This window comes from Tenrec ecaudatus, chromosome 1 (genome assembly GCF_050624435.1).
Source record: "Tenrec ecaudatus isolate mTenEca1 chromosome 1, mTenEca1.hap1, whole genome shotgun sequence".
Classification (NCBI taxonomy): Eukaryota; Metazoa; Chordata; class Mammalia; order Afrosoricida; family Tenrecidae; genus Tenrec; species Tenrec ecaudatus.
In genome coordinates, this window is record NC_134530.1 from 183733932 (window position 1) to 183806020 (window position 72089).

General features: G+C 40.8%; 1 protein-coding gene across 1 annotated transcript; it reads left to right on the plus strand.

Moving 5' to 3' along the window:
• Positions 1 to 20287: 20287 nt before the first annotated feature.
• Positions 20288 to 44717, plus strand: LOC142439005 (putative dimethylaniline monooxygenase [N-oxide-forming] 6). Its single transcript, XM_075541071.1, has 8 exons — positions 20288 to 20419; positions 26754 to 26942; positions 30333 to 30495; positions 31969 to 32111; positions 34433 to 34632; positions 37111 to 37466; positions 40662 to 40734; positions 44372 to 44717. Exons 1-8 carry the CDS (start codon positions 20288 to 20290, stop codon positions 44715 to 44717), a joined length of 1602 nt encoding a protein of 533 aa, XP_075397186.1.
• The last annotated feature ends 27372 nt before the right edge of the window (positions 44718 to 72089 follow it).

Genomic DNA, 72089 nt, shown 5'->3' on the forward strand with positions numbered 1-72089 from the left:
TAGACAACAGTGGGAATAGTTACACCTGTATTGATCCTCCTCAGCACCATCTTCTTCTATAAACAGAGATTATTTGTTTTAAAAAAAATCAATTACATGCTCCTAGATTTTTTGGGTTGTGTAAACCTTCTTTTTAACAGGCACTTTCATGGAAAGAGATATATAATTTTTGAGCCCTCTACCAATAAGGCACTGTAAAAAAATCAGTAAATACTGAAACAGTACCTTATATCTTCTGTAACTTCTTAATAACCTATCAACAAACAAACAAGTAAAACCATTGTGATGGAGTTCATTTCAACTAATAACAGCCCTTATAGCACAGAGTAGAATTGGCCGATAGTATTTCCAGGACTGTAAATCTTTACAGAAGCAGGCTGTTACATCTTTCTCCTGTGAAGTACTTGATGAGTTTGAAACATTGGCCTCTTTTAATAACAGGCGAGCATTTAACCAGTGGGATACCGTAGCTCCCTTCTCAATAGGCAGCAGTTGAATTTGTTCTCCGGTGAATCCCAAGGACCTAGAACTGGATCTGTCACATGGTATGGACAGGATAAATTTGGGAGGGAGGCGGGTGTAAAAGGATATTTGTGTTGGTGAATTAATTTAACTGAATGGAATATCAGCCTTAAAAATTCCAACGAGGGCAACATAGGAATATGTGACCCCAGGGATGCCTTGGTGGAGGAGGTATGCTATTTAAGGAAGTGAATATAATGTCTTTGTGGAAGAATTCACCTAAGTTCAAAACTTCTTAACATCTAACATACTGTCTTTTTTCACCCCACCTCAACACACACACACACACACACTCACACTCACACACACCATATCAATATCTCACGAATTTAAGTGGATTCAAAACTTGAAGCCAATTTCACCTAACACTAAATGTTTAAAAAAAGTGTTTTGCAACCAGCACTAATAAATAAATTTTTTAATGTAATTGGCATAGACTTGCCTGATAAGATAAACACACCACAGTATATTCAAAACAAGGGAAGAATGGCTCTGAGCATTTTTGTGGAAGGAGATGAAGTTTGTTCCAAATTTGAGTAACAGAGAGCTAAGATGCTCTTGGAAGATTAATTGAAGTACTGTTCTGTGTTATGAAATTCAAAACACTGAGGAAAAAGTGGTCAAATAAAGTCAACATTTGTTTGTTGACCTCTATGTTTGTTTTCTAGGGCTACCATAACAAAGAGCAAAACATTGGTGGCTTGTAAGGATAGAAATTTGTTTTCTCACAGTTCTGGGGTCGGGTCCAGGAGTTCAAATTCAGGATGTCAACAGGGCCATGTTCTCTTCAACGACCCTAGGGAAATATACCTACTGACTTCTGGCAGCCCTAGGAGTTCCTTGGCTCACAAGTATTGGTTGAATTCCTGATCCCAAGGTCACCAGTGTCTCTTCTCCTCTTATAAGATCCCATTCAGATTGGATCTGGCCTCACCTTCCTCCAGTACGACTTCTTGTCAACCTAACTAATAACACCCTCAAGAACCCTATTTCCAAAAAAGGTCATATTAATAGGTCTTGAACAGAAATTTGGGGGGCACAAATTCCTACACTCTACTAATGTTGAGAAAGATAAAATAAGCACCCAACAAATATAGATTCTGGCTACAGATAAAATTAACTTTCATCCTAGCAGACATAGAGTGTTTGGGGGAAATAGTGAGACTGGATAAGGGAATGCCATTGGAAAACTATGTGCAGGAGGGGCATGACAAGATAGAATAATGCTTAAGGAATATTTGTTTTCTGAAGCTATTTGAGATTTCAGCTCTAAAAGAATGGACACTGAGAAAGAGGGGAAAAGTAGAGTTAAGGTTATAAGCCAAAGAGCTCTATAAAAAGAATAGATTTGAACCTAAGTTCACTTGACAGAAACAGAATAGTGCTAGGAAGATAAGGTAACCACAGAGGATAGGAAAGAGGATTCTACCACTCTGACCCATTATCCTTTCAAAATCAACAGCCTGTCTCCACCTGGCCCAGGGCTTCTCTTGACTGACTTCAGAGGCTACTGAAAAGTGACATTCCATAATAGCCTGTTATTAAAGAAAATGTCCAGCAAAGAGGTGGCTAAATCTTTTCCCCTTCCTCTTAACTGCTCTCCAGGGATAAATGAGAGCCAAGCAAGGGAATATTCCTATAACAAGAGTCAGATTAGAAGGAGGTGGGCTTGAATAAAACCCAGTTTTCTAGAAATGCCAGTAAATCAAGACCTCTAGCTAGAGTTGAGGCACACCACAATTCCAGAATGATGTAATGATGAGAATTAAAAGATATAAAGTGATATGGAAAATCTTCCCAAAACACTGCATATTCTGCAATATCAGCCTGGCTGATTTGTACCAGAGCTACTTACACTTCACAAGATTCATACCGAATTCCCTTATGCTCAATAGACTCCTAGTTGGTTGCTATGGGGAACTAGATAGATATGAGACAGGCAGTCCAAACCATCCCTACACTATTCAGCATTCAAAAGTACAAAACGACAATGGAATTTAAAGAAGAAGGGAAAAATACTGGAGCACCACAATCTACAGACATCCAAAGGCCATGTACTTGTTTCTGTGCCATCTCCTCACACCTAATCACCACTCCAATGAGGCATTTACTATCCTCTTAAATCTCCTCCAGTGGCATATTTAAAAAATCAAATTCTGCATTTTATATGCACACTCTCATCCCCAAACAGCTGATCATCTGAAAATTAAAAAAATACTTATTGAACATCTCCTATGTGCTTGGCGTTGTCCAAGGCACTCTTGAGAGATTAGCAGATGGATAAGGATAATGCTTGAATTAAAGTTGTTCAACATCTAACTATTTATACTCTATGCAGCTCAGGAAGAGTTTAGAAACTCAATTGGAGAAGTAATAGTCAGAAAAGGAAGAATGAACTGGAGGCTTGCCTGCTTGAAAATCTTATTTCTCATAGCTGATTAAGGCAAATTGAATACAGGTCAGTAAACAACCCCAAGTGAGGACAGCTATTCAGAGCTAGATCATTAAAACAACAGTTAAGGAAGGGTATGCCATTATCACTTAAGAAAATATTTTTCCAGGAAGACAAAAGAATGTTTGGAAACTGATTGTGGTAGCAATTTTACTGTGCTGCTTGATGTGACTGATATGATACTTGTATTAACTCCAAAGTTATAAATATATATAACCAATAAAAATTTACTAATATATGTAAATATAATCAGTTAAAATATTAATAAAATGGAGATGGGTTAATTAGGGTGTGAGGTAGTATCGATGAAGAACACAGCTTTCCCCCGGATCCTGGATGCTTCCTCCCCCCAACTACCATGATCCGAATTCTACCTTGCAGGGCTGGATAGGACAGAGGCTGTACACTGGTGCATATGAGGGTTGGAGGTACAGGGAATCCAGGGTGGATGATACCTTCAGGACCAAGGGTGTGAGGGACGATGCTGGGAGAGTGGAGGGTGAGTGGGTTGGAAAGGGGGAACTGATTACAAGGATCCACATGTGACCTCTTCCCTGGGAGAGGGACAGCAGAGAAGGGGGGAAGGGAGACTCCGGATAGGGCAAGATATGACAAAACAAGGATGTATAAATTACCAAGGGCATATGAGGGAGGGGGGAATGGGGAGGGAGGAGGGGAAAAAAAAGAGGACCTGATGCAAGGGGCTTAAGTGGAGAGCAAATGCCTTGAGAATGATTGGGGCAGGGAATGTATGGATGTGCTTTATACAATTGATGTATGTATATGTATGGATTGTGGTAAGAGTTGTATGAGTCCCTAATAAAATGTAAAAGAAGAAAAGAGAAAAAAATATATATTAATAAAATGAGAAAAAGGAAAGATACAACATTATAAACAACAAATACTTCAGTTAGGTATTGTAGTTGTATAAAACAATATCTTAGAAACAAGAGATCTAAAATCAATGTAGAGGAGGGGATATAATGCCTAGTGGGAGTTGATCAAGTACAGTGTAGCTGAGAGGGCTTACTGAGAACCAAATGAAGGTCAAACATGATAGTGGGACACAAAGAAAGTAAAAGGAAATATAGGAAAGAATCAGGAGGCAAAAGACATTTATAGAGGTATAAATATAGGCATGTATATATAAATATATTAATATATAATGATAGGGATGTAGTCTAGGTACTTATATTTATATGTTAAGTATAAAAGTAGCAGATGGACATTGAGCCTCTACTCAAGTCCTCTCTCATCTCAAGAACACTTTGTTCTAATAACCTAGAATTCTGTGATACCCATCTTCCCAACACAATTGCTGAAGTCAAAATGGGAGCATAAGCAAATGTGGAGAAGAAAGCTGATGGTGCCCAGTTATTAGATGATACAGTATCTGGAGTCTTAAAGGCTTGAAGTTGAACAAGCAGCCATCTAGCATGGAAGCAAAAAAGTCCACATGGAAGAAGCACACCAGCCTGGGTGATCACAAGGTGTCAATAGTATCAGGCATCAGAAGACCCCAGACAAATAATCATACTGATGAGAACAAGCGGGGGTTGGAATGAAGACCCAAAGCCTATCGGTAGACAATTAGACATCTCCTCACAGAAGGGTCACAAGGAAGGGGCAAGCCAGTCAGGGTCCAGCAGTATAGCATCAACAAAACATTCCTCTAATTCTTTAGTGCTCCCTCCCCACCCCGCCTTTCCTGTTATCATGACCCCAGTTCCACCTCACAAATCCAGCTAGGTCAGAGCATGTATACTGATAAAAATAAGAGCTTTTGGTATTCAGAAACCAGGACAAATTAAACCCTCAGGAACAATAATGGGAGTAGCAATGCCATGAGGGTAGGAGGCAAGTGGAGAGAGAAGGGAGAGAAAGGGCAGACATCCAAATGGCCAATAAACATATGAGAAAATGTTTCCAATCATTAGCCATAAGGCAAATGCCAATTAAAACAACTATGAGATACCACCAAACACCCTCAAAAATAGCCCAATTAAAAATTCAGAAAGCACAAGTGTTGAGGGGGTGGGATTGTGGTGAGATAGGAACTCTCATCCACTGCTGTTGGTTCTATAAGTATGTGCAACCATTCATTGTGGAAATCAATTTGGCAATACTTAAAATAAATGGAAACTGAGCTACCATAGGACCCAGCAATTCCCCTACTGGGCATATACCCAGAAGAAATAAGAAACACACCACGACCAGACACTGGTGTTCCAATGTTCATCACAGCACAGTTCACAATCGCAAAAATGAGAAACAACTGAAATTTCCATCAACCAATGAATGGATCAAAAACTTTGGTATACACATACAATAGAGTACTCTATGTCCCTAAAAAGCAGTGATGAACACATGAAGCACATAGTCTCATGGGAAGACTTGGAAGAAAGTATGCTAAGCAAAGTAAGCCAAGAACAAAAGGACAAGTACAACATGAGCTCCCTGAGGTAAGTTTTAAAAGCAAAATGGGCATAGGAGAAAAGCCACAAAATGCATAAATTCCTGGGGCAAGGTCTAGAGCACTCTGGCAGGGTCAGATCTAACCCAGAGATGCATATGGTAGCCAGCTCAAAAGGAGGGGAAAAGAAAGAGGGGGGAAAAAGACCTGGATGTGGGAAAACAAGGCACTAACGCCCATACAGGGAGGGTATTGTTCATGTCTCCAGAGGAAAGGGAGAGAGGAACCAGACCTCAACCTGGAGTGCCCAGCCTTGAGGGCAACATACAGGCATGAAGCAGCAAACTAGCAGAAAGGCCTGAGGCACTGGCCCCAATCCCAGTTGCACAGACCCCCTCAGCAGAAAAAGGCACTACAGAGGACAGCACTGAAAATAGTCCAAGGAGAGTGGCAGGTCTGCCCAGACCACATGGGAGAAAACTAAGAGGGAGAGAGAGAGAGAGAGAGAGAGAGAGAGAACCACAATCTGGCCCACCAAGCCATCCACCAACTTAAGGATGATATTCCTGCTCAGAGCAGCCAATGCATAGAGAGAAACATAGGGCTGGCTCCACCACAAGACACTACACCTCCTCCCCACCTCACTGACCCACAGCACTACAGGGACAGCACTGGAAACACAGTACAGCAAATGTGCCCAATCTGATGCGTCCCCCCCCCCAAATCAGGGTGAAACACAAAAGGAATACAACAAAGCAACAAGGGGAGCAAAGCAACAAAGTCCCCATGAAATCTCCCCCAAATAGACTTCTGAATTGGTGGGCAGGGTGTGGCACCTTACCAGACCTGATAGGCAGGATAAACCATCTTGAGGAGAAAGCAATGGCACCGAGGGCATCGGGGGGATATGGCAGAGGAGGTAATGGGGGAAAGGGCAGGGGAAGCCAACAAATCCAGGGACAAGAGAACAAGAGGTCAAAAATGGACGGCAAGGAGGCCCTAGAATGCCTGGTGAGATTTGATCAAGCCCAGAGGAAGTTCATCTTGTCAAGGGTCTTCATCTTTCTTGTTGCCCCTCTACTTTACCAAACGTGATGTTCTTCTTCAGGACAATATGTCCAAAGTGCATGAGATAAAATCCTACCATCTTTGCCTCTAAGGAATATTTTGGCTTTTTTTCTTCCAAGACAGACTGGTTTGTCTTTTAGAAGTCCATGGTACTTTCAACATTCTTCTCCAGCACCATAATTTACACACACTTATACTTCTTTGGACTTCCCTATACAATGTCCAACTTTCATATACATATGAGGTGAATGCTTCCTCCCCCCACTATCATGATCCCAATTCTAGCTTACAAATCTGGAAAGAACAGAGGATGTACAATGGTACAGATAGCAACTGGAATCACAGGGAATCCAGAACAGTTGACCCCTTGAGGACCAGTGGTGAGAGTGGCAATGCTTAGAGGGTGGAGGGAATGTGGGGTGGAAAGGGGGAACCGAGTACAAGAATCTACGTATGGTCTCCTCCCTACAGGAAGGACAACAGAGAAGAGGGCAGGGGGAGACGTCAAACAGTGTAACACATAACAAAATAATAATTTATGAATTATGAAGGGTTCATGAGGGATGGGGAAGTGGGGAGGGAGGGGAGAAAATAAGGAGCCAGTATTAAGGGCTCAAGTAGAAGGCAAATATTTTGAGAATGATTATGGCAACAAATGTACATATGTGCTTGACACAATGGATATATGTATGGATTGTGATAAAAATGATACGAGCCCCAATAAAATGATTAAAAATAAAAATATCATGGCTTGCCAATAAAACTTTTGGGGGCAGAAAAGATAATATCATGGCTTGAGTCAGACATACCTTAGCCCTCAAATAAGCTTCCTATCTTTTCAACACTTTTAAAAGGTCTTATTGAGGTTCCCCTCAGACAGGCAGACAGGCCTAGCAGATGGACGAGGGTTACTGATGGGAAAAATCGAGTCAGCAGAGGGGAAAGAGAGTAAACATATCTGGAAAAACACAAATACATGACTGTTGTAGGAAAAGAGGAAGGGCTGACCTCCAGTTGTGGGGAAGAATGACTGAAAATGCTCTTGGGGACTCGAGTGGGGAATGTTCCTGGTGGTATGCACTGAATGGAGCCACATTGACCAGGGCTTGTGGATGCATCCTGGGGCCCCAAGCCAGGTGTAGTGGAATGCTGGAGCATTTAATCTTGGATCTTCAAGGTGAACAGCATCTTTTAGAGGGTACATTAACGAAATCTGATGAGGAAACTACACTGGGTGAAGTGGATTCCAACATTTATAATCTGAGGATTTTAGACAGAAAATTCATGGAGTGTTAGCAAGCAGAATACAGCTGTATCAGATGGTATAAGATATGACAATAACAATAATAATATATAATTAATCAAGGATTTGTGAGGCTGGGAGGGTGGGAGAAAAAGAGGAGCTGATACCAAGGGCTGAAGTAGAAAGGGTTTTTAAAATGATGATGGCAACATATATACAAGTGCACTTGATACAATTGATTTATTAATTGTTAGGAGTTGTAAGAGCCTCCAATAAAATTATTAATACATTTTTAAAAACTGTACCAATATTGTTGAACTGTTGGTAGGCAGACAGTCATGGTCTTGCTACATCAATGCCTTATATGCTGTATTAAGACATATATTATTCCAGCAAACCTGTGACTGACATTACATTGAATATTACTGTGAACTTGTCCTCACAATTATCCTTCATTGTTTGTGTCAATAGAGTCCAGTCACAAAAGGATTAATTCTGTACAAGTGAATAATTCAGGTACTGTGATATGGAATTAGCCTTTATTAGCCCAATATCCCTCTCTCAACAGGGCTTTAAAAATTAGTACCAGTGGGAAATCAAACAGTATTTATATAAAACATTATGCCCAAGGGGATGGTCTATAAGACTTTCTACCATATATTAAAATGAAGGTGTGAAAGGGAGCCAATGGAAGATTAAAAAAAAATAAAAATCCATATCCAAAATGAGCTTTGGACTAAATTCTAGCTCCAACTTAAGAACAATGAGTTCTCAGACTACTGGAACAAGACACAACAAAGAAGTCAACAGTGAAAACGGCGAGGGAATTCTTAGAGGAAAACTTCCCCAGTTTAATAAATGAAAATCAGGCAACCACTCAGGAGGCTGAAAAAACACCAGCCAGAGTAAATCCCAAGAAATCACCCAGACATATAATAGTTAAATTATCCAACTGTGAGGAAAAGAAGATCATAATAGCAGCTAGGGAAAAAAATAGTCATTTACAAAGGTACTCAAAAAGAATATGCTCAGACCTATCAGCAGACAATATGAAGAAGAGGAGGGCATGGAATAACAAATTTGAAAAATTGAAGGAAATTAATGCAGATCCAAGAATAATATACCTGGCCACATTATCTATTAAGATAGGTGGAGAAGTAAGAGTCTTCCAGACAAGGAATCACTCAAAGAATACATAAAAAGAAACCCAGCCCTGCAAAAGATCCTTTCCAACCCAGTATGGGCAGATCAACACTCACCAAGGACAAATAAGTGATCATCACATAGAACAACTCCATTCATAGGGCGACAAAGAGAAAACAGCCCCCAAAATAGCATTGGCTCAATAGTGGAAAGAAGGCAAGAATGAACCAAACACCCCCCCAAAAAAAACCACAAACTGATAAGATAGGTAGGTAGGAAAACACACAACACAAAAAATACTAGATGACATCAGAGTCCACAGTTGGATGTAATAACACTGAATACCAAAGGACTGAACTCAGGCATTAAAAGGCAGAGGCTAACAGACTGGTTCAGAAAACATAACCCATCAATCTACTGCCTACCGGAGACTCACCTCAAGTTTAGAGACAAAAATAGGTTGAGAAATAAAGGCTGCAGAAAACTATACCAAGCAAATGGCAATGCACAAAAAGCAGGGTTATCAATCTTAATCACAGACAAAGTTGATCTCAAGGTACAGGCCATAGCAAGAGACAAGGAGGGGCATGATATAATGTTCAAGGGAACAGTAGACCAAGAAACAGTGAGCATAATAAATATATATGCACCTGAGAGACCCGCGAAATTCATGAATCAAACACCCTAAAAGATGAAAAAAGAAATCACAGGCTCAACAATTATAGTAGGTGACTTTAATTCACCAGTCTTTGAAGAAGAAAAAAAAAGGTCACAGAGAAAGAAATGCAACAAGGAAGCTACAGATCTAAGCAACACAATAGGACAACTTAATCTGATATATATTTTCAGAGTTTTCCACCCAAATACAGAAAAAGTCACATTCTTTCCAAGCCCACATGGCACATATTTGAAGATAGACCACATGCTGGGGCACAAGTCGAACCTGAGTAAAGTCAAGCACATAGAGATTATACAGACATCTCTCTCCAATCATTGTGCCATAAGACTGGAAATCAACAGAAGAATGGTGAAGAAAACAAGTGAACAGTTGGAGGATGAATAATTTTCTATTGCAAAAGGAATGGGTATTGGTCCAGACCAGAGATGAAATGAGGAAGTTTCTAGAAACCAATGAGAATGAAAATAGGATATACCAAAACCTTTGGGATACAGCAAAGGTATTTATCAGAGGAAGGTTGATAGCAACACATGCATACATGAAAAAGGAAGAGAGATTTATGGTTGATAGGCTGGCAATTAGAGCAAAGTCAACAGAACAATCCTACCAATAGCAAAAGGAGAGAATGAATAAAAATCAGAGCTGAGATACAGGAGAGGGAAACCAAGAAAACTATGGAATAAATTAATGCCGCTAAAAGTTGGTTCTTTGAAAGGATTTACAAAGTTGATAGACTGCTGGCAAACCTAACCAAAGAAAGGAAGGAACAAATTACAATAGCAAGTATGAGGAATGAAACAGGGAATATTACAATGAAATCAAAAGGAATTACATAGTACTATAAAGGTCTGTACTCTACGAGTTCAACAACTTGGGAGACATGGACAAATACTTGGAAAAACAATGCCTCCCTAGGCGATGTCAAGAACCTCAACAGACGCATAACAATGGAAGAAATTGGCAAGGTTATCAAAGGATTACCAACAGAAAAATAACCCGGGACACATGGATTCACAGGAGAATTCTAACAAGCATTCAGGGAAGAACTGACACCAATCCTACACCAACTCTTCCAGAGCATAGAAGAGATGGAAAACTCCCAAACTCTTTCTATGAAACTAGTATAACTTTGATACTAAAGCGGGCAAGGATTCGATGAGAACTGAAAACTACTAACCAATATCCCTAATGAATATCGATGCAAAAATCCTTAATATAAATTCTTGTCAATAGAATTCAAAAGTATATAAAAATAATTCACCATGACCAAGTGGGATTCATACCAAGGATGCAGGGATGGTTCAACATATGAAAGACCATTAGTATTACTCATCACATTGACAGGAAAAATTATAAGAATCACATGATAATATCGATAGATGAGGAAAAACATTCGACCCATTCCTGCTTAAGACACTAAAAAGATAGGAACAGAAGGAAAATTCCTCAATATAATACAAGCTGTATATGAAAAACCAACAGCCAATATGGTAATCCATGGAGAAAAGACGAAAACAATTCCACTGAAAAAGGGGATCAGACAGGGATGACCCTTGTCCCCACTTCTATTTAACATCGTACCAGAGGTCCTACCTAAAAACATAAGACAAAGAAAAGACATCAAAGGTATTCGTCTGGGGAAGGAAAAGGCGAAACTATCGTTATTTGCAGATGATATGATTTTATATGTTGAAAATCCCCGAAACTCCACAAGTGGAGTGTTGGAAGTGATAGAGGGATATGGCAGAGTGGCAGGATACAAGATCAACAAACAGAAGTCTATCGGATTACTTATGCACATCTGACAAGACCACAGAAGAGGTAATTTAAAAAGATAGTACCTTTTGCAATAGCCAAGGACAAATTTAAATATCTAGGGATATACCTAGATATAAAAAAAATCAAAATATTTGTACAAGGAAAACTATAGAACACTATTACAAGAAACCAAGAGTGACTTCAACAAATGGAAGAATATCCCATGCTATAATAAAGATGTCAGTTCTGCCCAAAGAACAATATAAGTTGAATGCTATCCCAATATGAATACAATCATCCTTCTTAAAGGAATTGGAAAAACTGATTACCAACTTCAGATGGAGAAGGAAGAAGCCCAGAATTAGCAGAGAATTCCTCAAGAAGAAGGACAAAGTGGAAGGGCTTGCTCTATCTGACTTCAGCACATATTATATGGCCACAGTAGTCAAAACAGTGTGGTACTGGTATAATGACAGATATTCAGAACAATGGAAAAGAGCTGAAGACCCAGAAATAAAAACATCAGCCTACAGGTTACTGATTTTTGATAAGGGCCAAAACATATATCAAATGGAAAGTGATGCCCTCTTCAGTAAGTGGTGCTGGAAAAAATGGATATCTACCTGCAATAAAATGAAGCAAGACACTTACCTCACTCCATGCACAAGAATAAACTCAAGGTGGATCACAGACCTTGAGGTTAAACCCCAAAGTATTAGGGCCATCAATGAGGGAGTTGGGACAAACCTGAGAACCTTGACACAAGGAATACATAGGCTATCAGAAACAGAGAAAGATACTAATACAGAGGAGTCACAAATTGACATGTGAGATATACTGAAGATAAATCACCTGTGTACATTGAAAGAATTCACTAAGAGAGTAATAAGACAGCCCAACGGACTGGGAAATCATCTTAGGCAATTACACATCAGATAAAGGCCTTATTACTAAAATCTATTATACTTTGCAAGCTTACAATAAGAGAAAAACTAACTCCTCACTGAGGAAGTGGGCAAAGGACCTTAACAGAAGTTTCACAGGAGCAAAAATCTGAATGGCCAATAAACACATGAGAAAATGTTCCCAATCATTAGTCATAAAAGAAGTGCAAATTGAAACAACTATGAGATGCCACCTAACACCCTCAAAGATAGCCCAATTCACAAAGTCAGAATGTAATAACTGTTGGAGGAGTTGTGAGGAAATAGGAACTCTCATCCAGTGCTAGTGGACCTGTAGGTATGTACAGCCATTATGGAAATTGATTTGGCTGTATCTAAAACAAATGGAGATTGAGCTACCATACAATCCCCTTACTGGGCATATACCCAGAAGAGGTAAGAGACAAACCAAGGCCAGACATCTGTGCCCCAATGTTCATCGCGGCACAATTCACAATCTCAAGGAATTGGAAACAACCCAAATTTCCATAACAGACGAATGGATCAAAAACCTATGGTACATACATGCAATGGAGTACTACTCCTCGCTAAAATGCAGTGATGAATGCAGGAAACACATTGCCACATGGGAAGAACTGGAGAAAATTATGCTAAGTGAATAAATCAAGCACAATAGGACAAGTACAATATGAGTCCACTGAGGTAAGCATAAATATGTGGGGCATATGGAAAAGCTACTGTATACATCCATCCCTGGGATGTGGTCCTGCAACTATGGCAAAACCAATCCAGTGATACATACCGCAGCCTACTAAATAAGAGGGGGAAAGAAAGAAAAAAAGACATGGGTAGGGGGGAGCAGGGCACTAATTCACCCAAAGGGAGAGTATTGTTTATATCTCCACAAGAGAAGGACAGAGAGTCCAGGCTTCAACCTGATGTGCCAAGACATACAACATACCGGCATGTACCAGGGAACCAATAGAGAGGTCCGTGGGGGCAGGTCCCAATCCTGACTATGTTGACACCACTCCCCCCATCAGAAGAATGCATTTCAGAGGACAGCACTTGGGCTACATGTTGGGGAGAGGGGCACGTTGGAGAAACACAAAGGAATGGAGGGGGAGGAAAGGACATCCTAGGCCAACAAGCCCCAAGGATGATGTTCCTGCTCGGAGCAGACAACACATGGGGAGAACCATAGGGCCGGCCCCACCATGGGACACAGCATCCCTCACTGAACCATGGCACTGCGGGGGACAGCAGTGGAGACACAATGCAGGAATAGTGCACAGTCTGGCCCCATCATTCTGGGACAAGGCACTGAGGTCATGCAACAGAGTAGCAGGGGAAGCAGATTGATGTAATCCCTGGGGAATATCAAAAATAGACTTTGGAGGCAGTGTGGCACTGCATCAGACTCGACTGGAAAACACTAGTAAAGGCCAACAAACAGACCTTGAACTATTTATAGTCTTCTCCATTTTTGTCAGTGGTTTTCTTTTTGTTATTGTTATTTTGTGTTTGCTTTTTGCTATTATTGTTATTTTGCTAGTTTTGACTTCCTTTGTTGTTTTATTTGCCTTTGTCTGGTTTTTGCACTTATTAATGTATCTGCATGTCTAAATAGACAAGATAAGCGGGATAAATAATTTGGATATGAAAAGAATGGGATCAATGGTTCCTGGGAGATAGGGAGAAGGGGAAGTAGAAGAAAGGAAATGGGGGGAGAGGAGGACCAACCAAGGGACAAGGGAACAACAAGTGATCCAAAAATCAGTGGTGAGGAGGGTGTAAGAGGGTGGTAGGGTATGATCAAAGGCAATGTAGCCAAGAGGACTTACTGGAACCCAAGCGAAGGCTGAGCATGATAGTGGGACAAGAGGAAAATAAAAGGAAATAGAGGAAAGAACTGGGAGTCAAAGGGCATTTATAGAGGTCTATTTACAAGCATGTAAATATGAAAATATATTTTTATAAGGTGATTGGGAAATTGATCAATATGCATATATTTATAGGTTAATATTAAGGTCACTGATGGACATTAGGCCTCCACTCAAGTACTCCATCAATGTAAAAACACTTTGTTCTATTAAACTGGCATTCCCTGATGCTTACCTTAACAATACAATTGCTAAAGACAAAGAGGGTGCATAAGCAAATGTGGTGAAGAAAGCTGATGGTGCCCGGATATCAAAAGATATAGCATCTAGGGTCTTAAAAGCTTGAAGGTAAACAAACAGCCATCTAGCTCAGAAGCAACCAAGCCCACATGGAAGAAGTACACCAGCCTGTGTGATCACGTGGTGTAGATGGGATCAGGTATCAGGCATCAAAGAACAAAAAAAAACCAAAAAAACGTATCATTCAGAATGAGGGACAGTGCGTTGTGTGGACACAAAGTCCATCTGTAGACAACTGGACATCCATTACAGAAGGATCTTGGGGAGGAGGTGAGCCAGTCAGGGTGAAGTGTAGCAACAATGAAACATACAACTTTCCTCTAGCCCTTTTTTTTTTTAAACATTTTATTAGGGGCTCATACAACTCTTTTCACAATCCATACATATACATACGTCAATTGTATAAAGCACATCTGTACATTCTTTGCCCTAATCACTCTCAAAGCATTTGCTCTCCACTTAAGCCCTCTGCATCAGGTTCTCTTTTTTTTCCCCCTCCCTCCCCTCTCCCTCATGAGCCCTTGATAATCCACAGATTGTTATTTTGTCATATCTTGCCCTATCCGGAGTCTCCCTTCCCCACTTCTCTGCCATCCATCTCCCAAGGACGAGGTCACATGTGGATCCCTGTAATCAGTTCCCCCTTTCCAACCCATTCACCCTCTACCCTCCCAGTATCGCCCCTCACACCCCTGGTCCTGAAGGTATCATCCACCCTGGATTCCCTGTGCCTCCAGCTCCCATATACACCAGTGTACAACCTCTGTCCTATCCAGTCCTGCAAGGTAGAATTCGGATCACAGTAGTTGGGGGGAGGAAGCATCCAGGATCTGGGGGAAAGCTGTGTTCTTCATCGGTACTACATCGCACCCTGACTGACCCATCTCCTCTCCTAAACCCCTCTATGAGGGGATCTCCAGTGGCCAACAAATGGGCCTTGGGTCTCCACTCTGCACTTCCCCCTTCATTCACTATGGTATGCACACACACACACACATATATATATATATACACACATGCATATATATATATACATTCTTTTTTTTTTTTTGCATGATGCCTTATACCTGGTCCCTTTGGCACCTTGTGATCGCACAGGCTGGTGTGCTTCTTCCATGTGGGCTTTATTGCATCTGAGCCAGATGACTGCTTGTTCACATTCAAGCCTTTAAGACCCCAGACACTATCTCTTTCGATAGCCGGGTACCATCAGCTTTCTTCGCCACATTTGCTTATGCACCCGTTTGTCTTCGGCGATCGTATCATGGAGGTGTGCTGCCAATGATATGATATTTTTGTTCTTTGATGCCTGATATTTCCTCTAGTTCTTAAATGCGTCCACTTCCCCCCATCCCCACCCCCACCTATATCATGATCCCAAGTTTACCTTACAAACTGGGCTAGACCAGAGGATGTGCACTGGTACAGATAGGAACTGGAGGCACAGGGAACCCAGGACAAATGAACCCTTCAGGACCAGTAATAAGAGTAGTGATACCGGGAGGGTGGAGGGAAGGTGTGGTAGAAAGGGGGAACCAATTACAATGATCTACATAGAAACCCTCCCTGGGGAATGGACAACAGAAAAATGGTCGAACAGGGTAAGACACGACAAAAGAATAATCATTTATACATTATCAAGGGTTCATGAAGGAGTGGGGAGCAGGGAGGGAAGGGAAAAATGAGGAGCTGATACCAAGGGCTCAAGTAGAAAGAAAATGTTTTGAGAATGATGATGGCAACAAATGTGCAAATGCGCTTGGCACAATGATGGATGGATTATAAGAGTTGTATGAGCCCCCAATAAAATTATTTTTAAAAAAGAAATTACAGAAAAAAAGAACAATTAGTTCTCACATCATGGCCCTGTTCAGTATTCCCCTCATCAAGGGAACACAAGATGTGGGTGCTATCATAAAAGGTGATGCAGAAATTAGATGGTGCCCGGCTAACAAATAAATATCTGGGGTTTTAAAGTCTTATTTCCAAACAAGCAGCCATTTAGGTGAGATATCAACAAAGTCCACATTGAAGGAGCAAACAAACATCAATGAATGAAGGACTGTAAATCATATAATCCCAGAGTCGAAGGAGGGAATAATATCAGAGTCGAAATTGTGAGTATCTGGTTTTCAGAAGACTATGAATGACAGTGGGAGTCCAAGATGTGTTTGTGGTAGCTCCATAGGAAATAAGCCTCTGGTGCTTTCCCTCCATCCATAATAGAGGGATAAGAGGAAAGGGGTCACTAAACAGAGTGTAGTGAAGAGTTGACTACAGAAGATCAAAGGGATAAGCTTGCATGGTCAGAGGACTCCTCCTCTCATGCACATTAGGCCTCATCTGATTTTTAACATTTCCTCTATTTGGGGGTGGGGGGGTGTCATATTTGGGTTTATGTCAGATGTGTAACATCATTGGTGGGGCCCTCTTGAATTTTTGTTATATGTTTTTCTGTTTTTCAGTACATGAAAAACCCAAGTTTGATAAACCTATAAGGACAGCAAATAGAATAAGGGTTTACGGTATGGTACAATGATGGCTGTGGGGGAGGGAGGTGTTACAAATAAGCTGACATCAAGGAGTTCAGGAATTAAAAGAATGTTTTGAAAGTGATTGTGGTAGCAATTGTACAACACTGCTTGATGTGATTGAACTATAGAATGATATATCTGTACTAACTCCTAATAAAATGGTTTTAGAAAAAAATAAAGATGAGCTAATATCACAGCAAAATAAATAAATAAAGGTGTCTTATACTGCATTTTTGCCTGATGGACTTACCAGACAGTTGACTGCCTTTGCATAGTCTCACACACACACACACACACACACACACACACACACACACACACACACACACAATTAAACAGCTGTCTAGTATTCTCTGCTATCAGCCAAGATCTTTCTGACATTGGCAATGGTTTCTCTTGTCCTCTTCTGAATCTGGTCTGAACTTCTGGCAGCTCCCTGTCAATGTACTGCTATCACCATTGTTGGATAATCTTGAGCAATATTTTACTTGCATGTGATATTAATGATATTGTTCTATAATTTGATCATTCTGTTGGATGAGCTTTCTTTGGGATGGGTACAGATATGGCTCTCTTCTAGTCAGTCAGCCAAGTAGCATCAGCAAAAAAAAGAGAAAACCCCTCAAAAAATGGGCTGCCACAGTGGCGCAGTAATGAGTTTGAACATGACAATTGTAACGACGATGCAGGGCCAGACAACATTCGGTTCTGTTATTCATTGGCTTGCTGTGAGTTGGAATTGACTCAATAGTACCCAGCAACAACAACTATCAGGTTTACACTTTGTGTGTGCGCCTTTAGATATATGTGTATATATTTTCTCTCTGCCTACAGTGGTGCCTCTTGTCTCCCTGGTGAACATCTATTCATCTTTCAAGACTCAACAATTCTCATTTCTTGAAATCTCTCTTCCATTTCTCTCAGATGGACTTGGGTGGTCTGCCCTATGTTCTTCTTTTTATTTTTTAATCATTTTACCGGGGGCTCATACAACTCTAATCACAATCCATACATACATCAATTGTGTAAAGCACATTTGTGCATTTGTTACCCTCATCATTCTCAAAACATTTGTTCTCCACATAAACCCCTGGCACCAGCTCCTCTTTTTTCCCTCCCTCCCCGCTCCTCTCCCTCATGAACCATTGATAATGTATAAATTACTATTTTGTCATATTTTACATTTTCTGACATCTCCCTTCACCCACTTTTCTGTTGTTAATCTTCCAGGGAGGAGGTCACATGTAGATCCTTATAATCGGTTCCCCTTTCGACCCCACCCTACCTCCACCCTCCCGGTATCGCCACTCTACCACAGTCCTGAAGGGGTCATCCATCCTGGATTTCCTGTGTTTCCAGTTCCCATCTGTAGCACTGTACATCCTCTGGCCTAGTCAGATTTGTAAAGTAGAATTGGGATCATGAGAATGCATGGGGAGGAAGCATTTAGGAACGAGAGGAAAGTTGCATGTTTCATCTTTGCTACCCGGCACACTGACTGGCTTATTTCTTCCCCAAGAGCCTTCAGTAAGGGGATGTCCAATTGCCTACAGATGGGCTTTGTGTCCCCACTCTGCACTCGCCCTCATTCACAATGATATTATTTGTTCTTGGATGCCTTATACCTGATCCCATCTACATCGAATGATCTCACAGGCTGGTGTGCTTCTTCCATGTGGGCTTTGTTGCTACTGAGCTAGATGGCCACTTATTTACCTTCAATCTTTTAAGAACCCAGATGCTATATCTTTTGATAGCTGGACACCATCAGCTTTCTTCATATTTGCTTATGCATCCACTTTGTCTTCAGTGGTTGTATTGGTAAGGTGAGCATTAGGGAATGCCAGTTTAATAGAACAAAGTATTCTTTCATTGAGGGAATACTTGAGTGGGGAAGTGCTTGAGTGGGGTCTTCTCTGTGTTCTATCACTCCAGTGACTTATATTTCCATCATGACCCTTCTCATAGCCCCTCTTCGTTAGATTGTTTATAGGAAAGGGTACTATGTTTTCTCATCTGTGAATCCAAGAGACTACTGTGCTAGGCCTGTGATGAGCACACAGTGAAATGGAAGGAATCAAAGAAGAAAGGCAAGAATAAAAGAGGGAAGAAGGAAAGCTGGAGGGAGGGGATAGATGCAAGACTGGCAGATAGAAAAATGAGAGAGCACAAGAAACAAGGCTCAGGGAACTCACAGCTCTATCCTTTCAGTTCACTAGCTTTACAAACTCAACATTTCTATGAGTTTGCCTCAACCTCTCAAATCAAGTTCTCCTATGTTTTCAAAACATTTTCGTTATTTTTACTGTTGGCACAATAAAACCTTTCATTATAGTCCAGGTGCATAATTTGTTTGTATATTCTATAGTTCCAAAGCAACAGTAAACAAAGGAGTCATTGTTTGCTTAATCTCCCAGGGTTTTACCTTACAGCTCCAGTGACCATATCAATCACCCTTTCATTCTTTGGAAGCACAGCCAGGGACTTCAGGCTAGCCCTCCTCCTGTTTTTCCTTCTCCACTTCCTCAGTCCTTCTCCTGTTCATCTCTTATCCTTCCATACTCAGTATTTCTTTTCAGGTTCTATCAAAGCTTTCTATCATGAATAAAATGAGAAAAGGGGACATTTTACTTTAAAAATACAGACTCCTCCCCCTTCCTCAATTTTTATATCAAGGGATGGTTCAAAAACATTCTCCCCTACATTTTGAGAACTGCAGGTTCTCTGGGGAAAGGAAGGAAGGTGATTAAAAGGTAAGAACCTGAGAGTCGAGCACTCAAAGGGACTAATAATAATCTACCCACTACTATCAGGTGGCTCCAACTCGCAAGGACCCTCTACACGGTCTCCCTATTTAGGCTCTAAATCTTTGTGGGAGCAAACAGCCTCATCTGCCTACTGTGGAGTGGCTGGGATTGAACACCAGACTGTTGGTTAGCCGTCCAGCACTTGCCCCACAGGGCCACCAGGGCCCCTTTAAGAGAAGGTCTAGGAGAATAAATTTCAGAAGACTTGAATTCTAGTTCTGACTACTTAATTGTTAGCTCTGAGACTCTGAAGAAGTGATCTTGAATCTCGGTGCACCAATTACTTCAATTGCAATTGAGGATCCTCCAGGCTCTTCCTGCTCTAGCATTCACTAACTGCCATTTTTGACATCTTGCATCAACAGGAGAAGAAATCTGTTTCAGTATGTAACTTGAGGAAAGGTAGTCGAAAACATCCAAAAAAGAAAGAAAACTCAAAGACTAGATATTGTTAATGTGCATCTCTGTATTCCTGTGTTAGGAAACAATCCTGCTGCATAAACCTCAACGGTTATTTCTACTGGAAACTCCTAAGTATTCAAAGATACGCTCCTGAAGTAGGTGAGTGAGGAAGGAGAACATGAGGACAAGAGTGGCCATCATCGGAGCAGGTGTCAGTGGTCTGGCCTCCATACGGTGCTGTCTAGAGGAGGGGCTGGAGCCTACCTGCTTTGAAAGAGGCAGTGATGTTGGAGGCCTGTGGAAATTCTCGGTGAGTGGCATATCCCTGGGACATCTATGGGAGGGAGATAGATTGCATTAAAAATCAAATTTGATCAATTCCAATTCCAAAATTTAGAATCAAAATATAGCAGACCTAGAAGCTAATATTTTACCTCCCTCGTCACACTAATACCCAGTCACTTAAAGTTACATCACTTCAGCAATTGCCCCAAAAGGGACATCTTCAGCTCATTTAACAACAATCACCACACACAGAGCCCAGCTTTCCAGACTAGGAAACCACACAATGTGCCAATGTCTGTAGTTAGCCAAACCTCACTATCACCTTCCCATGTAAGTGAAAGTCTATCTGTTATCCAATTTAACATGCTAAAATGTCCCTGACCAAGGTTTAGAAGTCCTGAGGTCTAGTCCCAGCTCTAATATTCTTAAGACAGGTAGATTTTAGGCAACTCCCTTATTTTTGTACCTCAAATCCTTCTTTATAAAATGCAGAGGGTGAAAATAGGATGACCTATAAGGTACCTGCCAATGCTAATAGGTCATAATTTTATAATTAGCTAGTATCCATTGGACAGTATTATAAATTACTATACATGATTTTATGTGTCTGTGTTTATTAAACAGTCTTTTAGCTCCTGGCTTGATGACAGATTAAAAAACATTTAGCTATTCAGGCTTATTGTTGCATAAACAATATAATATGAATATGTTTATTACTAAAAAATTTCAAAATCCCCAAAGCCATGTATTGAGGAACTTCTAGCCTTTCTTTCCTTAATTTTCCAATCATTGCAATGGGGATACATATGTGGTGTGAAGAGATTATAGTCACATGATTCTGCTCTGGTCAAGAATTGTTGCCCGACTTCAATAATAGAGTATATCAGTGCTAAATTAGAACGCATTTGTAGTCATCTCATGAGTTGTTGTTTTTTTTATTTCGGTTCTGAGGGTTTCTGCTCCGGTGAAGATTTTCAGCCTTGGAAACCCTAGGGAGCAGTTATAACACTATAACACTAAGAATGTTATCCAAAAAGTTCTAAATTGTACAAAATCAAAATATATCTGGTCCCAAGAATTCTTAATGGAGATTGTAGAACATTATAACAAAAAAATCATTTGCTGCCAACTCAATAGTATGGACAGTATGAGCCATGAGATTCTAAAGGAGGGTGGATCACTTAAATGTTGGTAGGTCACGGGGAACTTTGTGCAGGGGTCTCACTTATTGGATCTCTGAAGGATCATCTCCTTATTGTAGAGTAAAAGTGGAAGGGAAGGCAGACACCACTGTCCATGTGTGCAGACACTAACAGTGTGCTCGCAGGCCCAGGTGGCCTCGTGAGAAGAGAGACAGAGGGAAGAATGGCCAGCAACCCACGAAAGGAACAAAGGCGGCAATGGGCATGGCGTACCCAGGGATTCGTGAGGTAGCCAGCTTAACTGGATCGGGGAGTTTGCTTCAGGAAGCAGTTGTTGGCAGATCAGGAAGAAACAAAATACCCTCAGGAGGATCCACAGAGGAGAACGTCCCTTTTCGATGAGCTCCCGGGAGATCCGCAGAATTCTGCTCGGAGACTGTGCAGATGCGAACATACGCAACTATTCCTTTAGCTCTCTGGTCACACCCCCATACTCTTTTTTCTCTTGTAAGAAAGTTTATTTGGCACAATGTTCAATCAGAGAGAAAATGATTTCTTTTTAAGCGTGTTATATAAACTTTCATGGTGTGAGTCGCTGTCAGGCAGAAGGTGCTCAGGAGGACAGAAACCTGATAATTCTGAACTTTTCACTGGGTTCTGAAAATGAAAACCAAACGGGGCATAAACACAGCATGCAGAGCGTGAGAATGTTTTGAATTTCATATACATAGTTGCCTCGTATCCTCAAGAGATGGGATAACCAACAATTTACAAAGATGGATTACCCAATGAGCAAGGTAAGCCTGGGCTTGCTTGTGCTTAATTACTAATCTGTAGTGAACAATTTCACAGATTAGTATGTAAGCACAAGTAAATCTGTGCTTGCTTTGCTTATTGGATAATCTGACATTGAATCGATATAATTTTGATTGCAAAAGAGAAAAAAATGAAACCAGCGCTATCTGAGGTGTTTTTTCACTCATCCAGTCACATATTCAATCCGCAAGTGCATTTTCAGTACACCATGTGTTAGGCGTAGCTGCAGATTGAAGTATGACAGGTAGGCACATTTTAAAAACAGAAATCAAATAAGCATTAGAATAACTCTAATATAAATATGACTATTTCCTAGAAAGAGGCATCATGTTTCATAGAGGATCAGCCAAAAGAGAGTAAACCTTAATGACATGGATTGACACAATAACACAGCAGTGTGCTCAATTTGACAACAACCATGAAGATGACTTGAGACCGGAGAACATTTCATTCTGTGAAACATAAGGTTGACAGTAGTCAGAGCCAGACACACAACAGCCACGGGACTATGTGATTAGGGTGCTAAAGACAATAGGAGTTGAGTGGAAGTAGAAATGAATTGCAACTGGTGAGAAGGACCGGATACAGGAGGTAGCTTTTGAACTTGGCCTTGAGGGGGATATTTAGATAAGCCCAAAACGGACTAAGAGGCAGAGATAGGATACAGAAGGAGATCAAGGCAGACTGCTAAGGTGTGTTGAAAAGAATCAAAACTCACTAGCATTTGAACGTAGGGTTATTTTAAACAATTATTCTATATGCATATAGGTAGTTCGTTTTGATTTCAGAAAAAAAACAAAGGATTTGAAGTAAGTGGGTAGAATGGGGCATATTTTAAAAGAAGAAAGGAGAACTATTGGTTAGTCATTGTCTAACCTTAGCAAGATTGATTGAACCCTGTCTAGTCTTTCTCCCCTTAGAAAGCCTGGCTGTGAAGTGGTTATTCATTGATCTGCTAACTGCAGGGTCAATAGTTTGAAACCACTGGCCATTGCTTGGGTGAAAGAGGAGGCTTTCTACTCCCATAAAGAGTTACGGTCTCAGCAACTGAGAGCGGAATCTTCCTGGCCTATAAAGTAGCTGTGAGTTGGAATCGACTTTAGGGCAGTGATTTGGGAGCTTCGTGGAGTGTGTCCTTCCCAATTTGCTACACTCTACTGATTACCAATTCGCTTTTTCCCAAAAGTCAAAACTCTACTACCATCAAGTCAATTCCAACTCATAGCACAGGACAAAGTTGAAGTGTCCCATTGAGTGAGCAATCCACGGCTTAGCCCATTGTTCCTCCGAGGCTCTTGGACATCTGGCCTAACAGAACATTGCCATTGAGTCCATGCTAACTCATAATGATCCTACAGAACAGGGAAGAACAGCTCATTAGGGTTTTCTGAGACTATTAATCTAAAAGAAGCAGACAGCCTTATCTTTCTCCTCCAAAACAGCTGGCTGAGTTTGAACAACCAACCTTGTGGCTAGCAGCCCAATGCTTAACCCACTGCATGACCAAGGTTCCTAGACTTCTGGACTAGCTGATATTAATTTGGCTTTCCATCCATCTTCAGTCCCAGACATTTTTGAGATTTAAATTAGGAGATATTTGTTGACTATTCTTTTCTAAAAGGATAAGAAACATTTATATTGTCATAGAGCAGACTTTTATGGTTAATATTTGGTTTCATGACTAAGAAAAACTTTTATAGCAATGTAAGATGTCTCTTACTAGTTTTCCTATTCAACATGTGCATGCATAACATTTTTTTAATTAACCCCTGACCTTGACCTCAAATTGCTTATGATCTAGTGGGGAAGGAAGATGAGAGATGAACACAACTAGAATAAAATACAGACTGGACTGCTAACTGTAAGGTGAACAATTCAAACTCACCAGTCACTTCTCAGGAGAAAGATGAGGCTGTAAGTTTCCTTAAAGATGTATAGTCTCAGAAACCCTATATCTAAGTATCTATGGGTCAGAATGACTCGATGGCCTTGCGTTTGGATTGGGATTTGGCTGTATGTAATGTGCCCACACTGCCTGAGCTCTTGTTTTAGAGAGAGCTCTCTCAGTCCAAGGCAGAGACTGGGTTTCATTTCCTCCTTTAATTGACACAAAACACTGCCCAAATCGAAATAATGAAAACTAAAAACTGGGTAACTGCCAGTTGTTATATAATACTCAATATTTGTTTTCCTTTGTTTGGGGAACAGCCTTTGGGCGAAAATTCCAAGATGCTGTAAAGTACATACTCTTCTCTCTTCTTGTTATGACTGAATGGGGTCAAGGAGCAAAAGAGCTGAGGTTCTGGAAAAATGGAAATAATCCAAGGTCCTATCACCTCCACTTCCCAGAGCAGAGTCACACATTCTTTAGCTAGTGGCCAGGCTGCAGCTCGGCCACTGTAAAGCTTCCCCTTCCCTCTCCTCAAGTGCCATCAAAAGGTACCTGTGGTGGGTGAACAGAAAAGGATCAAACATGAGCACCTGCCAGTGAGGAGCCTTCGGTCTTCTTCAGACCTGAGAAGAAGTTTCAAAGTGAGGCTTTTATAAAGTTCAATTCTTTGAGATGAGCTTTTTAATGAGAAAAAAGCAACCATGCCTTGAAGATTTGTTGCCAACTGGAGAAGAAAACAAAAAACCCTCAGGCAACCTCTGGAGATGCCCACCCGAGAATACTTTGAAGTAGCTCTTCTGCCTTCCTCTTCCCAGAGCTCAGCTGCAGTGGGAAGGCGCTCCTACCTAGAAAATCCCCTACTAACGAGTGAATCCCAACTCCTAGAAATGCTATAGAACAGAGCAGCACTGCCTTTGTGGACCTCCAAGGCTGTGAGTCTGCCCGGGAGCAGAAAATCTCACCTTTCTCCTTCAGGGGCAGTTTGCCATCCAACACTTAACATACTGTGCCATAGGATTTCTTTTCAATTACACAGTGACTTTTTAATGAAGTGCCATGATTTAACACATGTTCTAAGGCCCTGTGGTTACCTGTGTGCTTTGGGTGAAAGAGTAAATACCACTAGCTGTGAGCTACAGACTTTATTTAAAAGAAAGGGTCTCAAAGTGTGGTTATCCTCAGGACCAGCAACACCAGCTCTGCTCCAGACCAACTGAATGAGCAGGAATCTGAAACTGGGGCCCAGGAAGGGCCAACAAGCCTTCCAGAGGATTCTGGTTACACAAAATTTGTAAATCACTTCAATAAAGGGCTCTCATACTGCTGAGAGAGTATATCACACCTAATGCAATTGCAACTCATAGTGATCCTATTTAATTGCGATAGAGAACTTCCCCAGGTGGTTCCCAAGGCTATAATCTTTATGAAGCAGACTACCACATCATTCTCCCATAGACCAGCTTGTGGATTTGAACTGTTGGTCTCTTAGTAGCTGAGTACTTAACCACTGCACCACCAGGGCTCCTCCAAACACAATATAGCACATCACTCAGGCTGAATGTCACGGCCTCCCTTGGGTCCATCCGTGGTGTTTTTTGTGTTTTGGGTTTTTTTTAACATGAGTGTGAGATCAGAATCCATGCTGGTGATAGAAAAAGAAGAAAAACTGTAAGGGACTATAAAGTCAGAGCTAATTCTGAAGCTAATGACCCTAAGTCTTCTCAGAGATAGCCATCGAGTTGAACAGTCCAGAAAGGGGGAGTGAGGATTAAGGACAAAAAGAGAGAAAGTATTGGGAGGGCAAGCGTGAATACTGAAGCCTCGGGTTTATTGTCCACACTCCTTTTATCCGTGCAGAAACAACCCAGGGTTAATTATCTCATTGTTAAGCAAGCACATTTGATACACATAGCAACTCCATCTTCTGCCAAGACGTCCTTGAGAAAATTAAACAACCTGTTTTTCCCAGCACTTTCATACCTCCTTGTTTTTGTTCTTCACAGTCTGTTCAAAATGTTAAGTCACAGAAAAATCAGCAAACACTGACGCATAGGTCATGAGACTTCTCAGCCATTTCAAGGCTGAGTCTTAATGGCCTTCAACGCTAAGTGATACAAATGCTTTGCATTCAACTATTAACCTAAAGGTTGGCAATGTGAACCCACCCAGAGGGACTGGGGGGGCAAGGGATTTTCATTAGGATTCCTGCCAATGAAGCCTTCTGGAGCAGTTCTCATCTATAATACATGGGATAACGATGAATTAGGATCAACTTGATGGCAAATAATAACACTAGGGGTGACTACAGTAAGAAAACTGACATGGAAAGAGTGCCCTAGTTCTGTGTTAGGTGTTGGGCTAAGGGAACTTCCATTTCACAATTTACAGAGCTTGTAATTGCCTTCTTTCTTTATTATAATATTAGAAGGTTTCAGTTAACTGAGAATTGAGTATCCATTGATGAGCCCAACATCTTGGACTGCCTTTTAAAGCTTTGCTAATCCTCCTAGGACCATGCAGAAGAAGGCCGAGCTAGCATCTACCAGTCTGTATTCACCAACAGTTCCAAAGAAATGATGTGCTTTCCTGACTTCCCTTACCCCGATGACTATCCTAACTACATGCATCACAGCCAGCTCCAGGAGTACATACGGACATTCGCCCAAGAAAAGAACCTTCTCAGATACATAAAGTTTGAGGTAAGGACCCCGCAATTTGGGTTCTGGCTTTCAATATGTGTACGAGTTCCAAGAGAGGTAAGAATGCAGCACTCTGACCTAAATCAGAGTCAGAACTTTGGACACCTCATCAATCAAAGGTGAGTTCAGATGATGAAGTGTTCATGCATTATATCCCCTGCCCTCCACCCCCGTGCCTCCGGGGACTCAACAAAAGTGGGGTCAGTTCTGGTAGTCTCTGAGAGGAATCCTGGCAGCACAGTGGGTTAAGGGTTTGGCTGCTGAGCAAAAGACCAGCTGTTCAAAGCCAGGAACCACTCCTTGAGAGAAAAATTAAGCTGCGTGCTTCTGCAAAGATTACAGCCGGAGAACCTCTATGGGGCAGTTCTACTCTGCTCAATAATGTCACTATGAGTATCATAAAAATGCTGGAGGCAGCTACTCTACCATGATGAAAGAATTTCAACTTAAATGATTGATTAATATATTGATTGCCCCCGTCTTTCACACACATCATTCATTAGATCTCCCTTATAGAGTCTCAGGATTATGGCACAGAGATATTGTTTCTATAAATAATAATAATAGTGCTTTACATTTGTTTGGGAATCTTAACCTCAGTTTATTGCCATCAGTTAAGAACGCATATGCATGATGAGAAAAGCAAAACATAAAATAAAATTTATGAGTTGGGATGACATCTGCATAATTACTTTACCTGGAATCATTTAAAAATATAGCTGAAATAAAAATTTTCAGTTGTCATTATTGCCTCAATTTATGGCAGAAGTATCAATAAATGTCAGTGAAACCCTAACTGTGTGCTAAGCATTGTGCTGTGAGTATTTGGGAAGTCCCTGAGCTACCGACTACTGATTTATGAATGACTCCTACTTGCCCTTTAATGTTAGGTAAGTCTGTCTCCACTTTGGAAAGACTGAATCATCCCCTTCTTGACAAAATCACCTGTATTTGCTGCATGGGCAGCTTTGAAATAATTGAAGAAGCTTCAAGCTTCTTCTTTCAGTAAAGCAAGGCTAAAGAAGAACCTGATGCACCTGTTCTGGTTTGCCTACAAATCACACTTAGAGACACAGTTAGGAATGGATTTTGTTCATAGTCCAGACAAAGTACCTGCACATCATAAGAGAAGTGAACTCTCCGTAGGTTTACAATCCAATTGGAAATCTAAATATTAAGTGTAAAGAACAGAAACCTTTAAATGGAGAGAGAATAACATGTTTCAAGCAGTTCACTCTGCAGATAACACAATGTCGTGGGAATCATCATGCAGGCACGAAGATTGAGGAAGCCAGTGTGCCAGGAGACGTGAGTTGTGCTTGGTGGAAGTGGATCACACAAGCAAGGTTGTTGTGCTGTGTACTACTGAGTCAATTCTACCTCACAACCACCCCCAACAGGACAGAAGTTCCAGGCTGTAATCTTCATGAGAGTGGCTCGCGAGGTCTTTTTTCCTCTGCAGGACGACTGATAAGTGTGAATGGCTGACATGTTGCTTGGTCTGCTGACGGTTGTGGGGTTAACAGTCCAGCATTTGATCACAGTGCCACAGGGGTGGGGGTGGGGGGTGTTCCATTTGCAAGTAAAACAAAAGACGTGGAATAATGCCCTGAAACTCTGAGGAACAGTCAACAAGCGAGGGCGGTTAGGACAGGAGTGCATCAGCCAAGATTGAGTTTATTTAGATACGAGCATATATCAACAGCCAATATTTGTGGCTTTAAAATGATAAAGGATCATTTCACATCCACATAAAAAAATTCCCAGGTGAGGGCATCCAGAAATATCGCCTACAGTCAGTTTCACCACGTTTAGCATTGCCCAGATTGCCACGTGGTCAAAGACAGTTACTGGAGCTTCAGCCCACACAAGCACATAGCACATCCTACGCAACCAGCGGGGAAAGGAAGACTGAATGACCAAAGGTTATCTTCCCAGGCGAGTGAGCCCCTTTCTTGGCTCTGAAAAACCTACCCAAGAACAGTTGCTTATATCTCATAGGCCACTCTAGGTGCACAGAGTCTGAGAGATACTTCCCTTTGCTAGGTACATTGCCACTCCAAACAAAATCAGGGGGTTGTTTTCTGTAAGGAATGAAGGGAGGATGGATATTAGACATCTCTGGTCCAGAAGAGTTCATGGGGATATCAGGAAATAAGCCCAGAAGAGTCTACTGAGATAAAAATATGTGGGCTTTGAATGATAGCATTAGCAAATGAAATAAACCCTGTATCCTGTAAGACAGCAGCAATAACTTTGAGCAGGGGCAATTGAGTCAATATGACATACTAGAAATACATGACATGAAGCAAGAAAGATAGCTTATAAAAGAACAGAGGTTGGAAACAGGGCAAAAGTCCTCATGTTGGAGTGTTCAGGACTTGAACCAAGACTATGGAAGCAGTGACAGTTAGCCAGACCCTGAGAGAAATGATTGTTTAGGCACAAGGCAAGAATAGAGATAGATCAGTCGAAACAAACGGTGGGTTTGAAGTAGGTGATTGAGTTGTTCATTGCTATAATTAAGAGGAATATGAGAATCAGCAGCCAGCTTTAAGGAAAATAAGATTTATTCTATCATTAATATACATTTGAGAAAATAGTATGTCCTCTACATGGAAAGTTAGACTGATCATAGAAGGAACACTAGGGATGCACACACACACACAGGAACTTTTTAAAATCTCATGAAAAAATGGAGAAATTAAAAGATAATGGAATTTTTTAAACAGACATTTGAAGCAACTTTATAATCATATGAGGGGAAAAGCTAATATTTCCAATGGCTAGTTATATACAAGCAGCATTGGTGGCCCTGTGGGATAAGCATAGGGCAGCTAACAACAAGATTGGCAGTTCAAATCCACCAGTTACTCCATGAAAGGTAAATGAGAAAATATGCTCCAGTAAAGATCTACAGTCTCAGAAACCCTACATTGGGTCATTATGAGTCATAATTGACTCAGTGGCAGTGGGTTTGGGTTAGTATATACACAAAGCAGGAGAGACCAAAGCTTGAACCTTAATACAGTTACCAATTTCTTGAGTAGAGAGAATGTAAGGTCAGAGAAAGAAGAAGAATCCAGGTACATCGATGAGAATAGCAGCAAGAAAACAAAAAGTTGTTACCCAGGATATTTCACAAGAATATTCTGTATCATTTTCCCACATCTATTAGCTCTGTGTCATAAAGTGAGTAATATTCCTTATGAGAGTTGAAGACTCACTGAGGGTTCACTATAAGCCCATTTTAACATCTTTCCTAACATTTCTCAGTCAGTAAGAGAGCACATAACACTTATTTTAAGCAAAGAAATACTGCAAGAAAAGGTGTGTGTGTGTGTGTAATTATCAATAGAAATAATTTTGTTGTTTCTTCTTGTTTTTAAGACTGTGGTTACCAGTATAAAGAAATGCCCCAGTTTCTTAGTCACTGGTCAATGGGAAATTGTTGTTGAAAAACATGGGAATCAGGAATCGATTATTTTTGATGCTGTAATGATTTGCTCAGGACATCATGTGTACCCCAATCTTCCAACTAATTCCTTTCCTGGTAAGTTTGAAGATTGACTATTAACCTAGGGAACATGTGTACAGAGGAGCCATGGTAGTACAGTGGCTCCAGTGCTCAACTTCTAACCCCAACACTGGAGGTTCAAACCTACCACCTACTCTGTAAGAGAAAGATAGAGCAGTCTGTTTCCATGGCGCTTTACAGGGAGGCAGTGCGCCATAGGGTCACTGTGAGCTGGAATGCACTTGGAAACAGTGGATTGGGAGGGGGGTATGTACAAATATCAAAAGTTTACATAGATTTGCAATCCCATAGATTGTACATAGATTTTCCCATAGATTGTACATAATGATGTTTCTTAAGGCAACAAATGTTTAAAACCAAAAAATGGCCTAAGCCTAATAGAATGTGAAAGATAATAATAAATGGCCTCCTGAACCCATATCTTAAAAAACTAAAAATATGTAAATCATAATCAAACTCTGTTAAAGGTCCTGATGGTAGAGAAACCAATTCCAGCTTAATCGTCACTGCTCTTGGAGTCTCTGAGTGAAGTTGCATCCAAAGAAGGAGAGTCCAGCCATCCAAAGGCCCCATTTTCTTATGTTATTATTGGGGAAATCTGGATTTTTAAATCTCTTCTACATCTATAATTTGAAAATGAACCATTGAAACCTCTGTGACTGAGTTTGTGTGATGAAGGTAGAGAGGAGAGCAATCCAGTACTTCCCCAAGTGGCAAAAATCAAATCAACACAATTGAGCACACTTTCTTCCTCTCTGCCTCCACCACCGCCACTGTCCCCTGTCTTCCTTTCTTCCTCTCTGCCTCCGCCACTGCCACTGTCCCCTGTCTTCCTTTCTCCCTTGGAACAGGAATGCGTATCCACTCCAAGATAGAGAGTTCCCATCTCAAAGCATGATGCTCACAGGCCAAGATGAAAAAAGAAAGAGTGAAGATTAAGATAAAACAGAAGATTACAACTAACAGTTCATGGAAAACTGAAATGAAAAAATGATAAATATTTTCCATAATATTTTTCCCATAAACTGTTTAAGTCCCCCCCATACTAACATTAATAAGAAGTATATTTCGTACTCAATAATTCCTTACTACATGACCTTATGCAAGTCACTTGAATTATTTTCTTGATTTCCTCCTCTTTTAAAAGAAATATAATACTAATATCTACCATTCAGACTGGATGAGCTAAAACATGTAAATTATTTAAGAGTGGTTCTAACCCACAATAAATTCTCAATAAATACTGGCTATTATGATCTCCAAACTGTAAGTTTAGGATTTTGTCTATTTGTATATATTTGTTTTTAATGCACTACAACTAATCATTTGGGGATTTAGTATCAGAAACTACCCAAAGTGTCAATGCATTTCAACCAGGACTATTACAAGTTAAGATTTGGAATCAATAAGGGGAAACGTAAAAAAAAAAGTATGTCTTCATAATTTTGTATGAAAATCGCCTTAAGTGACTCTTCATGTTCCATGTAGGCCTAGAGAAGTTTCGAGGGAACTACCTCCACAGCCGTGACTATAAGGACCCCGAGGTTTTCAGAGGGAAGAGGGTCCTGGTGATTGGCCTGGGGAATTCAGGATCGGACATTGCTGTTGAGCTCAGTCGTCTGGCTGCCCAGGTACAGGATTGAAAGGGTTTGGGGAAACACGTTTATGTTCGGTTGTGTTACTAAATCAACAACCTAGGGATTGCAGGTGGTCTTTGCCATGTCATTCCACAAGATATCCACACTTTGTATATGTTCTTTACATCAAGGACAGACATTCTCCATAAGAAACAAAGTCATACGACCCATGCTAGTAAGCAAGTACATTCTACAGGAACAAGAGGTACATGTATGAGTGTGTGTGTGTGTGTGTGTGTGTGTGTGTGTGGCTTTAATTTTATGTCCTAATCACTTCCACATAGAATAAATGCTAGCCAGTATCTACCTTTATTAATAAAACTTTGTATGTCCATATCAACTCAAGGTCAACAGGTTTAGTTATATTTTGGCTTTGCTTTTTGTTGTTGTTTTTTGAATCATCAAATTACTGAATCATCAAAGTTATTGTGTTTGCCACCTGTAATATCTGGAAGATAAATATATTTGTTGCTTGCTATTATTTATTTGTTCACCTGGCAGTGCCCAAAAGACACTTGGCACCTAGTGTATATCAGAGCTGTGTTGGGCTCTGGGGAACCAAAATTAACTAAGCTAGTTCTTGACTTTAAGAGGCTATCAACAGGTGGCAGTAGGTCAATCATTCAGTCACTGCCATTGAGTAGATGTCCACTCATAGTGACCATATAGGACAGAGTAAAACTGCTCCTGTGAGTTTCCTAGATTGTAACTCTTTATGAAAGTAGAAAGCCTCATTTTTTGCCTTCAGAGCCACTGGTGATTTCAAACTGCTGACCTTGTGGTTAGCAGCCCAGTACATAAACATGACACCAGTAAGGCTCCTAACAAGTACATAAACCATCATAAAAAAAGATGCTGCATCTTCCGATGAAATTCAGTGTGATATTGCACCACCTTGCAAAGGGAACCCAGCAGCCTGGATCAAGTCAAGTATAGCTGCCCAGAGGACTCCCAGCTGAGTCCTTCATGATCCTTAACAATCTTTCCATTCTGTTCAAAGATTACTCAATAAATAAATTAATAAACAGAATATAAAGAAAACCTAAGGACTTTTAAAAACTAAAATGTCTTTGAAATACAATGAAGATTTTTGATACCTAACTCTTCATGTCTTCTCTGATATCAACTGTAAATCCAGTTGTTCTTATGACTCTAACCACCTAGGTTATGTCCTGTCTTACATATTCAGAGCCATCAACCTCCAGAATGCTGTTAATCCAAGGCTTTAGACAAAATCACAAGGTGGAGGTCCCCAGGACTCCCTCACTCCTGACCTCACTTCCCACTGCCTCCTGAGATTCGACCATTGGGAAAGTGTTATAATTACAACTTTACTACAAAGGCTATAAATCAGGACTGACACAGAGAAGTAGTGTATAGTGCCAGGACGAAGAGGATTTCAGAGTTTCCAGTTCCCAATGATTCGGTCATCCTCATCAATGTCTTTCACCAACATGGTAGCTCAAGCTTCAATTCCAAAGTTCTCATTAGGATTTCATTACCTAGGTGAGATTGGTTACATAACTGGTCATGTGGCTGAGCTCAATCTACCCCCCTTCCTAGAGTATGAGCAGATATATCATTATCACTACCTGGGACTGCCAGCCCCAAGCCTGAGTCATTTCATTAACAGAGTGTTTACAGTACCTTCCCATCGCTCTCAATTAATAATAAAGACATGCTAATCATTAAGAAAATTCTAAAAGTTTACATCCCAGGAATGAAGGGCAAGTCCACTTTCCTTGGGTAAAATCATTCTTCATTCCACGGGCAGAGTGCTTAAGTTTTAAAATTGGAAGGCTGCCAGGCTCTCAGGACCAAGGCAACTTCCTTGTTTTGGGATTCCCAAGAGAGGATGAATATGCAGGAAGCTCATACTGATGAAGAGATCAGGGAAAAGAAAGTGAAAATGGAGAGCAGAATTAAAGCCTCATCATCCCCTCAGACTAATGTGAACAAAATACTTAGCCACATTCTCTCTATCCAAATCTGACTACCACCATTACTGAGGCTCACTGGATTAGCTGGTCTCTTTCAGACCTGTAATCCTTAGTCCATGAAGATTAAGCCTGTCACCATTTATTACAGGATCCTCTTATTCCAAGATGGTTCTAATTTTCAACAACGATGCACTAGCCCTCAGGAATGATGTAGAGTACTCTTGCCTCTTCCTAGGTTAAGTATGGACTAGTTATCTTTAAAAGTGCTGTTGTCTTGATACTGAGGAACTATATGAAGAAAACCCCCATCATAATTGTGGCATGTTGCTTATATTTTACAGGATTATTAAAATCTATGTTGCCTTTTCCTGGCAGGTCATGATAAGCACCAGAAGTGGTTCCTGGGTCATGAGTCGAGTTTGGGACGATGGCTATCCTTGGGACATGGTATATATTACCCGCTTTGCATCCTTTCTCCGGAATATACTTCCTCCATTTGTCTCTGACTGGTTATATGTCAAGAAGATGAACACATGGTTTAAGCATGAAAACTATGGCCTGGTGCCTTTAAATAGGTAATACAAATAATACATATTTTTTCATTCATAAAAGTGAGGTACTAGTTTAAACTGAATTGTCTCCAAATCTGACTTTAGTAACCTCATTAAGGCTGATGAGATTGAATTATAAACCACACAAGCGACAAAATATGCCCAGGGACCCTATATACAGGGTGAATGACTCATTAAAATTAGCTTAGTGAGGACAATTATTCAAATATTTATGATCTCATAATAGGGATGGGGTAGGCAGCTAGATCATCTAACATGCAGGATCCACATAAGGCAGCTACGAGCCATTACATAGAACTTTGAGGCTTTCTCACCGATTCATTCATTAACCAATTCATAACATTGTGTTAGCGATACCTTGTCCATACTAATGGGTAAATGAGGATAGCAATAATAATATCCACTCTGCATGTCTGTTGTGATAGTAAGATAAAATATAGGAAAGTACCTTGTAAACTGTGAAGCATTACAAATAATGGTTCCAGTTAGCATCACATTTTCTAATAACTTCTAAGGAACAATTAACAAAGTACTTTTAATCAACATGTCTTGACAAATAGCAAGTCACAAAACAAAACTGCACATCCACCCCACCCCATCACTGAAGGGTGAGCAGTTTGCCAACTCGTGAGGAGGTGTGCAACAGATTAGACAGTGGAGATTCACACAACCGCTAAACTCTACAAAATTAGTCATATGTGTGTACTTACCTCTTTTTAAAGAAATCTCAACACTTCTTTATTAGGAAGCCATTCTAAGTAGAAGAATAGGCCTATCAGTAAGGGGCAAAAGTAAGTAGGTATAAATAATTCACTATGAAATTCTTCTTTTGACCCACACTAACAAAAAACAAAGTTTCATTGTGTTCAAAGGAGCAAGTAAGTGACAATCGAGGTCTGTGACAAAGGACAGTTGAGGAGACGAGCCCTCTTTCCACAGCACTTGTGCTGCCTCATCTTTCAGACACTGGGTTCCTGTCTTAGTCCTTGGTGCAGCTGCAACAAATATCACAAGAACAAACTTTACTTTCTCCCAGTTCAGGAGGTTAAAAACCTGAGTCCCAGGCAGCAGCTTCGGGGGAATGTCCTCTCCCTTAGCTGTATGATCTCGCTCAGTTCCTGAGTTCCTTAGAGATCTCCATGTGGCATTTCTTTCCCCCAGTTGTAAAGAGTGATTGGCTAAAAACACAACATACCCTGAAAAGACCTCATTACCAGAGCAAAGAAAACTCCATGCCCAGATGGGATTTGATTCATAGGTCTAAGGGTTATGATTTACAACATATACTTTCAGAGGGCACATTAAATCCATAACAGTCACTAAAGAAAAAATGGTTTACTTTATTCATTTTAAAATGTAATAGAAAGTTTAAAGTCTGAGATGAGTTGAATTTTTTGTCTTCTCCGAGTATAACTCTACTTTACATGTTGACTTTGCCATCTAGGCAGTTAAAACATAATTTGGGGAAGAAGAGATTCTTTCCAAGAACTAAGCAACCCCTGAAAGGGTTCCTAATCGCTCTAAGGTACTTGTCAAAGATGTCTTCCCTCTCTTGTCTTGGGGAGTAAGGCAGGGGACAAGGGAAGGAGTGAGGAGGCCAGGTTGAGTTGTCCTAGATTTTGCCATCCATAGTAGGTGAGAAGAGAGGCTGTGAGTTTATAGAGTTGGGAAAGATGGAGAAATAGAGAGACAAATCCCAAGATGTATAACTTCTTTGTGTGTGAGATTCTTGGAGGTTATTCTAGAGTCTTTAAAGGAAACTTAAGTCAAAATATGACATTGGTGAAGAAAACTATCGTTCCCAGAATGTTAACAATGTAAATGCAGTATTAAGATCAATATGCTATTTTTGGTGGTCACAGTTGATGAACCAAAGCAAACAATAACATCCCAATAACACAAGCCTGATGTTTCCACAGAAGATGATGTCTTAAAGTTATAATCATAGCTCGTTTGTAATATGGTGCTTTTATATGTCAGTCATTGTTTAAAGGGTTTTATAGATAAATGTTTATTCAATAATCAACTCTGTGAGGTAAATTCTATTATTATCCCCATTTCACAGATAAGAAAACGGTGAAGTAATTACTGAGAAGATGGATTATAAACTGGGACCATCCAATTTCAGGGTCGCCACTCCTAACCATTTTATTGTCTCCTGGAAGTTTATTTTATTTTCCTCTATTTGGCGAATCCTATTTTATCCTATACTGTTCATATAATGCTTATATTAATAGTATCAGTATCCATCAGTATTCTCATGAGAGAATCTTCAAGTTTCCCAGAGGCAAACTAAGCAGCTCAGGCAAATTCCTAGGAATGGCTGCAGGCAACAGGAAAGAAATCGCAGGTGGAGCTAATACAGTGAGCCTCACACTCATGTTTACCTGCTCCGATTTGGTTTAAATGCCAGCAGCGCTGCAGGACTTCTTGTCAATAAAGTACTTCCCAGCAGGGTCTTTGTCTTACCTTTCTGCACAGGCCCCTGAGGAAAGAGCCTGTGTTCAATGACGAGCTTCCGTCGCGCATCCTGTGTGGCGTTGTGTCCATTAAGCCCAACGTGAAGCAGTTCACAGAGACGGCAGCCATGTTTGAGGATGGGACGGTGTTTGAGGCTCTCGATTCCATCATCTTTGCAACGGGCTACGGTTATGCTTACCCCTTCCTTGACGATCTCATCATCAGAAGCAGAAACAACGAGGTCACCCTGTTTAAAGGCGTCTTTCCCCCGCAACTGGAGACGCCAACGCTGGCGGTGATCGGCTTGGTGCAGTCCCTGGGGGCTGCCATTCCCACCGCAGACCTGCAGGCTCGTTGGGCTGCTAAAGTGTTTGCAGGTAGGGAGCTAGTTTCACTTCCATTTATTTAGCCAACAACCCGATTTTCGTAAAACTTTTCCTTGTGAATTGGGCGACTCCGTTTTCCAGGCCGCAGTTCCAACACATTTTGTTTCGCGCCACAATTGCAAATCCCACAGCGCAACATTCCTTATCCTACCTCGTCCCTGTGTGGAACACCAGCTATGTGCCGAGCACAGTGAAGGGACTCGGGAGTCAACTGGAACAAGCTAGACGTGCTCCTTGACCTTGCACGTCTCAAAATGGAGGAAACATCAACATCGAATTGTTAGGGTATTCTGGTGAGGGAGCTGAGTGAGTTATTCCCTACTAAGGAAACAGCATGAAGAAAGACATAAAAGTGAAGACTAGCATGAGGCGTGTGAGGAACCAGAAACATGTTAGTGGGTGGGGATATAAAGCAGAGGTCAGGCACGTCAAGAAATTAAGAAAGGGTCAGATGTTGGAGGTCCTTTTAAATTATGTTAAACAACGGAGATGTCTCCCAGGGGAATGGAGAGAATGCTGCGGGGTTTAAAGCATGAGAGGCATAGTGCAGTGCCCTGATTAAGGTTGGTATTACTCAATGTAGTAACGCGTGGTGTCGCGCGCACCCCACCCCAACACAGACAGCTCTATTGGGCCTCCTCATGTGCCAGACCATACAGAATTATTTTGAAAGTTGATGATCAATTTTGATCATAGAGTAATATGTGATTTTGTTATAAAGTGCTTAAATATAATATTTCTTTAGTTATATGGATACTAATAACAAAATAGTTCTGTAAAAATCTCTCTACATTGAATTATAGCATCCTTAAGTTACATTATCTGTAATTGCATGAAAGCCTTTTTCACTTTTTTTTACTCTTCCCCTTCATTTCCTTTAATTACCACTATATTCTCAAACATTGTCGATGTAGGTTCACAAATACTAGATTCTGACAAGATCAGTCTCAAAACATTGATAGCAACAGAATGACCAGCATCTGCTTGTAGCACACTAAGACAATGATTCTCTATACAAGAGAAGGGCAAACTGCCTCGTTCTGTACTATTCTCAAAATCTTTCGTATGGTTGAGCCCATTCTTTAGCCACTGTGTCACTCCATCTCTGTGGTACAGTAAATTATGGCTCTTCTAGCCATCATCTTACAATTCCCACCAAATTACTGGGTGATATCATGCAAATAAGGTATATGGATGTGTTATCCAGGGTTGACTAGGGAAAAAATTCATACATATCCATATGTGTATAAGAAAGAGATTTATATAAAGGAGCAATTATATATTGAAAGAACATCCCAGCCCAGTCCAGATCAAGTCCATAAGTCTGATATTAGCCCATATGTCCAATACCAATCTATAAATTCCTCTTCAGACTCATGTAACACATGCAATGATGCCGAATGCAGGAAGATCACAGGACAGTGGCTGGAAAGTCATGTGGATCCAGTGGCAGTGAAAGCATCTTAGCACTGGTATGAGTCTCCACGTGGCTCCTCCAGCTCCAAGGCTCCATGTGGCTGGTAAACAGGAATTATTCCCAGGGAGATGAAGCAGAGAGTGTGTGTGTGTGTGTGTGTGTGTGTCCCACCTCCAGGGAGGAAGACAGAAGTTTCCAGAATCCTCAGGAGAAGGCCATGCCCACACAGAGACATTACTGGCTATGACCTGATTGACAGACTAGACACCACCCCTTTGTAGTTGACAGATTATGTAACTGCCACAATGGGCATCTAATGTGGGGATTGATCGGTTTTGCTATCTGCTGGGTTTTAAATGAACTATCACAGAAGCAGGAATAAGGAATCTCAGTACTATCAAAAAAGAAGAATGCTGAAGGGAGACTTCACTGATGACAATATGGTCAGAATATAACTGTCAGTCTACTCCCACTTCATTGTCAATTTTAACTCCTTCCTTCCTCCCAAAACCAATGGTCTCTAAGAGCTAAAGTATCTTTATGTGAGGAAATTTTGAGTATGAATAATCCATGGAAAGGGTGATGTCTCAAATATATTGATTTAACTTATGAAAATTATATTCATATTGATCCCTACCAAGTATCATTTTGTTCAAAAGTTTGAAAATCTTAAGTGTCAGGTATACCTCATCTATTATAATGTCCATTACAAAACTTAACATGTAAGCACATATTACAGTCACAGAAAGTATGTTTTTGTTTTATAAAAATGTTGCATGTAACTAAGCTGCTATTTCAAATGCATGATGAGGATCACCATTGAGAGCCATTGGATCTTCTGTAAGGCAAAACATCTTTGTGATCCAGGTACTCCCTGTGACATACTTACTTCTCTTGCCATTTGTGTCTTGAAAATCATAGCAGTGCCACAACCTGGATTCTCATGAGAAGACTGAATATGATTCATAATTCAAGAAACTTACATGAAGCATGGGGTATCATTCATTCATTCAGCAAACATTTATTGAGCTCCTATTGTGTGGCTGACTGTGTCTCGGTTCCTGGGTTAACACCAGCAAACAAAACAGACCAAAAGTCCGGGCCTGTGGACTTACTTTCTAGTAGAGGTCATAGTAAATGTCTGAGCAGGGGAACCTCCAGGCTGGGGTGACATGCTAACCATGACAGGAAGTATTCATGGACTATAAATGTCATAATAGCTTTCTGGCTTATAGAAAAGGCAACTGAGTTACAGTCAGCAAACAGATGAAGCCTCCAATGATGTACTGAGTTTTTCAGAAATTTAAAATTGTTCTACTGTTCCTCAAAATATTCTCCCTAGCTGCAGGCTGATGCTTGAAATCCCACGCTTCCTTCCATACTTACCTTAAACTATTTTACTTGATTTATTTCATGAGAGAAATCTTCACACAAGTATGCAGGCAAAAGATATGAAGAAACTGTTAAGCTAGTATAAGCCTGAAGTATGTCACTGATGAGGCTCATCATTATAAAAATGTGATTTGAAGCCGCAAACCTCAGTCATTACTCACTGCAGACCAGCTTAGCTATTCTCAGAAAGTGGCCATTAGCTAACCAGGTCTTCATCTCTGTGACTTGCTTTTCTGAAAAAGATAACCCTCTAGATCAAAAAGTTTGCAAAGTATATTGTTCATAAATATGGGTTGAGTTTCATAATATCATTATAAATCTATATCTATATATAGTGTCTGATTTTTTCAATATTTCTCTCTTCATTTACTTTCTAGGGTCATGTATTCTACCTAGTGCAAAAAAAATGCTGGATGACATTGATGAAAAAATGGGGAAAAAACTAAAGTGGTAAGAGATTGTATTTACTAATGAATCAAACCCAAAAAGTCTCCTTCATATGTTAAATAATAATATATACTATAACATTGTCATTAGTCAAAGGTTTCAATTTTAAAGTATTTGCTAGAATTAAATAAAAGTTTAGATGGACAAATAATAGTCATTACATGTCTCCTGTATAAATCTAGAGCAGTGTCTCACTTAACAGGGATGATTTTTGCTTACCAGAGGATATTGGGCAATGTTCAGAGACATTTTGTTTGTCATTTCCTGGAGATGTCAGGTTTCTAATCAGTAGGGGCCAGGGATGCTGTTAAACATCTTATAGTTCACAGGACAGCCCAAAAGACGAAAAGAAAAAATAAAAGTTATTCAACCCAAAACATCAATATTGCTAGGGCTGAAAGACCACGTAGAATTTTCCCCAAGAATCCCTTCCCAATAAACCATATGTTTATATCCAGCAACTTAACTAGCTGGAAATGACATTGGCAACAAATTTGCTGCTATAGGAAATCCAAATGAAAAATTTACAATAAAGAAGTTCACTTGCCCAAATATTGTTCATTGTTGTTCTCTTCACGAACCAATGAATTAAATACCAGACATTTCTTGTGTACTCCAACACTATTCTGAGCAGTAAACTAAATGCTGACTACAGTGCTATTCAGTGAGTTCCCTTCCCTCATACGTGTCCTCCCTTGGTGCCACCCTGTTCATGTCCATTAGATGCACCCAGAGGCTCAGATGTTTCTATTTGGCAATGTCTATCAAAATTTTCCTTAGGAAAGTATCTGTGAAATGCATTCCAACTGAGATATAAATAACTATTTCATTACCGTATCCACAGGTATTCAGTGTCCTTAAAGCAGCAAGATAGAAAATTGGGGTCTTTAATTGTGAGGTTCAGGCCTTCGCTAGTAACTTGGAAGACATCTAAGAAGTGGAGGCAGCTTCTTGAATCCCTTGAAACTACACTCCCTACATAACAAATAAGACTTTCAATAAGAAAGTGCAGGCCTACCACCAAAGTTATCCAGCACGATTAAGACTCCACCCATGTTCCTTTTGTCACAGAACATGGATGATGCTCCTTTTCATCGTTCACATAGATGCTGGGAAGACACAGGGAGCTGGCCTGGAATGGGACACTGTTAGTTGGAATCCACGCCATGTCATTTAGCTGTGGTGCAACCTTAAACCACTCGCAACTCCAACTCATTAACCCCTCAGGACAAAGTAGAAGTGCCTCTTTGGGGTTTACAGAAGCAGAAAGCCTCTTCTTGGGAGAAGCAAGTAGAGAATTTAAACTGCTAATCTTCTGGTTACCAACCCAGCATATAACCCACTATGCCATTACAGGTCCTTATAGCTGAAAGACTCCAGCTAACCCACTCTGCCACCCCAGCTCCTTATAGCTCAGTGGTTCTCAACTTTCCTAATGCTGTGACCCTTGAATACAGGTCCTCATGTTGTGGTGACACCTCAACCATAAAATTATTTTTGTTGCTGCTTCATAACGGTAATTTTGCTACTATGATGAATCAGACGACCCCTATGAAAGGGTTGCTCTACCCCCAAAGGGGTCGCAACCCACAAGTTGAGAACTGCTGTTATAGCTGAAAGACTCATGCCTGGGTTGGCTCAAATCACCAGCCATCAAATTAGCAGCCCAACATGCTAACCAATTGCATCACAGGGATGGGTTCTAATTTAAACAAGTCACTTAAAATTCATTTGCTTCATGGTAATATGGTGAAAGTAACGTCTACTTCATAGCTTTGGTGTGATATAAAATATTGTTTGCAAAGCATTTGGCACAGTACCACTTCGGCAATAAGTTCCAAGAAATAGCTGTGGCTATTCTTGGGATCCACTCCCAAAAGACAGTCACACTCTTTATCATCAAGGAATTTAGAATCTTCTTGAGAACTAAATTTTACTCTCCTTCTAATTAAAATCAGCCAATCAGTAAACAAACAAGCATATGCATTATATATGCAAGTAGTTCTTGACTTATGACAGGGTTTTATCCCAATGACTCTGTCATCAGTTGCTTCTGGCTTAAGTCTCGCTTTTTAGTTTTCATTAGTATTGACTTTTACTACAAGTATTTTTATCAATTCAATATTTAGTTGTCTTTGGACTTGGTGCAAGAATAACATCATCAAACTGCAGCATTGCATGCTGTGCACATTACTAACAAGGTGTAAGCACACACACACACAAAGGATAGTCACAGGTGTGGTTCTCCATTACTCAAATTTGGTGTCAGTTGGGGATTATCTGTGTATGACACTATGTAGGTATTGAATCATTCTATAGATAGTCTCTAAGGTAAAGAGACAAATCTATAGAGAAAGAAATGATTATTCATGAAGTTATGACTTGGTCTCAATCTCAAATAATGAGCAGAAAAAGGTTAGCAAAGATTTAAAAATTAAATATCTGAGTGTGTTTTCTACTAAAAAGTTCTCGACTTCTGATTCATTCTGATATGCATTTAAAATACCACATAAAGGGGATCTGCAGGGAGTCATTTAAGTAGCTAGACAGCAAACATTTAAATATACTTATCATCTGTTAATTGCTTCTATTAATCTTTTTGAAATTGTACACCAGAGTCTGTTGAAAGAATGATTAGATAACAGAGCACATTTGGTTGGATAGTTGACTGTAGCAAAAGTTTCTTCCCTCTTTCGAGCATCTAACATGACATTCACTGAAAGCCCCAAGGTAGCTATTGACTAAATGGCCTAAAGAAGAACTGGAATCCAGAGTCCTACCAAGCGCCTCCCCTATACTGCTTCATCTAGTTCAAAGGATGTTCTGTGAGACAGGCGCCCCCACATGCTAACACTGGGCTAGAAAGGATCCATCTTTAATCATGAGACTCAGGCACCAGTTATAACTGGGAGGCATCTAGAAAGTGAGGGCAAACGCCTAGAGCCCTTGATATTACACTCTATAAAGAACAAATATGATTTTCAGTAGGAAAGTGAAGAGACCCCAGACCCCACAAATAGCTGTGTTTGACCTGTGGATAAAGGGGCCTCTCTACTTACTTCCTTTTCTATTCGAGGCCAAAGGCTGAAAAGAAGATGAAAAAGAGAGACCTCAATGTTAATCTAATTGCTTAAATAACAGGTTGATTTCCCGGGTTCCTATAAACAAATGAGACCACATTAACTGGAAGTATGAAATGATACTCATGCATTGTAGCACTATTGAGATCACACATAAACCTAATGTGAACCATATAAATATTTTTAAGTAACATTGGGGAATTTCCGAATAGGATTGCTTTTAGGATCTTTCCTAAAGAACAATCATATGCTAAGGAGCAGACTAAGTTCATCACTCACCTCAAACCCCTAAGATCGGTTCACTGCCAGCCACATGGCGCAGGCAAGACCTCAACACGACCAGAAACGTGGATGGAGATTAGAAACGGGAAAGAAGCATCACGCACTTTGGAGAAACAGATGAAGAATGTTCACTAAATTCAATACGGTACAAACAGAGGTGTGAGGATGTCACAGAGGTTACTGATTAAAATGTTTCTCTGCTGATGTGAGAGATGAGCAAGCAAGGCTTCTGTTTACATGATTTACACTTGTCCCATTGTGTTCTTGTCTTTCCTCAGGTTTGGCCAGAGCCAGACTCTGCAGACAGATTATATCACCTACATGGATGAGCTGGGCTCCTTCATAGGGACCAAGCCAAATATCCCATGGCTCTTCCTAACTGATCCCCAGCTGGCCCTGGAGGTGTACTTTGGCCCTTGCAGCCCATACCAGTTTAGACTAATGGGACCAGGGAAGTGGGATGGGGCCAGGAATGCTATCCTGACCCAGTGGGACCGGACAGTGAAGCCAACCAGGACCAGAGGCATCGGAGAAGCTCAGAGACCCCGTCCCTTTTACAATTTGCTTAAAGTGCTTTCATTCCCAGTACTTCTCCTGGCTATTTTGTTTATATTTTACTCCTGAGAAAACCCTTTCGGTCTCAGAACACAGCCTAGAATTTTAAGTGCAGAATGTATACATATATCAGACCTTGATTTCTCTTTCCCTTCTCACATATGTTTTAAAAAAAACAAAAAATGACTCCGGGTCCATTTGACACAAAGTCTAAGTATAATTAAAAACAAAAAACCCAAATCACTTAGCTTCTCTTTTTCTGAGGGCAATCTGTACTCTAACAGGTTTCACAAACTCAGGATTGATGAACTCATAGGGACAGTAAGTAGAATGAGGGTTTGGGGAGAGGGAGGGCTTACAGTGGTGGTGGGGGTGGGGGTGGAGGTTGGGGGTGGGGGTGGGGGTGGTGGGGGTGGGGGGGGGGAATAAAAGAGAGATGATGATAAGGAGTCCAGAAGAAAAAGAATGGTGGAAACTGATTGTGGTGGCAACTGTACAATTCTGCTTGACATAGTTGAACAATGGAATGCTATGAGATATGTATTATAAGAAATTAATAATTGATATAATAAATAAGCAAAATCAATAATAAAATAATTGTTATTAATTAAATCATTCTATAATAATGGTTTGTTTAATTGTCATATGATTAATAATAAATAAATAAATAAAACCATTAAAAAGAACAAAGGAATCAAGGCAAACTTTTTTTTTACATTTTATTAGGGGCTCATACAACTCTTATCACAATCCATACATATACATATACATACATCAATTGTATAAAGCACATCCGTACATTCTTTGCCCTAATCATTTTCTTTTTTTTTTTAATCTTTTTATTGCAGGGCAAACATATTTTTAATGAAGGCAGAGTTTAGTCATGAACTTACATCCAAATCCAGCAAAATATTGATATACACATCCTCCTTTAAAATGACAACTTACCCCTGTAAGTCCCGCCAGCTGTAAAAGTTGCTTAACGTTCTCCTTAAATGAGTCTAGCCCTGGCCTATGTTAATTTGTTGGGCACCATGAAAGCAGCCCTGTAATAAAATGTATTTTAACCTTTGCAGTCTGCTGTACCACCACCACCCCCTACCCCCTTTTTTTTTGTCATACTTACTGAGCTGGTCGAAACAGCAGAGAGAAAGAGTCTACAGGGAAAAAAATACATATTTGTTTAATAAAAGTTTTCACGTGCTGAATTGGCAAGATTCGGAATGCTCAAAATAAGGAAGGAAATGGGAGATTAAATGGAAGTGGGAACAGATTTAGCAGCTGAAATAAACTTTTAAAAGGTTTATATGTCCATCAGTATTTAAACCAATGAGTCTTCTATAGCATTAACTGAAATTCTTGTCAGTAGATCCAATGTAGATAAATTAATTTATGCCGATGTTACTGTTACTTATAGAAGGAGTAGAGATGGTTGGGGTGCTTAACCACAGGATTGTGGGTTCAAACCCACCAGCTCTGAGGTAGAAAGACAAGGCTGTCTGCTCATATAAAGATTTACAGCATCAGAGACCTATAGGTACAGTTCTACTCAGTCGCAGAGTCACTGTTAGAATTGTCTTTTTAATAGTGAGATTTTTTTTTGTATTTTGTTATTTATAAAAAAATGCTTTAAAACCCTCACTACATCAAGTTGGTTTCGATTCATAGCCAGCCTCTAGCACAGAGTAGAACTGTTCTTTATGGGTTTCTGAGACTGTAAATCTACACAGAAGCAGAAAACCTCATCTTTCTCCCTCTGAGCAACTGGTGGTTTCAAACAGCCGCCCTTGTCACTAGCAGCCCAATATATAGCCCACATATAACCATTCATTTAAAAAAGGCAAACTGTAAGAACATTGGCTGGTTTTGATTCATCATTGAAATAGTTAGCATGTATAATACTCTTGGTTCTTGGAATTAATACCTCATAAGAAATGCAATGGGGACTTTTCCTTTTGAATAAGATAGAGTAACATGGAACAGCTTTATCTCCCCACCAAAAAACAAGTCCAATTGAACAAAAAGTATAAAAGAACATCTTTAAGACATTAAACATCAGAAAACAAAGGATAGCAATCTCTAAAAAACAAAACAAAAGGTAAACTAATTATATGAACCATATCATGTCCATTTCACTGCCTTTAAAAAGTTTCCAGCCCACAGCCTGGAGATCAGAAATCTCATGGAGTCTAGTGAATTCCGGGCTTAGGAGATGGAGATAATACTGCAGGAAGACCAGAGTGTGAGAGTTCACCCAGCAGAGTCCCTGAGAGCAAAGCCGTGTATATCGAGTGATATCCACAGAGGTTTCCGCAAGTATTCAATAGAGGCCCAGTCCATGCATGTACTTGGATGTAAGGAAACTACACAAAGTTGGGGTGGGGGAGGGGGAGGATACGCAAACCGATTAGAAGGGGCAGTCCCAAGGCTCACAAAGGTCAGAAATAGCCCCAATACCCAGCAGTCAAATCTCTCAAATTCCTCGCTCAGAGTGCTTTGGGAAGGCACGAAAGGGTAGCTCTGCAGTGGTGAATAATAATCAGTTCCAGGCCAAATGCTGCTCTTAGTCCAGCCAACAGATTTTTAACGTAAAACCCAAACTGAACAAATGATCCCCAACAACTTAACTCTATATCAGAATGTTGTTGTTTTCAGGTGCCATCAAGTCAATTTAAGCTCATAATGGGAAAATGGAGCTAAAAGGTTTCCTACAAACTTGTGGAAGCCCCCTCCTATACATTTGTATTAAGAGAGAGAGAGAGAATTTTGCCTTGGTGTATGCTCAGTGTGTGTGTGTGTGTGTGTGTGTGTGTGTGTGTGTGTGTGTGTGCCATCCTGGTAGTGTATATTGGTTATTCACTGGACTTGTAACCACAGAGCCAGCTGTTCACACCCACCTGTGGGGCCACAGGGGACAGATAAACTTGAATCAACCAAATGGAATTGGACTTAGTTAATTTATAGATATTTGTCTTGGTAGGTCTATCAGTTTACACATACATATACACAAATATTTTGAGGCCACAGCAAGTAAAATTCACAGTCTTCCATAAAATAAAAAATTACCAAGAACTCAAAGAGGGGGGGAAATTATACCCAATAATAATAAGAAAAATCAACCAAATGACATCAAACCAGAAATGACAGGTTAGAATTAATAGAAAAGAGCTTCCAAACAGTTATTAGAACTATATGCTAAATGTTCAAAAAGCTAGATGAAAGATTAAACACATTGAACAGACACAGGAAAGCTACAAAACAAAAATTGAATTCCTAGAGATTGAAAATTATGTCTTAAAAGAAAGATTTACTGGGAGGAATTAATAATAAAATAAACATGGTAGAAGAAAAGATATGAAGGCATAGTAATATAATGCATACAAAATAAAAAACAAAGAGACAAAAATAGTCTTTAAAAAACAGCATAAGTGAGCTATATGGAACAACTATTTAACTAAAATGCATGAAATCAGACTCCCTGGAGGAGAAGTGAGAGGTAATGTAACGGCTGAAAATTCTCCAGATGTGATTAAAACTATAAACCACATTTTTAAGATCAAGAAGCTAGCAAACATTAGAAAGAAACAAAAAAAATACCTAACCAAGGCATACAGTAATCTAATTACTGAAGACCAGTAAAGGGGGTTTATCAGAAGCCGTGGTTGTGTGGTGGTAAGTGCAGAGCTGCAAGGTCAGCAGTGTGGAACCACCAGCTTCTAGGTGGGAGAAATAGCTTTCTGCTCCATAAAGAGTTATCGTATGGGAAGGTCACAGGGCAGTTCTACCCTGTCCTGTATGATTGCTGTAAGTTGTCACTGACTCAATTATAATGGGTGTGTTTGTGTGTGTGTGTGTGTGTGTTTAATAGGGGAATTAATAGTAGAGAACATCTTTAAAACTACAAAAAATACAGCAAAAAAGAAAAATTAAAGCCACTTTTAACACAGAATTTCATACCCAAAAAAGATGTCTTTAAAATCAAAGGCAAAATAAAGTTACTCAGTTTGGGGTTTGATTTTTTTTTCAGTCATTCAAAAGCTGAAAGAATTCTTCAAAAGCAGACATGCACTACAGAAATATGAAGGTAAATCATTCAGAAAGAATAAATTAACACTGGATTGAAATCTGGAAACTTACAGAAGAGGAGAGAGGATCATGAAATTGTAACTATATGAATAAATAGTTAAGGAATTTTCTCAATATTAAAATCTCTTTAAAAGATAATAAACGGTTTAAATAAAATTCATACACTGCAGTTTGGATTTTATAACCTATGTAGAAGTAAAATGTATGATAATGATAACCAAAATGTCAGGGGGAAGGGTAAATGATAACATACTACTGGAAGTTATTATTATATATGAAGCATTGTAACACATGAAAGTACACTATAAGTTAAGATTTATCCTACAAACTAGAAAAAAACCCACTAATATAACTAAGCAGAGTTACCACTAAAAAGCAGAAGGGTAGATGGTAGAATTGAACATTACTTTATCAATAATCACATTCATAGTAAATTTCCAAACACTCCAGTTAAGAGACAGAGGCTGTCAAATTAGATTTAAACAATCAAGACCTAACCAAATGCTGACAACATGAAACACACTATAAATAAAAAGACACAAATAGGTTAAAGGAAAGACAAAAGCACAGCACAATAGCACTTAATTAATGGTAGATTAGCCATATTTTCATCAGAAAAAGTAGATTCAGTGAAAATGTTAATACATAAAAATAATTATCATTTCATAAATCCACATGGTAAAAGCACACCAGTGTGTGTAATCCAAAGATGACAATAACAAAATCCAAATATGAAGAAAAGTATCAGAAATTAAATTGTGAACACCCAATTTGTAGAAGGCTATGGAGGCCAGTGGGAGCCCAAAATCCATCTGCAGAGTGTCCAGTCAGATTAAGTCTCTGGCAGCTCCCCTCTAGCCACAGGCCAGGGACTCGAACAGCTTGGTGATGCTGGATCCAACCCTGGTATAATATGATACTTGGTCAGTTGACCTCCCTCTTGACCCAACCTGAATTGGCTCTAGGCGCAAGTATTTCTCATCTGTTCCAGAACAGAAATTTCTTCTCTAGCCTTTTAAATCTAGATGGTGATCTTTGCTTTCTTCCTCTTTATTTATATTTTATCTTGATATTATTAATTTCTTTTTACCTTTTTTCTTTTGTTTTAATTTTTTATTGTTTCCGGTGGGGTCCCAGTTTGTGCAACACAGAAGGAGTGGATGAATGGAAACAATAACTGATGTAATGGATTTTCAGTGATGTGGAAGAGGGGTAGGAGGTTGGGAAGGTGATGGGATTTTAGGAGCAAACAAGGAATGCAGAAAAGGGAGGGGGTGCTAGAACTGATTGTGATGATGTACAAGGGGGTACCCTCCAATGGATTTTTTTCCCAAGCAATGTATTTATATTTTTTACAAAACAACCTATCACCTTCAAAGTACTTTGATTACACTTAATATATTTGTCATATCTGAGATTCCATTCTTGGAAACATTTTTCAAACTCATCTGGATGGCTGACAGCACCTCCCTCGTTTTTTTCTTCACCTCTTCTAAGGCATCAAATGTCCTTTCATGTCGCTCTGCATTCACAGAAACAAAAAGAAGGCACACACAGTGAGGTCAGGTGAGTAAGGTACATGGGGCAAAAGAGGCATCCTGGGGTTGTTTTGTTTTGTTTTTGCCAAAAACTGGTCGCTGAGATGGCTGCATGAACAAGTGCATTGTCATGGTGGCAAAACTAGTCCCCTGCCTGCCATAAATCAGGCCTTTTTTTGTCGCACACTGTTACTCAGTCTTTTCAGAACCTCTAAATGTAAAGCTTAATTAACAGTCTGACCTGATGGAATGGACTCCAAATGCAATATCCCCCTCATATCAAATAAACAAATGAGCATCATCTTGATCTTCGATTTCACTTGACAAAATTTTGGGGGGCAAGATGACAATGGCATCTTTCCACAGGCTTGATTGAAGTTTGCTTTCAGGGTTGTAAAAATAGCACCATGCCTTGTCACCAGTAATGACCTTGAAAAAATAAGTCTGGGTCGCTTCAGAGCTGTTCTTTCAAAGCACGGCATGTTTCCACATGATGCTCTTTTTCCTAGTCAGTCAGAACCCGAGGAACAAATTCATACTGAACCTTCTCATTCCTAAATCTTCTGCTAAAATTCACTGAAACAAGCTCCAAGATACTCTAAGTCCAGATAACTTCCCCATCTCTTCAATGGTGCATTGTTGTCAATCTTTGAGCAAAAATGCATGAATTTTGTTGACATTTTCATTCATTCGGGAAGTTGACAGACTTCCAGAATGAGGTTTGTCATCCATCAACATTTCACCACTTTTGAAATGAGAAAACCACTAGTACACTTGAGTTTTTCCCATAGCACTGTGTGTTAGCCTGGGTAGACTAGAAAAACACATTCACGGACACTCTCATATGTATAGGAAAGACATTTATATACAAGAGCAATTTAATATTGAGAAAACATCCCAGCCTGTCCAGATCAAGTCCATAAGTCCACTCTTAGCCCATCTGTCTGACAGCAATCTATAAAGTTCTCTTTAGACTCACGAAACACATGCAATGACACTGAATGCAGGAAGATCATAGGGCAGTGGGTTGGAAGTCTTGTGGATCCAATGGTGTTGTAAACATCTCAACGCTGGCAGGGGTCTCCACGTGATTCCTTCATCTCCAAAACTCTGGCTGCTTCAGGATAGCTTCATGTGGCTTCTCTCACAAATGTCTCACAGGGAGTCAGTCTTGTCAGTATAGAGTCTCCAAGGGACAGAGCATCAAAAGAACCAAAATAATCAACTATATTGATGCAAATGATGGGGATCTGAGTGGAGACCATCTGTAGACAATTGGACATCCCCTCACAGAAGGGTCACAAAGAAGGAATGAGTCAGCTAGACTGGAGCATGTGCACTAGTACAGATAAGAGCTCTCCACACACAATCCAAGACAGACAAATCCCTGGGGCGGGGGGCGAACTGTAATGTGAGTAGCAATACCATCAGGGAGGAGGGAAATGGGGGAAGAAGGGGGAGAAATGGGAAATCAATTGCAACGATTGATGTCAACTCCCCGCACCCTGCGCCCAAGGCAGACAACAGCAGAAATATGCATGAAGGAAGACAGCAGATGGGGTAAGATATGGAAATAATAATAATTTATCATTGATTGATGACTCATGAAGGTGGGAGGGTGAGAGGCAGAGGGGAAAAAAGAGGATCTGATACCAAGGGCTCAAGTAGAAAGAAAATGTCTTCAAAACGATGATGGCCACTAATGTACAAATATGATTGATACAATGGATGTATGGATTGTTATAAGAGCTGTAAGAGCCCCCAATAAAGTATTTATTAAAAGAGGGGTGTGTGGCTAGAGTATGTGCTCAAAGGACACTTCATCCTTCAGATCTGATACTTGACCTGATCAACCCTGAAGCGATTGTGTGAGGGTGTGAATGTGTGAGTTTGTGACGGAACTCAGTGGGAGGTCTATCAAGGCAAAACTTATGAAGAATTTAAATAAGTAAAATCTTTTCTATCACTTAATACCAGTGATAATGGTTGACTTTTTAAATGAGATTGGGAATGCAGCAATAGTTAGAAGACTGTTCTTTTTTTTCATGTTATCAGACAAATGATAAATATTATTTTTCTAACTTCTAAAATTCAAACACAATTCAAGCGACAGTGAAAAATAAATAGAAAGAAACAAATGAAATATCATACAAGGCAAGGGGGAAATGCAGAGTGGAGACCCAAGGCCCAAGTGTCAGCCAATGGAGATCCCCTCATTGAGGGGTTTAGGAGAGGAGATGGGTTAATTAGGGTGCGAGGTAGTACCGATGAAGAACACAGCTTTCCCCCAGATCCTGGATGCTTCCTCCCCCCAACTACCATGATCCGAATTCTACCTTGCAGGGCTGGATAGGGCAGAGGCTGTACACTGGTACATATGAGGGCTGGAGGTACAGGGAATCCAGGGTGGATGATACCTTCAGGACCAAGGGTGTGAGGGGCGATGCTGGGAGAGTGGAGGGTGAGTGGGTTGGAAAGGGGGAACTGATTACAGGGATCCACATGTGACCTCCTCCCTGGGAGAGGGACGGCAAAGAAGGGGGGGAAGGGAGACTCCGGATAGAGCAAGATATGACAAAATAACGATGTATAAATTACAAAGGGCACATGAGGGAGGGGGGAACAGGGAGGGAGGGGAAAAAAAAGAGGACCTGATGCAAAGGGTTTAAGTGGAGAGCAAATGCTTTGAGAATGATTGGGGCGGGGAATGTATGGATGTGCTTTATACAACTGATGTATGTATATGTATGGATTGTGATAAGAGTTGTATGAGTCCCTAATAAAATGTAAAAAAAGAAAAGGGAAAAAAGAAAGAAAAGAAAATGATTAGGGCAAAGAATGTACAGATGTGCTCTATACAATTGATGTATGTACATGTATGGACTGTGATAAGAGTTGTATGAGCCCTTAATAAATTGTTTTAAAAAAATATCATACAAGGCTGTGAGCATAAAAATTCCTTAACATTTATTCTTTGTCTACTCCTTTGTGTATCGCATTGTCTCTGAGTCTTTTACAAACTTTATCTCATTAATCTTTATGGCATTTCTTTTAAATATTGTCAGCGTTATGCCCTATTTTCCATCAAGGAAACATATTCTTTGAAGTAACACAAGGATTAAGGTCAAAGCTAAACCTTTGATCCCCAATTCAATGTTTGTTTTATGATATTAAATCATTTTATTGGGAGCTCATACAACTCTTATCACAATCTGTTCGTACATCTATTGTGTGAAACACATCATTTGTTCTCAAATTCTCAAAACACTTGCTTTCTACTTGAGCCTTTGGTATCAGCTCATTTTTTCCCTCCTACCCTGCCACCCCCTCTCTCATGAACCTTTGATAATTTGTAAATTATTATTATTTCGTCATGTCTTACACTGTCTGACATCTCCCTTCACCCACTTTTCTGTTGTCCGTTCCCCAGGAAGGACGCTATATTTAGATCTCTGTAATCGGTTCCCCCTTTCCACCCCACCCTCCCTCTACCTTCCGGGTATCTACTCTCAGCACTGGTCCTGAAGGGATCATCTGTCACGGATTCCCTGTGTTTCCACATGCTAACTGTACCAGTTACATCCTCTGGTCTAGCCAGAATTATAAGGTAGAATTGGGGTCATGATAGTGGCAGGGAGGAAGCATTAAGGAACTAGAGCAAAGTTGTGTTTCATTGTTGCTACACTGCACCCTGACTGTCTCATCTTCTCCCCATGACCCTCTGTAAGGGGACATCCAGTTGCCTACAGATGGGCTTTGGGTCCCCACTCTGTACTCTCCCTTATTCACAATGATATGATTTTTTGTTTTTTGGTGCCAGATAACTGATCTCTTCAGTACATCGTGATCACACAGGCTGGTGTGCTTCTTCCATGTGGGCTTTGTTGCTTCTGAGCTAGATGGCTACTTGTTTACCTTCAAGCCTTGAAGACTCCAGATGCTAAATCTTTTGATTCAATGTTTGTTTTTTTCTCCCAAGAGCTATTGAACTAAACCAAATAAAATTCACTGCCTTCAAGTCAACTAAACTCATAACAGCCCTGTAAGACATAGCAGAACTGCCCTGTATGGTTTCTTTACAGAGGCCCACTATACACATCCCTCTCACGAAATGATAACTATAAATTCCAAGTATATCCTACCTTGTCCTGTGGTTAGGTATAAAATATATAGCTTTATTAATTCTCTTTTCTTATCCTATATACTGGAAATATAGCAATAGGCTTTATGCTGGATTTATTACTCTCCCCTTCCTGAGAAGACATTTAAAATGCCAACTCTACCTTCCAGAACAGCACCTGAACTGTCCCAGCCTATTAATCATATAATGTTTTGTATTTACTAAATAACTGCCTCACCTTACAGACCTGCATTCCTAATGAATTACAAAAATCTTTAAACTCCCTGAAACTTTAGATCCAAATTCAGACACTCATTATCTAGCTGATAAAGAAACCATCAGATTCCATATCATTTCATTTTTGGCAAATTAAACATACAGGAATTATTTTTCACTTCCATAAAGAAATTTGCAAGTTCAGTGTAGATAGATTTTCAAAGTTTTTAAGCTGACAAAGATTGGTATTTTTATGTGCAAATACTCAGAGAAGCTGGATTACGTAAAGATCGTGGCATTGGGTTTGGAGGGAGGTTTATTAACAATCTCAAAATGTACGCAGATGACACAACTTTGCTTGCTGAAAGTGAGGAGGACTTGAAAAGGGTTTAACTCCTGACCTGCCGAAGAGCAGTTCAACACTTACCCTACACTTCGCATCCAGGTATATATGTACGATTAATCATTTTGTTTAGAAAATAAAACGGGAGGAATAGGTATTTAAAATTTGGGGGTCTTTTAGTTCTTGTAAAATATTTGGAATCTTGTATTTCATGTCTCAAATTCATGAAAAATTCTCCTGACGTCTTTAGTCTAAAATTGATCTAATATGAAATCAAGATTCATTAATAATTATTGGTGATTGGAATGCAAACATTGGAAACAAAGAGAAAGGAACAGTAGTTGAAAAATCTGAACTTGGTGATAGGAAACAAAAGGAGATCAAATAATAGACTTGTTCAAGATCGATGACTTGTTCATAGCAAATACCTTTCTCAACAACATAAATTGTGACTATACAATTCAAGGACTCCTCCAGATGGAGTACACAGAAGTCAAATGGACTACATCTGTAAGAAGAGTCCATGGGGAAGCTCTACATTAGTTGCTAAAACGAGGCCAGGGGCTGACCATGGAAGAGAGCACCAATTGTTCACCTGTAAGTTCCTATTGAAGGTGAAGAAAATTAAAATAAGTCTACGAGTGCCAAGCAAGATACAACCTTGAGTATATGGTGGTGGTGGTGGTGGTAGTGTTAGGTGCTGTTGAGTTGGTTCTGACTTCTAGCAACCCTAAGTGCAACAAAATGAGAAACCTCTTGGGCCTGCACCATCTTCGAAATTATCCATATGTTAGAACCCATCTTTTCAGTCACTATGTCAATCCATCTCGTACAGGGCTGTCTTCTTTTTCATTGCACCTCCATTTTGCCAAGCATATCTTTTCCAGGGACTGGTCTCTTCTGATAACATCTCCAAAGTAGGTGAGGCAAATTCACACCATCATTGCCACTAAGGAGCACTCTGGCTGTACTTCTTCCCAGACAGATTTATATGTTCTTTTGTCAATCCAAGCTATTTTCAAGTCTTTGACAAATAATTATTCATATGCATAGATTTTTCTTCAGCCATCCTTATTCAATGTCCAAGTTTCACAGTCATATCAGGCAATTGAGTATAGCTTCATTATATCCCACCTACATTCATGAACATCTCAGGAATAGATTTGCTGCATTGAACACTAAGGTCAGGGGACCTGATGAGCTGCAGGATGACATCAAGAACATCAGACATGAAGAAAAAATAAAATTGTTAAAAAGACAGAAAAGAACAGATCAGTGTGGCTGTCAGAAGAGACTCTGAAACTTGCTCTTAATCATAGAGTAGTTAAGGCAAATGGAAAAAAATTATGAAGTCACAATGCTAATCATAAATTTTCAAAGGGCAGCTTGAGAAGACAAAAAAAAATCTATATTATAATGAAATGTCCAAAGACCTAGAGTTAGAAAACCATAAAGCAAGAACATGGACAGCACATCTTAAACTGGAAAGCTCAAGAAAAAACTCAAGCCTCGAATGGCAATGTTGAAAGATTCTATGGGGATCCTTTCCACAAGAAGATGGAAAGAAAACACGGTCATTGAAAGAAAAAGTACGAGTGGACATCCCACCATTTCAGGAAGTAGCATATGAGCAAGAACCAATGCTGCTAAAGGAAGTTAAAACTCCAATGAAAGCATTAGCCTAAAGCCTATGCTCTAGAAATTGATGGGATACCAATTTAAATGTTTTCATAAGTTGATGGAGCACTGGAAGCACTTACTCTTTTATGACAGGAAATTTGGACAATAGCTACTTGGTCAATATTTGTATCCATTCCAAAGACAAGTGACTCAGCAGAATGTTCCAATTAAAAAGCAATATCATTGATATCGCATGAAAGTAAACTTTTGCTGAAGATCATCTAATAAAGCTTTCAACAGTACATTGACAGGGAGCTACCAGAGATTCAGACCAGATTTATAAAAGGCCATGGAACAAGGCAACATTATGGCTATGGAATAGATGGAATAGGCTTCCCAATAAAATCCCATAGGACAGCTGTTGCTGCCCTCAAAGAATGAGCAGGTACATTGTGGTGATGGGAAAAAAATTCCTAGATGCAATTTTCCTGGCCTTTTCTCCACCAATGCCATTTTCCATTTATTAAAAATTTCTTCCTAAGAAGCCCCTATAATCATCCTTTGTCCTTTGAGATAATTTATCAAAATTACCCCTTTGGATGATCAAAAATGAAGTCCCAATAATCTTCTGAGCTGAATTTCTGCCTTATATTGAACTGATGACTCTCTCCCAATGGTTCTGTGCTGCATTCTCTCTCTCTCTCTCTCTCTCTCTCTCTCTCTCTCTCTCTCTCTCTCTCTCTCTCTCTCTCTCTCTCTCTCTCCCTCTCTCTGGCTTGTATTCAGAAGAAGATAATTAAAATTGAACTGGCATAGCAAATCCCTTCAAAAGCTATTGTACTTCTTGGGTTTATTTTTATTTTTAAAGATTCCAAATAAGCATAAGACAAGTGTAAGAGAACTTATTCACAGCTACTCACTAACCACAGAAATATGTTTAAGCATGTTTTGTTTGGAATAAACTATGCCTGTATAAACTGGAACCCTAGTAGCAATTTTTTTACCTTGCCCTCATATTTTAATAAACTGGAAGTCCATGAGGTTCACCTTCCCGACATGATTGCTGAAGACAAAACAGGTACATAAGCAAATGTGGTGAAAAAAGCTGGTGGAACCCGGCTATCAAAAGATGTAGCATCTGGGGTCTTAAAGGCTTGAAGGTAAACAAGCAGCCATCTACCTCAGAAGTAACAAAACCCACATGGAAGAAGCACACCAGCCTGTGTGATCATGAGGTGTTGAAGGGATCAGGTAGCAGACATCAAAGAACAAAAAATCTTATCATTGTGAATGAGGGGGAGTGCAGGGTAGGGAGTCAAAGCCCATCTGTTAGCAACTGGACATCCCCTTACAGAAGAGTCCTGGGGAGGAGAAGAGCCAGTCAGGGTGCAGTGTAGTAATGATGAAACATACAACTTTCCTCTAGTTCTTTAATGCTCCCCCCCCCCCCCATCACAATCAATTCTACCTTACAAATCTGGCTAGACCAGAGGATGTACACTGGTACAGATAGGAACTGTGAACACAGGGAATACAGGACAGATGATCCCTTCAGGACCAGTGGTGAGAGTGGAAGTACCGTGAGGATGGAGGGAAAGTGGGGCAGAAAGGGGGAACCAATTGCAAGGATCTACATATAGCCTCCTCCCTGGGGGACGGGCAACAGAAAAGTGGGTGGAGGAAAACATTGGACAGTGTAAGACATGACAAAAAATAATAATTTATAAATTATCATGGGTTCATGATGAAGATGATGGCGGAGAGGGAAGGGAAAAATGAGGAGTTGATACCAAGGGCTCAAGTAGAAAGCAAGTATTTTGAGAATGATGAAGGGAACAAATGTACAAATGGCTTGATACAATGGATGGATGTATGGATTGTGATAAGAGTTGTACAAGCCCCCAATAAAATGATTTTAAAGTATATATTTTATAATGCATTCGTGAATGTCAAAAATTCAGTTACATATCTGCCATTTTAATACAGGATGCAATTATCAAGGACCTGCCCCATGCTTTGGAAAGAGTTCCAGCATTCCCCACAGAAACCATTAGTAAAGGTATGCCCAGAGTTCAGCAATAAAGAATAGCTATACCTAACAAAAACATATATTCTAGTCCATGGCATCTATTCATGGATAGTCAAAAAAATTCCATTCATATCCCATCTTTCAGAACTTACAAAAAACTCTGTAAAAACATGTTTTAGATTTGGTACTGTGATGGTTAAGGTTTTGTGTCAATTTGCATGCACCAGGATTCTCACTGGTTTGGCAGGTAAAGCATAATAATCCTCTGTAATGTGATCTAACACAATGAAATCAAGTCCATAATGGAATCTACGGATGGTATCCAATCAGCTTTAAGAAGATTAAGGTGGCAGGATCAGGTTCCTAATTAGGCACTTTTGACCTACTTTCTGTCCAGGCTGACCCATGCCGCCCACGTGCTATAGACTACTGGGACTTCCAACTCTGACCTTTCCAGGTATACAACATCCTTCATAGGCCACACAAGAAAGATCTGATTTGGAAACTCTGCTAAGTGAACTGGATTTTACCTTGAACACACCCGTAACAGGTTAAAGGAAATGAAATACTCCTTTGGACTTAAGGCTTTAAATGCCCTAGTGAGAAGAAACAGAGATGGCTACTGTCCCAATATCCTAAGATTATGGATTTGAAAATCATTCTATTTTTCAAATATATTGAAGGTGTCTGATAAATGGAAATTCAAGGCAACCTTATATTTTCTATTTTCATAATCTGTTTTCTTCTTTATGTTATGTCTTAGTCCAGCAGGCTTTTTGCGAATGAGCATATTGAAAGTTTTTCCTGATGTCTAACCTTCATTTCTTTGTGTAAATAGTGTCCAGTCACTTAAGTTTTTAATCTGTACAGGTCAACAATCTATGTATTTTACTCTAGAAAACTGTCTTATATCGCATAATTTAGTCACTTCCTCCCACTCTCAGTGAGATTTGGGGAGAGGTAATAAATGGGCTGGCACAGTTCACAATCAAGCCCGAAGTTCTCAAGGGTGATTATTTTAAAAGACGCCTGCTCTAGAAAACACAGGACACTTAGAACTGGTTAGTCTATAGGCATCACGGGAGATACAGTGTGGGAAGCCGCAGCTCTCGCCACCATTACAAGATGGCACCGGGCAGTCAGGGCGGTGGCCCAGTTAAGTGGTAAACAACCACTTAGAGCATGCGCACTGCTTAGATGACGTAGTCATAACTCCACCCTGGAGTATGCTAATAAGGGTTCTGGCGAACGCACCAATCAATGCACAGCACGTCCCCATAGAGCGCATATAAGCAGCAGTAGTTGGGGCTTCGGGGTCTTTTTCCGCATCTGCAAATCGAACTCGCATTAAACGCCTGTGGAAGAATCCTGTTGTGGCTTGTCCTTCTTGCTGGTGAGACTGAGCGCGCGACAAGTGGTGCCGAATCCCGGGAACGACCACCTCCGGCACGAGCGGAGACCCCCTGTCATCAGGCAGGATTCAGAACCGCACGGCGTGGGAAGAAACGGTAAGTTCTGAGAGACATGAGCCTGAATGATTGTTAAGCCGCTTGCTGGTGCTTGAGTGTCGGCGTGTGAATACTTCCGCTTTCGGTTTTAACGGCGAACAGCCAGCCGCCTTTTCTTTATCGCGCATAAATCGGGTGTAGATAAATCCGTGCGTGCCGGTGTGTTAAGTCCTTGTATACATAAGCAGGCAACATGGGGAACGCGGCAATAAAGACTATGGTTACGGCTCTCGATGCCCTATTGAGAAAGAGAGGATTAAAAATTTCAGAACAGACTTTGTGTAAATTTGTAAAAAACATAGATGAGATAGCACCATGGTTTGTTTCCACAGGCTCGCTAACATCTGCGAGCTGGAATAAGCTAGGGCGAGACATAGACTGAGCCGCTGAAGCCGGACAGCTGAAGCCGGGGATTAGACCCATTTGGAAGCTAGTGAAAGCATGCATTGAGGACAAAAAGTGTGAGCAGCCATTGTGCCAAGGGCAGCAGGCTTTAGAAGATGTTCAGGAGAGCATGTCAGAAACAGCGGGAGGAAGAACAAGGAGCTCGTAGGAAGCAGCACAAAGCTGTTAAAAATGAGGAGGCTGCGTAGTTAAAATTAAAAGAGGAAGTTGATCAACAGAAGAAGAGCCGTGCCCGCCATTCGGAGCCCTTGTACCCGTGGCGAGAACTAGAGCTTCTTGAGTTAGCAGAAAGAATGAAGAGGACAGCGATCCATCCAGCGCTACTATTGACGCTAATGGTGATATGGGCCTAGGTAGCACAGGGAATTAAGAACAGTATTGTGTCTCAAACCGCTGAAGCGTTACTGCAATGTCAGCGTGTGGATGCCCATCTGACCTCTGGCATTTTATTATTAAATCAAAAAACAGATTTGCTCCAGCAGCAAATCAACCAGCTTACCACTATGGTACAATTAAGCTGTGTCTCTTCCACCACAGCTCTTTGCATCACTCCAGTGTTATATGATAATTTTAGTGCATTGAGTGCTAATATTTCTCAGTATCTCACAGGACAATGGACCAAAGAGTTGAACCAGCTGCAAGAAGACCTCCTGAATCAAGTTGTCCGATTGAATGGAACACGCGTGGAACCCCTTACCCTTGAAAATTTTTCTTCTTGGCTTTCATCTGCATTTTCCTACTTTAAGGAGTGGGTGGGGGTGTTTACATTTGCTGCAATAATGTGCTGTGGAGGAGTGTTGTTGCTATGGTTGCTCTGCAAACTTAAAGCTCAGCAAAGGCGTGACAAGGTCATCATTGCGCAGGCGCTCTTAGCGATTGAGCGCGGTGGTTCCCATGATCTTTGGCTTTCTTTGTTAAAAGAAAATTAACCCCCATAAGTTGTCAGCTCTCGCACCCCAAGGGGAAGACCCCATTGCACTGGAAAGAGTGACAGAAATTGGATCTTGGCCAGCCCTTGCACCATGCGGAGCTCTGCTCATTGCACGCATCAGGGTGACCAGATTTGGGTTCTTATATCCATCTTGATCTCCTGGGGCTGCTGGAGGCTCCGGGATGGATCGATGGATTAGGCCTAAAATAAATAAGAAAGGAGGAGATGTGGGAAGCCGCAGCTCTCGCCGCCATTACAAGATGGCGCCGGGCAGTCAGGGCGGTGGCCCAGTTAAGTGGTAAACAACCACTTAGAGCATGCGCACTGCTTAGATGACGTAGTCATAACTCCACCCTGGAGTATGCTAATAAGGGTTCTGGCGAACGCACCAATCAATGCACAGCACGTCCCCATAGAGCACATATAAGCAGCAGTAGTTCGGGGCTTCGAGGTCTTTTTCCGCATCTGCAAATCGAACCCGCATTAAACGCCTGTGGAAGAATCCTGTTGTGGCGCGTCCTTCTTGCTGGCGAGACTGAGTGCGCGACAGTACAGGTGAGTTCGTTCAAAAAGAAAACCCAAGGCATGGTCAAAGGATGAATAGAAAAACCAGTCTAACCTGTCATTTGCCTAAACTCTCAACAACTTAAGAGGAGAGCTTCTGCCCTTGGCTCTGTGCTGTCTGTACTCTGGATGTAAAGCCCAGTTTTATGAGAAAGGTTTTTGTTTTTGTTGTTTTTTTACATTTTATTAGGGGCTCATACAACTCTTATCACAATCCATACATATACATACATCAATTGTATAAAGCACATCCGTACATTCTTTGCCCTCATCATTTTCAAAGCATTTGCTCTCCACTTAAGCCCTTTGCATCAGGTCCACGTTTTTCCCCCTCCCTCCCCGCTCCCCCCGCCCTCATGAGCCCTTGATAATTTATAGATTGTTATTTTGTCATATCTTGCCCTATCCGGAGTCTCCCTTCACCCACTTCTCTGCCAGCCATCTGCCAGGGAGGAGGTCACATGTGAATCCTAGTAATCAGTTCCCCTTTTCCAACCCACTCACCCTCCACTCTCCCAGCATCGCCCCTCACACCCCTGGTCCTGAAGGTATCATCCACCCTGGACTCCCTGTGCCTCCAGCTCCCATATGCACCAGTGTACAACTTCTGCCCTATCCAGTCCTGCAAGGTAGAATTTGGATCATAGTAGTTGGCGGGAGGAAGCATCCAGGATCTGTGGGAAAGCTGTGTTCTTCATCGGTACTACATCGTACCCTGACTGACCCATCTCCTCTCCTAAACCCCTCTGTGAGGGGATCTCCAGTGGCTAACAAATGGGCTTTGGGTCTCCACTCTGCACTTCCCCCTTCATTCACTATGGTATATATATGTGTGTGTGTGTGTGTGTATACATATATATATATATATATATATATATACATACATACACACATATATACATACATACATACATATATATATATATGTGTTGTATGATGCCTTATACCTGCTCCCTTTGGCACCTCGTGATCGCACAGGCTGGTGTGCTTCTTCCATGTGGGCTTTATTGCTTCTGAGCTAGATGGCCGCTTGTTCACCTTCAAGCCTTTAAGACCCCAGATACTATCTCTTTTGATAACCAGGCACCATCAGCTTTCTTCACATTTACTTGTTCACCCACTTTGGCTCCAGCAGTTGTGTAGGGAGAGTGAGCATCATAGAGTTCCAATTTAATAAAAGAAAGTATTCATGCATTGAGGGAGTGCTTGAGTAGAGGCCCAACGTCCTTCTGCCACCTTAATACTAAACCTATAAATACAGACACATAGATCTATTTCCTCATCCTCATATATATATTTGCATGTACATGTCTTTGTCTAGACCTCCATAAATGGCCTTTGACTCCTAGCTCTTTCCTCCATCTCCCTTGACTTTCCTCCTGCCCTACTACCATGCTCCGTCCCCACCTGGGCTACAGTTATACCTCTTCTCTATGCAACCTTACCCTTGATCATTCCCCACCAGGCCTGCCACTTCCCCCTCTCTACCATTTTGGGTCCCATGTTGTTCCCTTATCCCTGTCTTTGTTAACACCACTTCCTTTCCCCCACCTCCCCCAACCCCAAGTCCCCCCGAAACTGTCGGTCCCGTATTTTTCCCTCCAGTTCATCCAGCCTGTCCTATTCAGACAGACCTGTGGAGACAATAACATGCACAAAAACAAGACAGAGGAAAACAAAGCAGCAGTATACAACCAGACAACAAAACAACAACAAACCACTGACAAAGAACAAAACAAAACACATCACGAAAGAAAAGCTTGTAGTTAGTTCAAGAATCGTTTGTTGGCCCTTAGGAGTGTTTTCCAGTACAGTCTGTTGGGGCACCACGCCCTGGCCCCAAAGTCCACTTTCAGCATTCCCTGGGGACCTTGCCACTCTGTTCCCTTGCTGTTCTGCTGCACTCCCCCAGTGATTTTCCTCGGTGTGGTGGGATCAGGTCAGGTGCAGTTCCCACACTGTGTCTCCGGTGCAGTCCCCTGTATCGCCCTTAATCACTGATTGGCATCATTTCTCATCATGGGGCCAGTCATGTTGTTCTCTCTGTGGACTGTCTGCTCTACTTAGAAACCTCATCCTCACGGCCTGGTGGGCCAGGCTGTGTTCCACTCTCTCCTCCTGCCCCTTCATCTGCTCCTGTGTGCTCTGATCAGATATGTCCATCTCCCGGAGCTGCAGAATCAATGTCGCCCTTTGAAAGTTTTTTATTGAAATATTTAATGAAAAGTTAAAAATGGGGAATATGGAGATTCCAGGGCCGGTATGTACACTTCTCATTAGTGGAACCTCCATAAAGAGCTTGAACATCTGTAGAAATAGTTCAAAGGTGTGACACCATGATCCTCATCAAATGGGTGGGTGAGCAGAGCAACAGCTTCCCACTGCCCTATAGTAATCAGTGAACTTCCAGATTCAGCCTAAAGGCTTCAGAGGAGAACCCAGTGCGTGCCTGTCTTCTCAGTTCCTTTATACCTACACCTTTCTTAGAGGTTCAATTGATAAAAGTAGGGTCTGTAATCTCAGAGCCCTTACTCAGAAGCCAATAACGCATCTGGCCTGAGTCACCCTACACCTACGCTTCACTTATCATCTTGTTCAACATTTCATATTTACTGCAATAAAAAATTCACTGTCAAGCTCATAGCTGACTCAGCCAGCTCTCCAGAAGGCCACTTTCTGTTCTGGTCCCTACTCCACTCCCAAAGCCTCTGCTGCCACTCTCTGTGCAAAGAAACCCCAAACCAACCATTGACGGGACCTTGAGGGAGCCCCTCAGAGAAGGAGCCACAAGCAGCTTAGCCAGAGACTCGGGAGTGGTGTGGGTGAGGGAAACTGCTGCTGCTGCTCCCTTCTGCTCAGGCACCCTGGGGACCCTGCAACAGGAAAGGTACCGGGAGGCATTTATGCCCTGGGAACTGCATCACAAGCAACCTTCCCCCTCCTCCTCTGCAGCCCAGGCTGCTAAGGCTCTCTGATGAGAAGCCATTAGTCTCCAGGCCCAGGGCCAAGGCCAAAGCAGGTCTGAGGATTCTGCCCCTGGGGTCACTTCTTCACTCTTCTCCTTCTGGCATAGCAGAAACTTTGCTTAGCTTGCTGGTCTTTGGACTCTAACTGTGTCAATAAGTGAGCAGTGAGTGTCGTACCCTGAACAAGTGATTATACAATCTCTGTGCCAATACTTAAGAATGGTAGAGAAGGTACTGCCTCGCAAAACACACCACTTCGTACTTGGAAGCATTATTGGCCAGGAAGTTCTTCCTTATATTGAATGAAAGTTGACTTTTCTATAACAGTCCTACATCTGCTTCATTTACTTTTCAGCACATGACCTCTAGGAAGCGTTGCATTTCCTTCATGCCTCTTTGTGTGACAAGATTCAAGAAGCTCATTATTGTTTGCCATCAAACGGATCCTGCCTCATGGTGAACATGTCCGTGCAGAGTAGAACTGTCTATAGGGTTTTTCAGACCATGACTTTCCAGAAGCAGTAGGTCAGGCCCAGCTTCTCAGATGCCCCTTCGGGGGATTCGAACAAACAACCCTTCGGCTAGTAGGGTTAAACACTTTTACCATTTGTACCATCCAAGAAGCTCATTACTATCCTGAGTTTTCTTAAACTCTGAGTTGCTAAACCAAGGTTGTTTTCACCTCCATTACCTACAGTAAGGGTAATAACGTGTATAATCCTGAACTGATCAAATAAATATGAAAATATTTTATATAATAAAACACTGTGCTAATATGAAATACTACATATGAATATATTAGAATTTTTTCACAAAAGAAAACTTGGAAAAAAGAAAACATTGGAAACTTGAAACTTGTTGGTCAAAGAACTAACAACATTGGCATCACCAGGGGGCTTATTAAAAAGGAAGAATCTAGGCCCAACCATAATCTTGAAATCTACTTTGCATTCCAAAAAAATCTCCAAGTGTGTTGAGGAGCATTAGAATAATCAACCAATTAAGGCCTAAAGGGCAGCATTTCCCAAGAACAGAGTTCAGAAGGGCTAGAGAAGTAAGAATGAAAACAAGAAGCACAGGGAAGAAGTGGGATAGATGATATTATATTGTGGGGATTGCAAACAATGACATGATGCAAAATGTGAATGGATTGTTGAATGGAAAACTGATCTCTGTAAATCTTTGCCCAATTCACAATAAAATGTTTTTGTTTTTCTTAATGTGCATATATTTTCACATTTATTACCCAAAAAAGTAGCATACATGTAAAAAAGATGTAGATAAAGGACTTTTAAAAATAGGGAATTTTTATAATAGCAAAAAATAAAGAATTCATGAGTTCTTTCTAGTAGAATATTGGCCGGATGCTTTATGTTTCATTTGTGGTTATATCCATTCTCCCTAAGAGCCTTGTAATTACTTGGCATATCTAAGTGCCACTGACCAGCTACCCAGACAACTAGTGCTGATACCATAAAGATGCCTGATCCTTTGTTGGGTGGTAGTCATTTGAACATAGGCCTGCGCTCATTTTGGCACAAAAAGGCATTTTTCTATATCTCTTAGTAGGGCTATCTCCTAGAAGAGAACCAGACCATCTGTCTCCCAAAGGTTGAATTGGTTGAGTTTGGGTTTGGTTTCGTTTGAACTTAACTATTCACACTAGCAACGAGATGAGAACAATCTAAATGCACACCAATGAAAGAATGGACACACAAACAAAAGCAGTGGGATATTACACAAAGCTAAAGTAAAATGATGGATCTGTGAAGCATCTTCTATCTGGATGAACCTGGAGGACATTATGCTGAGTGAAATAAGGCAGTCACAAACAAACAAATATTGCATGAAACCACTGTTATAAAAGTGAATGAAAAGGTTTCATACTTAACAAAAAAATGGATGGTTTTCAAGAGTGAAAAGACGTTTTTCAGGAGGAAAACTTGCTACCTAAAGGGTAGGATATGTCAACTTGGGTGAAAAGGAAGGTAATATACAATAAGCGGAAGTCAGCAAAATGTAAAGGAAGCGGGGAAGCCACTGGGAAGTTTAAAAGAGTTAAAGCAATATAGGTAAGTACTGTTACACACGCAACTCTGCAGTAACAGCAATCTATGAGTAGGTGCATGGACACACGTGAAGATTGTTCGGGTGTGGGAGAATGGGACAATACCCACAAATATATATATTTGACAAAGGATATTTATACATGTATATTTACTGATACTGCAAGTATATACAGGAGCAAACAGGCAGCAAATTTATGAAATGTTCTTATATGAAAAATATAACCAAACTCCTCAGAATAAATCGCATGGCCTGCAGGATCAGGAACATAATTCAGGATACATCACGGTCAGCTGGCATTACATCGTTCACCAAGATAACGTTCTACAGCTCATGAAAGACCATCTCAGGTACAGCGATCGGTCTATCAGAAGAAAATAAGAGGGAAAAGAGACAAAATTCCATTGAAGTAATCAGTGTCCATTGGACTAAAAGACGCTGCAAGCATCAGCCTCCAGGACCCTGAAAAGCAGAAGAACTAGATGGTGGCCTGCTTCCACGACCAACTGCCCTGAAAGGGATCATGTGAAAAGGCCCTGGAGAGAGTGGGAGAAAAATCCCAAAACATAAAAACAAACCAGTTTTACCAAGTGAACAGCCATGGGTGGAACTCCAAAATTATGATATTTACAATTCAGAAATGAACTTGTAATTTGAGTCAATTTTCAGCCAAACAAGAGATTGATAAAGAGAATAATGACCATAGGAAGGTGTTCACACCTAGAGGTATTCAGCCACTGAAGAGCAAAAAGGCAGTCTTTACCCAAAGGATAGATTTCAGATGTAGGAAAAAAGAGTGGTGTAAACAAAACATGGAAAAAGTGAGATAAATGATATGATATTGTGCAACCAATGACATGAAACAAAATGCGTATGAAGGGTTGAATGAAAAATTGATTTGTTGTGGTGAAGAAAGCTGATGGTGTCCAGCTATCAAAAGAGATAGCATCTGGAGTCTTAAAGGCTTGAAGATAAACAAGCAGCCTTCTAGCTGAGAAGCAACAAAATCCACATGGAAGAAGCCCACCAGCCTGTGTGATCATGAAGTATCGATGGGACCAGGTATCAGGCATCAAGACTGAAAACAAAAAAATCATATCAATGTGAATGAGGGCGGGGGGCGGCTGATCAAAGGGTGACCAATTAGTCCCCTGTGCCTCTGCCTCTCTGCAGAAAAAAGCATTGCAAAATAACTCAGTTATTTATGACTTTGCAGCTAAAAACATTGCGAGATAACTCAGTTATTTACAACCTCTTTAAGATTCTTTTGAATCTTGCATATCCATGTGCTTGTCTTAGAACATAGTGCTTTTATTATTCAAATGTTAAGAAAGTGTGACTAGTTAAGTAATATTTGCATTGATACGAGTTTAAGAATGTTTTTAAGTTCTTTGATGTTTGTTTTGTAACCATTCCCTTGTAAGAAGAGTATAAAAACCAAGCTTCAAATATACTCAGTACTTCAGTCCATCAGACTGTTGTCCTCCCAATCCCATGCTTTGTATATGTCTCTTTCTTTCCCTTTCATCCGCACGCCTCATTTCAGATGCAGCTGGATGCGGGATAGCTGGTCTAATCACCCACAGGTGGGGTGTTGACCCAAAGCCCATCTGTAGTCAATTGGACATCTCCTCACAGAAGAGTTACAGTAAGAGATGAGCTAGTCAGGGTGCAGTACAGCACCAATGAAGCACACAACTGACCTCTAGTTCTTTAATGCTCCCTCCTCCCCCTCCCCCTGCTGCCACTATCATGACCCCAATTCTACCTTACAAATCCAGCTAGACCAGAGCATGTACACTGGTATAGATAAGAACTCACAACACAGGGAATCTAGGACAGATAAACCCCTTAGGACCAATAATGAGAGCAGCGATACCAGAAGGGAAATGGGAAGAGGCGAGGAGTAAGGGGGAACTGATCACAATGATCGACATGCAACCCCCCTCCCAGGTGAACAGACAACAGAAAAGTGGGTGAAGGGAGACAATGGTCAGTGTAAGACATGAAAAAAATAATAATTTATAAATTATCAAGGGTTCATGAGGGAGGGAGGGAAAAATGAAGAGCTGATACCAAGGGTTCAAGAAGAAAGAAAATATTTTGAAAATGATGATGGGAACATATGTACAGATGTATTTGACTATATATATATGTTGTAAGATCCCCCAATAAAATGATATTTTAAAGAAAAATTGATTTGCTCCATAAACTTTCACTCAATTAGTCTTAAAAAGTTAAATAAATAAAAGTAATGGAAAATTTTGGAAATCGATACTGTTAATGGTGGAACATGATAAACATAATTAATGTTACTGAATTGTACACATAAAGAATGGTGAAAAGGCAAATTATTTGTTGTGTGGATATTTACCACAAAAAAATGTAAGGAGTAAGCAAAAAGTTGTTCTAAGCTAGAACAATTTTTAAAGTTCCAAGATATAACAAACTGGCATATATGGATGTTTCTTGTTCTCTGTATATTGCCGGTAGCTCTAATGATGTGTGGAGAAGTTATGCGTTGGACTGTGATCTGCACGATTGGCAGTTCTAAACCACCAGCAGCTCCACGGCAGAAAAACTAGACCTTCTGTAAGATCTCTCTCTCTGGGCTAGAGCTACACCTCAGTCCTTGGCTCCGCACGAGAAAGAATTCACGTCGAAGCCTGGCCCGTGATCCAAGTGAATTTAATGAGAGTTAAAAGAAGCTTCAGGTTTTACGCGGCACCCATAGGATTCCTTTCGACCATGCGGCCTGGCAGAGACTGCTCTGTGTCATGCAGAGATCTCTCTCCTGAGTTTTCCGCCGCAAAAGACCTGTTTCAAGTTCTTTCTCAAGTTCTCTCCCCCATTCCTTCCCCAGTTCCTCCTCTCTTCCCCTGGCTCCTGCCTTTTCAAGGGTTCCCGGGGGAGGCGTGGTGAACGACCCCAGGTCAACCCCATTGGCTGAATTGCATTCACCTGGCCCAGGTGGGCTGGTCCAGGTGTAACGCCCACCCATGCCCACCAGCAGGGAAACCTGGGCCTTTGAGCATGTGCACTATGCTGTCCTTTGTTTTAGTTCTTGGCTCTCTTGGGCATGCGTCACTGGACATCCCATCCCTGCCTATCTGCCTTAACAGTTCTATTCCAGTAAACAGTTACGGTCTCTGAAACCCACAGAGGGTCACTGTGAATCAGCAATGACCCAATGGAAGCGAGTTTGGTTTTGGTATAATTGTCAGGTGTAAACATCACTTGCAGGGCTTCAGTTGAGGTTATAATTAATTAGAGAAGGGATAATGAAGATGTCATTTAGTAATTATTCACAGGTTCCCTACAAAATTTGTGACTCAACTAATTGGTGTATCATTTGTCTCTTTAAGAAGTGTGAATCTGGGGTGAGGTCCCCCAAAGAGGGAGGTGGCCCTGTCAGAGGGATGAGGTTTACTGATGGGAGAGACAGCGCATGGAACTAGGGAGAGGGGACACAGGTGCATGTCTATTGAGGGATGGAGATGGAGGGCTGACCTCCAGGGGAGGGGAGGAGTGAATGAGGATGCTTTGGGGACCATTAGGTAGGGAGCGTCTTTATCAGTGTGCAGTGTGTGGGAAAAATTGAACTAGGGTATCTGGGAGTATCTAGGAATGCAAGCTGGGTGCCATGGAACGCTGGAATGCTGGATCATGAGTCTTTGGGGTATGTCAGGCTGTGTTGGTGAGATCCCATGCGGGAAATCTACTGGGCGAGCTGGCCTCTACCTCAAACACACTTGTAACCTGAGGACTTGAGCCGGGAAATACATGGTGTCTGAGGAAGCAGAGGACAGCTAGCTGTACCAAGAATGTTGGTGGACTGTTGGTGGCGGACAAACGAGGTCTTGCTATATGATTCTGGTAATCCGGTGACATTCATCCTGTTATGTGTTTCTTATGCTTGTGTATATTAGGGTGTATCTCACAGGTGCACCACCATTGGGGTCACCCTCTTGGTATTGTGTTGTTTGTTCCTCTGTTTCTCAGTGCGTGAAACTCGGGGATATAGGGAAAGGAACTAGAACAAGGGTTTCAGGGGGAGGGGTTTATCGAGGGTGGGAGAGCTAAAAGGAAGATGTTGTCAAGGAGTCCAGAAAGGAAAATTATGTCTGGAGACTGATTGTGGAAGCGAATGTACAATTATGTTTGACATGATTGAACTATGGAGTGATAACGACAAATGCATTAACTCTCTAGTTAAAGCAAATCAAAAGAAAAAGAAACAAAAACCATAGATGCAGGAATGGGTATGAATCTCCCACTAAATCCTAGTTCCAACTAAAAAACAATTTGTTCTTAAATCATGGCCCTGCTTGATACTTTCCCTCAGGAAGGGAACAGAGAAGATATGGGTGCTACACAAAAATGTAGGGAAGAATTAAGTGGTGCCCAGCTGTCAGATAAAATGGTGTCTGGGGTATTAAAGGCTTGTCTCCAAACAAGTAGCTCAGAACGATGTCAACTAAGTCCATGTGGAAGAAGAGCACACGAGCAGCGCTCACAGAAGGACTGGAATCCATGTAACGCAAAGTCAAAACAGCGATCGGTTTCAGAGCCTGCGTTATGAGAATCTAGTGTGCAGAAGGTGGTGGGTGCCCTGGGAGCTCGAGTCACCGGTGGAACGACACAGGAAATCAGCCTCCGGAGAACTCCCCTTATCTAAAATTGAGGGATGGGAGGAAAGTGGTCGCTAAACAGAGTGCTTGGGAAAGAGGAAGATAGAAGATACAAGGCATAGATCTAACTTGAACAGTTAAAACCTTGTCAGCAGATCCCCCTATGGTACAGTCTGGACCAGATTTCCAAAATTTTCTGTATTTTTGTTTTGTATTGGTTGGTTGGGTCTTGGTTCATTGGTATTAGAATGTATCTCACAGTTCTGTCCATGGAGGCCACCCTCTTACAGCTGTGTTATACGTTTTTTTCCATTTTTCAGTATATGAAACCCAGGACTGATGAACCTATAGGGACAACAAGTAAAATCAGGGGTTCTACAGGAAGGGGTACAGTGGTGGTGGGGAGGGGGTAAAAGG

Bases quoted from the DNA above. Each gene is read 5' to 3' on its own strand.
- LOC142439005 (XM_075541071.1), top strand. From the start codon at position 20,288: ATGAGGACAAGAGTGGCCATCATCGGAGCAGGTGTCAGTGGTCTGGCC. The intron at 20,420-26,753 runs GTGAGTGGCATA...TAATCCTCCTAG, and splicing joins GAGGCCTGTGGAAATTCTCG to GACCATGCAGAAGAAGGCCG. The intron at 32,112-34,432 runs GTACAGGATTGA...TTTTCCTGGCAG, and splicing joins TCAGTCGTCTGGCTGCCCAG to GTCATGATAAGCACCAGAAG.